Here is a 61,759-nt window from a genome sequence, read left to right as displayed (position 1 = left end):
CATGTGCACGATAATGATGCACAAGCCATTGTGTTTTTAATAGGAAATTAATAGAAACATTCGTTGCCCGACATGGAAAATATCGAAAGAGAGGTAAGATGACCTCTGGGTTAAACTGGTCCCTTACCTGGGGTAAGAAGCCCCCTTGGATTCAGTTTTACAGAATGTGTGACATTTTTTTTATATTATTGTTATTAATATTAAATCTATTTTAAAGCACAGTCCCGGTAAAGGAGAGTAATCTAAAAGGTAAAAATATTCAGTTGTCCATATTTTAATTGAAGATATGATATAATACCAACATAGTGGATGCAAATTCAATGTTGAACCAGGTTATACATTTTAAAGAAAGTGAAGATGTCTTAAGTTTACATCTAATTCGTGGGAATATAAAATAATAACCGCATTAGTTACAATAAGTATTACATTTATTGCATCTTAAAAGTGTCAAATTTGATATTTTTAAAAATAAAAAACTATTTCTACTCCACAAATTCTTCATTAAGAAATGTACACAAAAACTTTGATATTCAGAATAATGCAATGCCATAGATCACTGTTTTTCAGAAACACAATTAGACAAAATTAGATTATTTAACCTCAAAACTGTTTCGGCTGACTAAATCTGACAAATGTTGATATTCATGTAAAGTGACAAAATGAAAAATTATGTAGACATTTATCAAAAGTGCTGAGATTACATTATGTGTTTTCTATGTTTAAGAAAAATAAATAAGGTTGGGTATCTGCAAACCACTGCACAGGAAAAAGAACCAGATCATAGATGTTCAGAAGAAAGACAATTTTATTGTACAATATTGGAATGTTACATGCCACAAAATATGCTGTATGTTTTGTGGACCAAATTACATTAAGACGAAAATACATTAAGTGTTAAAGATTTCTTCACTTTGACTTGCTATACTGATCTGGGGATTGGTCATGATGATTTAAGCTAGTCATATGACTGTGAATTCTACAGTGCTAAGCATTTTCATAAGATCATATAGACTGCATGATATTGGGGCTGAGCATCCGTGTCTTTATATGGTATGCACATCTCAGCTTGCTATTTATCAATAACCCCTTAACCCCTTCTTGACCATGTGTGGCCTATTACACTAAATCCTTATTGCAACATAAGTACATTTTTGAAGCAAAAACAGGAACCAAAAAAATCAATTTAAACGTTAAATGATTTCAAAACACTTCCTTTTTGCATCTCCAAAAAAAAAAGCCACTATCTTTCCAATCCATTTATAAAAATATTGCAAGAAATTGTAAATGTTAATAGTTCATTGACCCATGTATAGGTAACTGTTACACCAGTAGATGGCAACCTATGAATCCCTTTGAGCAAGACTTGATATATTCTAGTCTAAGGTTTAGGAACACTTGTTCCTCCCTACAACATTTAGTAAGTCTTGTTCAGAATCTTGAACTATTTTGACACATTTAAACGTTATTCATTTCACTCCACTAGTGGAATGAGTTTAGGAAGGGACTTCCCATTTTTGTCCCATCAGCGGCAGACAGAGGCATGTTTTGGATATAAAAAAGTGCCAGTTCCAGTGAATGTTTTTTTGTGAATGCAGTGTTTAATTTCTACACCACTAATGGCACGTAATGGAATTGCAATCTGTTTCAGCGACCCAACCACCAGTTGTGTGTTTGAGCTGGGACTACTTTTTTTATCCTAACGATGAATTGTGCACTGGAAAACACACTTTACAAATCCTGTGGGTGCTGCTAACAGTGAAGACATTACATTGTGCACTTTCAATGGTGCATATGTTCAGGATGCTCAGCTCATTTACTACCTGCTCTATAAAGCGCATGCTTTAGTAAATCTTTAAAATCAGACAATCTGCCATTGAGATATGTCAGTGAATGGAAAATATCCCTTACCAAAAAGTAGTATACTTCAAGTTTATTAAGTATACTTAAGTAAAGTTCAAGTATATTTTTAAGTATACTTCATGTATCAAGTATACAAATATCAGTGTTCTATACTTGCAACTGTACTGTTTCAATACTCTTTGGGACTAAATTGGCCCACTTATAATATTTTATATTTTATATATATACACTTTGAGTACACCACTAGTTTACTTCTTTGTTTGTATTTTGTACTGCAATTATACTAAAAGTGAACTTATACAGTAGGTTTACTGATAGTTTACTAATTAAATACTTTTTTTTTTTTTTTGGAAATTCTGTGCAGAAGATGTGTACTACCGCCCTCTAATGTATAATAATAAAAACATGGATTCTAGGAGTAAAGCTCAAATATATTTAGATTTTTTTTTAAGTAAAAGTCAAGTATTCTTAAATGTCATTTTAAGTATACTGTATTTCTGAGGAGGACATAAAGACAATTTCTGAGAAATAAATAAAAAGTAAACTAAAAGGATACTTTTCTATTTTTTTAGTTTAAAAGATTTATACTAATAGCACACTTGAATAAACTTCTTTTTCATAAGGGATGAGACAAGGATTGTGTTTTGGGTTTTAACGTTTCAATCCCTTTGTCAGGCTTTTCAACATTGATCTCTGCATGAGAAGGTTGGGAACCATTTCTACAAGAGGGCAAAGAAACGGCATCACGTAGTCCTTAAAAATGCCACCACCTTTTGAGCGTTCCTTTTCATTTTTTAACTTCATTATTTCTTCCTCAAGGTTTTCAGCTTTCTGCTTAAAGCCTTTCTTAAACATCTCTTCCTGCTCCTTCAGTTTGCTCTCAATGGCTCTGTCTCTCTCCTGCTGCTGCTGCTCCAGCTCCTTGTTGAACTTCTCCTGCATCTGTTTAACCATGTCCTCATGCCTCACTTTCTCAGTCTCCATCATTCGTTCATTCTCAATTCGTTTCTCCTCTTCCTCTTTCATCTTCTGTTCCAGCAGAGCCGCTTTCTCCTTCTGCTCTGAACATTCAGTCAAGATAGAAAGAGAATGAAATGATACGTGATAACTTCAACTATCAATTCAGCAATTCAGATTTAAGTGTTTTAGGTGGCCACATCTTGTGCTTCTAAAAGCCTAATATAAACTTACTTTTCATTTGTTTCTCATTTTCAGTGAGTTTATTATCCATGCAGAGGATGCTGTTTGCTTCAGGTTCCCGTTCTTTCAGAAACTCTTCCAGCACAGCCTCAGCCTGCACATAAACATATCTTAGACCAGTGGTTCTTAAAGGGGTCATATGATGCAGTTTACATTTTTCTTATCTCTTTGGAGTGTTACAAGCTCTTGGTGCATAATGAAGATCTGTAAAGTTGCTAAAGACTAAAGTCTAAAATCCAAAGAGATATTCTTTATCAAAGTTAAGACTCTGCCACGCACCCTAAAATGGCTCAATCAAACACACCTCCACATGTCTACATGTGGAATATTTGCGTAATGCTGCCCAAATGTTCACACAAAGAAAGAAGGTGTGGTTTCAGTAACCACAGTTACTGTTGAAGCAGTCATGTCAGGGAGTTGCTGTGTGTATCTATAGGCAAAAGCAAAAGCACATTATTTGGCCTTCTGAAAATAAATGCATTTAGGAATCTTTAAGATTATACATGCATTTTATGGACGACCGTTTCATGAACCTAGAAGAGGATGTAATTCTGGTTTTGCTACGATAATCTGGTCTTCAGAATCAGCTACTGTAAGAATGTTTTGTTTTTAGTTTAAGTATTTTCTATTGACTGTTTAAATGCAGAGTTTTGTGAGTTGTGTGTGAGAGTACTGTGGCTTGTCTACTGCAAACACATAAGATTTGTCTGTCACTCTACTCTGTTCCCCTTTCGGGCTTGAACTGATGGTAAAATTAAGGACATTATTTACAGTCTTTACATTTATTTTGAAAGATGAGTTTGAGAGAGGCGTGGCATAGAGGACCTACAAAAATGTACAGTATTTCATAAAATAATGTGTTTATTTTACATTAAAGCATGTCGACATTCTATTACATCAAATAGACCAAATAATGATCTTTGAAAAAGCCTCATATGACCCGTTAAAATCAAGTACTGGGGACATGCTAGACTGGATTGTGAACACAATTAAAGTGTAAATGCAGATGTGCTTTCATTAACCACAAAATTCAGTTATAATGAATGAGGTTACACAGCTAATAATCATATACATCACATAGGGATTTTTTTAAATATTTGAAATAGGCAATAGACATTGCACTTTTGTGTAACCAGGTGTAAAAAAAAATATCAGATACTTCAGATGCCTATACAAAACATGTCAATGTCAGATATAAAGAGAGCCTTATTGTTTAGATGCACTTGAATCACTTACTCTCACAAATAGAAACTGAAAGTGTCCTTACCCTTACACCTTTGTTGGGTTCTCTGCGGTACTGTTCAACAATGGCATCTCTGTCTCTTTTATAGAGTTCATATCCTCCAGCCTGACTGTATTCTCCATCCTGCAGCCGTTTATTCACATCCACAAACAGATTCTTCAGCAGGTCTCTGCACTTTTTCTCTGATGCCATCTGATTATCTTGCAGCAAGTCTGTATAGCACACACATACAGCTTCCTATAAACACACAAAGCAGATATAAATCTCAAACATACATTAATAAACTTTCACAAAGGCTGAAAGTATAAGAAAATGGTGTTTGTATACATTACTGTGTGAATTAGTTGCATTAATCTCATTGATGTAATTTATGTGGTAACCAGCAACACATGAGACAATCTCTAACCTGACACATCCAGTTAGATTTATAATACTTGCAGAAAGCTACTATTCCCATTCATTCCAATGGCATTAATCTCCCAGTTACATATAAGCTAGGATGCATGCATGAGTGTACAAGTATGAGTCGATTTTATGCCTTTTTAACTCACCTCCAGTTTTTTCAGGTATTCAGTTTTTTCATCTTTGAATGAGCGTTTCGTGAACTGAGAAATGGCCAGACTGCTGAGTTTCTGGTGCTCACAGGTCAAATATTCTATACTGATTGGTAACATATTTTTCACCTGTAAAAACATTGTGTGCATTTACTTGAAGGGTATTTGTGCATTAATTAAAAATTTCAAGCCAAAATGGGTGGTTCTGATTTTGGAGACATATTCAAAATATTTGAATGGGATTATTAAAAGGGGCATATGATGCAATTTCAAATTTTCCTTTCTCTTTGGAGTGTTACAAGCTGTTCGGGAATAGATAAGAAGGCGTAACTGTGTTTCCCGCTGTAGTATTGTTGCATCCGCCGGTGTTCTGGTGTTCTTAGGAATAATGCTATCTATCAGATTATGCTACCAACACTGTATTTCTCCTACTGTAAGGTTAGGTTTAGGGTTGGTGTAGGTGTACATGTTAATAAAGCCTGGCACCTTATTAATATCATGGTGGAAGCATTTTTCGCTATCGAATTATGCTAACATCTGTTTTAATGGGAGGTAGCAAAAGTGTGGTTAAGTTGTATTAAAAAAACACTGTTTCTCAGAACAGTTAAATCCAAATATTCAGATGTAAGCAGCACATTTTACGGAGGACTGTTTCCTGATCCTGGGAGAGTAAACTACAATGCCGGCTGTTCTGACTCACAGTCTGTAAGTACGTTTCCATATGTAAAGTATTTGCCACTGATGATTCAAACGCTATCAGAAAGGCGGGGAATAGAGGAGAAACAATAATGTACAGTATGTGGAAAATAAGGTTTTTGACCCTAAACCACATAAACTCATTTCATTACACCAAATACACAAAATAATGTGCTTTTTTAGCAACATTATATTTCCCTTTAATCTTTATAGAGACACACAGATATGTACAGTGAAGGATAGAATTTGAAAACATTACCATATAAAAATCAACTGAACTAAATCAGAATGTGCATGCCTCACCTCTTCCATTCCTCTCTGATATACTTTCAAAGCTTCTTGAACAGCTGCCTGGTTTTCTTGATTTGCCAGAACAACCACTGCATTTTCCAAACAGGGCACTTCACCACTGCTGATAGTGTCTACATAAATCTCAACTAGACGGCCAAGCACTGATAACATACACAAAAAGTTAAGAGAACAATAAATGCTCCATAGTATCTTCAAACCACAGGTGAAGAGTTTAACTAAATAAATGTTTAGTTAGTTTATTAATTTGTGTGATTATGAAAAGCGTATGCTGTATCTGAAATGTGTTTAAACACTAATATTAACGAAATTTTTTCATTTGGTAGAACACTCACATCGGCCAGTTACTATGTGTCCTCCTTTCAGTCTTTTCACAGCACTGTTTACAAAAATATGGTGACAGAAATGCCCTGTGACCTCCAGAAATTGTTGTGCAAGGTCCTTGTCTTGTAAGATCTCCAGGCGTGTCATGTTTTCCTGGGTGGTAACAGGAAACGGGAACACAAAACACTTCCGGCTAGGAAAATAACGCTTGATACATTCACGAGGCAGATTGTAGTCACTCATTTTCCTACCCACACCTGAAAAGAGAACATCATTCATTTGCAAAAATGCGTACGGCTGATGCATGTATTGTGTGTACTGCAGTATCTGTAACATCTGTATCATAACAGTTTAGTATGTAGTCTAGATTGCAGGCATCAGTGGTTATGTCAAAAATCTCACTGAATGCATACTGTATTATGCGTCAGTAAGCCTATGCCTGTTTATATTTACAATGTTTTTTAAATTCAAATTCTGCTCCAGAAAAGAAATTAATCCATCTGATGGGCAACTAACTATTTTAAGTCTTCCTTTAGCTCAAACAGTTGAGCATGGTTCTAGCAATGCAAAGATCATGGGTTCAATTCCCAGGGGAACCAAGAACTGATAATGTAGCTGGAAAAGTATGCAAGTTGGAAAAAAAGCATCTGCAAAATGTGTCAGTGTACTTCTGTCTAAAATACCTTTCTTCAGATTGAGGGCAAATTCAAGGTAACCGTCATCTGTCACTTTTTTTCCATCAATTTCTAAATCCAAGGTGAAATCTCTCACAACCCAGGTGAATGATGGGAAGAACATCACAAACTCAGAATCTTCTCCTTCCTCCTCATCTTCTACTTCTGTTGACCTGATCTTGATGTTCTCAGCGAGCTCAGCAACGTAGCTGCAGTACATTAAGAAATAACATCATCTTGTAAAGTGTACGTATGTATATGTGACAGAGGAAGTGGTTTGTGTGGCAGGTTAAAGGATACTGCAGCTTTTCCACTGCAGTGTTATCGATTGTGCCGCGGCTGTTGTACACCAATGTGCTGCTGAGCAGAACAGCCAGACAGAAGATCCAGCCGTCATTCTTAGAGTCTCCCTGAAACACAGAGTGTCTTCAGATCACAGCAACTTCATTCAGAACACAATACAACTTAATACTGCTCCTTCCGAGGTGTTAATGGCAAACTGAGACTGGGAAATAATCAGTAGTAGTTAGTGAGTAGTGACTGTGCTCACTTTCGCCACATCACCAAGTCCCTCTGTGTCCAACAGCACCAGAGTGTGTCCTTTTTTTTTAGGGTGAGGGACACACCACATCCAGATGCCTTTGGTTTTTGATTCAATAGTGCTGCCAAGAGCAAAACCTGAGACAATCACATTATTATTATGCAGTACTGTTCAGATATTGACAGATGTACACACATTCAGCTTCTATATTCTCATTATAATATCATCATATCAACATTTTTCTCTCACCGGACTGTTGTCCCGCCAGGCGATTCATAAGGTAAGACTTCCCCGTACGGTAGAGTCCCACCACAGACACCACCACCACCGGCTCATGGATCCCATCCAGAATTTCTTTGCCCTCTTTCTTCACGTGTAGCTTCCCATTTTCATCATTTTCAATGAGACACACCGGAGCAGACATGTATTTACTACAAGACATGATCCTAAGTAAAAACCATACGGACAAAATTCAATAGTGTGCCATATATTGAGACAGTTTGTTATCTGTGTTTCAGCATAGCTGTGATGAATTGCATGGTATTACAACTCTTGCTCAAGTGATAATTAATTATTATCGATTACCTTATTTAGAGGCAGGTGAAGTTCACATGGAATGTTTCTAAATTTGCTGCAGTAATTGAAGAAAAATTGCAAATCTTTAATACTGCGTAAACTACTGCATCTACATACAGTTTAAGAGAAACAGGTAAAAACATCTTCTGCTTATAAGTTTCTTGTCCTCTGCCCTATGCAAGGTATGGACTGGGGAAAAATGCACGTTCACTGGCCTATTCATAATGCAGGAGTAGAAAGTGAAAGTCATTTCAAATTCAGTTCAAGATGAAAAACAACAGCTCTATCAGTTATCTGAAACCCTGCTAGAAGGCTCAGTAGAGTAATAAAACATATGCATGATTATCTTTTATTTATATAGAAATTTTATTTTACAGTCATAACTATTCTTAACTGTTTAAGCATCGCTATGCTGCCCACTGGCTACAGTATAATTTACAGCTCTTTTTACATATAGTTTTCATTAGAATTCAAATTATTGGACTGTATGACTATGTGTTTTAAGATATTTTATTTCTGATATATGCTAAAGTAATTTAAAGAGGAGAAAAAAATAGATCTTACCTCTGTTTGCCTTCTGATGGTTCAGACTGAAGCTTGTGCATAAATACTAAGGGGGTTGTGGTGGTCAGATCCGTCTCAGATTGCCCTCCCAGAAAGTCGTTAAGTGGGGAGATTTCCTGGAAATCATGCTGCTGCAGAATTGACTTCGTGAACAAAGTCAGCCAGGGGCGGTTCACGGGTGAGTAGATATCACAGGCTTAGCCCAAAGACATGCATGTATGCAGGGGCTTAGCCATCATTTTAGAAGTGATGGGGACAGAAATGTTAGCAGTAATGTTGTGAAATATTTTTACTATTTCAAATAACTGCTTTCTATGTATAGGTATATGAATATCTGTTCAAATGTAATTGATTGCTGTGATCAAAGCTGAATTTCTTCAGTGTTCCATGATCCTTCAGAAATCATTGTAATATGCTGATTTGCTGTTTAACAAACATTTTATATTTATTATTATTAACAATATTTAAAACTGTATATTTAAAAAAAATCAGGATTCTTTGATGAAGGATCCAAAGATCAGGATTTATGTGAAATAAAAAGCTTTTGTAACATTATACACTATATTCAAAAGCTTTTGGTCTATATATATATATATATATGTGTGTGTGTGTGTGTGTGTGTGTTATATTATTCATATCTTTTTTTTTAAATAAATTATTGAAATTAATATTTTTTTATCAAGAATGGCTTAAATTTATCAAAATTTATGATAAAGATATTTATAATGTCACAAAGGTATTCTGTTTCGGATGAATGCTGTTCTTCTAATAAAAATATTTTTAGTTTAGTTATGTTTACTTATTTGTTATTTTTGTTGGCTCTTTTGGTGGTTGGTGGGATAGCATCACCCGGGGGGATTTTGTTTATTATTATTTTATCCCCACAGGTAGACACTGTTGGATGTGCAGAAAGAAAAGCATTTGTTCTAATGGAAATTATTTTAATGGGCTCACGTGGTGCTTAAACTGCCTCTATTGGGTTATTTATAAGTGCTGACACTGGTGACACCCAGAGCAAATGTTCAGCGGTTTATGTTAAGCGGGTGATTTCTGGGAAGCCTATGTAGCCATTATCTCGAGCGAACCGAACCAGCTTACTTTCACTTTCACTCTTGCAAAAGACTCATGGAACAAAAATAAATCATTTGAGAGGAGGAGCCTCGGACGATCGAGTTTGTGCGGTTCTGTATTTAATAACTGAATAGCCTACGCTTTCTGCTGTTAAAACAAATCGCTTTGCTGACGGTCCGCCTGTCTTTATTCTTCAGTTTATATATATATATATATATATATATATAAATTTCTCTCTTTCTGTGTAATTATGCAATTACCGGCTAATCATTTTGTTTTGTTTGTCTTTTCTTTCGCAGAGTCATGGCGTGTGGAGGGCTCATGTCTGCTCCGGTGTGTCTCATTGAAAATGATGAAAATGGGAAGCTACACGTGAAGAAAGAGGGCAAAGAAATTCTGGATGGGATCCATGAGCCGGTGGTGGTGGTGTCTGTGGTGGGACTCTACCGTACGGGGAAGTCTTACATTATGAATCGCCTGGCGGGACAACAGTCCGGTGAGAGAAACTTCTGATCCGATAACTGAATATGTGCAAAATGGTAACTTCACTAAAAGGAGATAATTTCGTTCATGTATACAATAAATATAAATTAATAATAAAGTAAAAGTTAAAATGTAAATATAGGATCTATGCTCATTTTTTATGCTCATGGCATACTTGCCAATAAAAAAATAATAAGCGCACTAGAAAGCTGAAATTATTCTCTTAAGAGAAAATATTTCTATATTGAGAAAACATCAGGTTGTGTTAACAACACGCAGGAAACCATATTATGTGGTTTGCATTTGACAAAAATAAAAAATTTATTGGAACAAATGTAATTTATTCTGAAACTGTCTTATCCAGTGTTGGGGAAAGTTACTTTTAAAAGTAATGCCTTACAATATTGCGTTACTCCCTAAAAAAGTAACTAAATACGTTACTTAGTTACTTTTTATGGAAAGTAATGTGTTACATTACTTTTGCGTTACTTTCACGTTACTTTTTAAATATGAGCAGGGCTTGATTGTTTTTAATATAAGAAGTTCTATTTATAGCAAATGTAAAATCCCTTTCACACCAAAAAGTGTAATGAATAAACCTCAGGCTGAAGGAAAAGTCGATTCACGTCTGTACAGTAGAACAGAGGAGAAGAAGGTTCAACACTCTTCAGCAATAAAACAAAACAAAACAATGAAGCACAATTGATAGTTTATCTAAAGTCATTTTTAATTATTAGTATGGTTGAACTGGATCATTAAAGGTCAGCAGCAAAGACACTGTTAATAAAATGGGAATAGATACATTTGTGTTAATATATTTAGTTATTGCAGGTTTGCGTCATATTCTGAGTTTGCATTTCACTGTTTTGATTAATTTTGATGAATACTAAATCTGTTATGTTTTTTGTTTTTTTGTGAGTGGGATGAATTAATGCACATTCACATTTAGTCTAGAACTACAGTAACATGTTCACACAGCGCACACAGCACCTCCATACTTCCGATTTCTCCCAATATGGGAACAGGAGGCTTGTCAGTCAAAAAATGGGAATACAAAGTAACTGGCGTTACTTTTTTGAACAAGTAACTCAGATATTTTCTTGTAAATTAAAAAGTAATGCGTTACTTTACTAGTTAATTGAAAAAAGTAATCTGATTACGTAACTCGCGTTACTTGTAATGCATTACCCCAAACACTGGTCTTATCAGTGCTTTAGGTATTACTTTAATCAGCATATTTTTGATATTTGCCGCTGATTCACTGATTCGTTCAAACGGCTCATTCAGTAAATTAAGCTAGTAACAATTTTCCTAAATTGCTCACTGAATCATTAACTCATTAAAAATGAATCATTTAGTAGCGAAAGAAGGCTGTATATTGATTGGAGATGCGGGACTGTTCTGCCATGTTCTTTGCTTACTACTATTTATGTGAGCTAAATGGAGAAAAAACTATCCATAATTTGTCTAATATAACTAAGTCAGTTAATATTGCTTGTTTATTTAACTATAGTTGCATGAAATCAATATCACATTTGCAATCAAGCTGAAAGTTGGGAAAACATAATTTCTGGTCGTGTGATGTTCCATATATTATAGCATATTTATATATTTTTAATTAAGTACATGTTTATTAAACCAAGTAAAATCACAACCTATCACACAAGGTCAATGAATCTCCACCAGAAGTGACAGTGCAATGTGGCAGATGAACAATTTCTTACCAGTGTTTCATGAATAAGCTGGATCCTTCATGACTCTACCATGGGAAAAAAGAAATAGTTTACTAAAAAGTTCTTAATAAGCATCATTTCATTTTATACAAATTCTTCAAACCAGTGGTTCTCAAACTTTTTATACCAAGTACCACTTCAGATATTTGGCTCTCTAAGTACCACCATAATGACCAACATTAAATTTCAGCAGCATATAGGCCTAACTTTTCATCTACAGCTCTGCAGTTTAAAATGAGGCAGTTTTATTCCTAATAAGAATATTTATTGTTGTCAGCCACTTTAACATTGTAAATACACAGTTTGAACATTAACACTGCACTGTGCTTACATACAGGTAAATGAAAAACTTAAACAAAAATTATATTAAAATGTGTTGTGACAAAAGTTACATTACTGTACTGTACTTAAATTTAAAAAGAAAAAAACCTTACTCAAAGATTAAATTAAAATGTATTAACATTAATTTATATTTAAGTTAGTGATTCCCCTGCGTAACCACTAAAGGGACCTTGACACTTTGAGAACCACTGCTTTAAACAATCCTAATTTATTTTTAAATATTTTCATTAATTCATTTTAATTGTACCGACATTTGCAATTATATATTTCAGAAAACACTGTGAAACTATTATAAGAATAAAAACATATATAACACACCTAATGCATGGGATTCATATCAGGAAAATGTGGACAAATCTCTAAAAGACAGACATTAATTTAACACATAACTTACCAGCAACACAACATCAGATGAGCATCTAACTTGAGAATCTGTGATAAAGCAATACAAAAATACACACACTTCTGCAGGTTACATGTCCTTGAAGTTACCAATTTGTAAACTCTGGTAACGATATAACTATTTTCAAAAGATAATAAAGATTTTCTTACCTTATTTTACCAGGACCTCACAGAACACATCTGACCCTTCTTGTGTTCACATTACAGGTTTTGTTCTCCATTGACATGCCACGACTCAAATTCGCTAAAAAAAACAACAACAAAAAAAACATTAATTGGCAAATTTTAAATAATTCAGGACAGACCAAGCAGTTACAACAAGCAGCAGCTCACAATCAGCCGCCTCACTCACAGAAAGACACATATTTTCACATTTAGAACGGTGCAAACCGTTTCATTGTCCAGTTTCCTGAATGAAAATTCTCTTTCACTTGCCCCTTCACAAAATCCACTTGTCCTGGACAAGCGGACAAGTGTTAAGGTCGAGCCCTGGTACATGTTTTTTCAGAGAAAATGGACTTGAATAAAAAAAAAAGAGATATTACATTTCTTCAGTTCTGGATTGGTGTCTGGAACTTATTAAAGATTTGTTTGTCATTTTGAACATCCTTATTTGTAATTGACTTGACTTGATAATGCGATTGTCTCAGGCTTTGCTCTTGGCAGCACTATTGAATCAAAGACCAAAGGCATCTGGATGTGGTGTGTCCCTCACCCTAATATAAAAGGACACACTCTGGTGCTGCTGGACACAGAGGGACTTGGTGATGTGGATAAGGTGAGGAGGAAGGAACCCCACAAAGCATCCATAGCAATGTGATTTCTATAAAGCAATATAATCCACCATCAGTAGATGAGAAGCTTCACTGCACAGAATTATCAGGACTTTACATATCACTTCTAAACTGGATGGCCTTTGCTATTATCGAAATAATTGGCCACTTACAGTGCTCGCATACTTTTGATATTTCAGGGGAATGAGAAACATGATACATGGATCTTCTGTCTGGCAGTTCTTCTCAGCAGTACTCTAGTGTACAACAGCTTAGGGGTCATTGACAACATGGCACTGGAAAAGCTGCAGTATCCTTCTCACACACATACTGTATATGGCATATTCAGAGTTAATAGCTAACAAACACAGTTAATAAATGGCACCAGTGTTATTCCTCCTGAACAGTGCTGAATGTAGCTACGTTACAGAGCTGACGGAGAACATTCGTGTGAAGGCAGAAGTGAATCAAGACGAGGCCGGGTCAACAGATTTCATGCGTGTTTTTCCATCATTTGTCTGGGCTGTTCGTGACTTTACTTTGGAACTGAAAAGGGGGGATAAACTAATAACATCCGATGAGTATCTGGAGGGCTCATTGAAACTCAAACCAGGTGAGATAAAGTGTTGATATTAAACACATACAGGACATACTCTTTTACTAACAGGCATTAATGCCATCACAGATGATTTTTGTCTTTTTGAAAAACATCAGAAAGTCACTAGTCATAATTGCATAAATGATTGTCTCTGAACAAGCTTTTAAAACATTACATCACTGGTTAGTTTGGAAAAAGTGATTCCTTACTTCAAATTAATGGAGTGGAGCCAGTCCTGATAGATGGGTTGCTAAAAGAAAACAGCAGTGTTGAAAGTTCAAAACTGCCAATCAACCTACAAATAGTCCACTAAAGCTTAAAATAGGATAGGGAAATGTATTATAACATTTCAAAAACAGCACCTTTAACAGTTTTAGGTATTGCATAAAGTGTCCATTGCATGCAGTAAAATAGCACTCATAATGTATTCAATTATGAGTCTTTAATGATCTTATTTTAGGTAGCTCATCTCAGGCTGAGCAGTACAACCTGCCTCGTCGTTGTTTGCGACAATTCTTTGCGGTGAGGAAGTGCTTTGTGTTCCCTCGGCCAGCTAGTACGCAAAACATGAGAAGAATGGAGAAACTGACAGAGAAGGAACTGGATTCAGAGTTCCTTGAGCAGGCAAAAACCTTCTGTTGTTATATCTACAACAATGCAGAGCCGAAAACTGTCACTGGAGGCAAAACAGTTACAGGAACAGGTGTGTGCCTTCACAAAATCCCTTAAACAGATCAAATTTATGACAGTTGTGAATCTATGTTGAGAGCCAATGATCCATGGGCTGTGTACCAAAAACCATACAATAGACTGAACTATGGAGCTGTGTTTTCCTGACAGCTCTGGGTAATCTTGCTGAGGTTTACGTAGAGGCGATCCGCAGTGGTAAGGTTCCATGTCTGGAGAATGCAGTTGTGTCTCTGGCTAAGATCCAGAACGTCCGTGCAGTGGAAGAGGCCATGCAGTTGTACATGATCGAGATGCTCAACATGCCTCGGCTTCCTATGCGCCCGGAAGAGCTGTCTGACATCCACAAAATTGCAGAGAAGAAGGCCACTGAAGTTTTTATCACTATGTCCTTCAATGACAACGATCAGATGTACCATCAAGAGCTCATGGTATGTTACCTTCTGCATTCAGACCAAACAAAGTTAGGGAGAAACAGGAAAACAGTAACAAGCAGACATAAACATAGAAAGATCAACTTGAAACTATGAGTCCTAATTTGCATAATTGCACTATGCTCTAAAATGTACATATTACACAATCAGTATGAACTAACAATGGGAAAGAACTGTACGTAGTACAAATACATTTAATTGCTTATTGATATCAAATAACCTGTTGTCATATTCTATTGGTGTTGTCAATTAAGAAGCAGTAGAAGGAAAGTTCCAGGTTCAGTACAAGAGAAGCTCAATCAGCAACACCTGTGGCAAAATGTTGATTAGCATAGAAAATATTTTTACATTTTCATCAGTTATAGAAATAATAATATTAATAAATAAATAAATCATCAGAAATGTGGTCGATAAAGCTTAAATTGAACTGGACAATTTAATTTACAAAATGCTGTGAGCATTTCTCAATGCAAATCAAAAGAAAACTATCACAGTCTCCTTTTCTTTTGCAAAATCTGCAGTATAATCTAAAAAATGCATGCACAAATACACACATTAAAAAATATTGTGTGTATTTAGACATTTCAATTGTGTTACAAATTTCCATTAAATGAAACTGAATAATCAAATGGTTTACATTTTTTAACATTTATGCATGTGTAGTTTTCATTTCATTTCATTAAATGTATTTAAATGCATGAACCTTTAAAATGTAGAAAACTTGTACTACACTTATTTATTATAGTGAATGTGCAATGGAGATTTAATCCATGTACAATATTCTGTCTTTATGATTAAAGTGTAAATGGTTTTGCTCTCTCTCAAATTTCTTCTCATGACTTAGGGGAAGATTCATAATGAATATCAAGATATGTGCCAGCAGAATCATGAAGCATCTCGCAGTCAGTGTGAAGAAGTTCGTGAAGAGGTGTTTGTTTCACTGGAAAAATGCTTTTCTGATGGATCATACCTGAAACCTGGAGGATACCAACAGTACAGAGACACGCTTACACAGCTGACCAGTGACTACAGAGCAAAAACACACTCACAAATAATGGTACATTTGAGACATGCATGCTTTTGCTCACGTTTAATTGTTTGTGGAAGGTCACAACAGCACTGATAAACATATTTAATGCTAACGTGATAACAGTTGTGAAACTGAAACATGAAAACATTAACTCAATCCCAGGTTTGCATATCTATATGCTGTTGTTATTTTCCTTGAAGCACAAAACTAAAAATTCTGAAGAATGTACATGTTACTTTGTATCCAAATAACAATTTACAATTATCAGAGCTGTCAAACTTTGAAACATGAAGAGCAAAAACATAACAACAACACCATGAATGATTAATGAACTGATGAGCAATATTCCAAGTTGTCAGATGACATTCAATATGATATGGCTTCAGAAGATATTTAATATAGTGCACAAGACATCTGGGCAACATTTATGGTACTTTATGGTACATAGTTTTTCATTTTGGAGCTTTGTTTTGTAACCACAAAAACATTTTATGGAAAATAGCAACATCAGCTTTCTTTATGAAAAAATTAACTCCAATTTGTTTTTTCACGACATGAGGGTGAATAAATTATTACAATTTTGATAAAAATGTCCTTCAAGTATGATCTGTTGCAATCAAAACAAAACTCCCATTGATGTTTTAAATGATTAGAAATGTTTTTTCCCCACAGAGTGAGGAAGTGTTGAGTAAATATTTGAAAGCAAAGGAAGAGGCTGGAAAAATGATTCTACAAGCTGACCAATCTCTCAGCGCAGTGGAACAGGAGAAAGAGGGTACAATTAAAATCATCTGCACACATTTCTATCAATCAAGACTCTCAATGATACATAAGACAGTACATTGACTTAAATTAGAGCACGGAAGAGTAAACAACTGATTTATATACATGATTAATATACTGTTTTGTAGCAGTAATTCAGGTTTTTATTTACTAAATACCTGGTTTGTGTATTGTCTAAACTTTCGCTTTTTCAATACAGCACAAAGACTAAAGAATGAGATCCTAGAGCAGCAAAAAAGAAGCATAGAGGAACAGAACCAATTACAGGAGCAGGCATTTAAAGACATGCAAAGAACCCACAATGAGCATGTGAATCAGATCATTAGTCAGATGGAGAAAGAGCAGGAGAGAATGAGGAGAGACAATGAACGAGTCCTGGATGCAAAACTGAAGGTAAAACAGGATACTTACTCTAATAAAAGTGTCACTTGTTCAATGCTGTACTTAAAGGAGTAGATGGATTCTGTAATACCAATGGAGACTGTACATGTTTGGCTTGTTTGAATTAATTGCAGAAATGTAATGCTAAAAGTTAGAGGAATATTTATTTTAATATGTTTTGGGAATATAAACGCTGTTTAGGGTCAAGATTAAGAATAGCCATTCTTAATTCAGTACATGTTTGTGTTTCAGGAACAGGGAGCTCTTCTACATCAAGGCTTTCAGCAGGACGCTTCCAGGATGCAGAGAGAAATTGAAAGCCTGAAAGCAGATATGAATAAACAGGAAACGTCCCAACGCTCCACACTCAGCAAGGTTGTGGATGGTATCGGCACTGCTGCAACTTTTTTGTTGCCGGGTTTTATTCCTAAAGCAGTTGGTCTTGGTATGTCCTGGCTTTCAAAACTGTTTTGAAAATGGATAAAGTATTGTGGCAAGCAGGGCAGGGCCAAGAGCCGTGGGAACTAAGTGGGGCCGGTGAAGCAAGAGCTAATGAATATCACCTGCATGCCACACTCCAGACACACAGAGATGACAGTGTGTTCATTTATTAATTCAAGTTGTATGTTTAAATGTTCACAAGTTCACGCCTCCTTCTTCCTGTAACAACAAACTTTGTTACAGATATTTTATAAACTATGACAAAAGCTTTTATCAGAGTGACTGCTTTCTTCCATGTAATGTTAAAATGATTCACAAAATCCTTGAATTCTGATGTAAATCTTTGTGGGAACCTTCTAATTATTAGACCACAATGTTTTACCATTTTGAAATCATGGCCACTATCTGTGTGCTCAATTAGAGTGTATTCACTTTTTTGTTTTCTTGTAATCAGATGGATGAAATGTTATGCTCTTTATTTTGACATCCCTATATGCTGAATGTGGTGACTGCGATTTTCTGTGAAATATAGTCAATTATTCTTTTGATTTAAGCTGACTGTTAATATATGTAAATGTATCCTTGGCACTGCATAAACCTCTTGAACATGAAGAAGTTTGAACACAGAACACTCCTGTGTCATGTCTATTTCTTACCATGATTCCTGATTGAAGTAACTGAAAATGTTCATTATGAAAAATATATACTTGGTATTTTTAAGCAGCTTCAAAATATTTTCACTTCTACTGAAAAACAAAAAGTAACATAGGCTAATCTGTATATTTGAATCAAGTTTTAGAAAAATGCTAAAATACAACCAAAACATATTTCTTTGGCAAAACCACCAACTGCATAAGTACTACACCTTAAAAGATTGATAAACTGGACAACCATTTAAGTTCTTACATAGCGACACAGCAAGCTGCATTGAAAACAGAAAGGTGGTATGACTATAGTTTTTGTAGAATTTTGTTCAAGTAATGTCACCCAAGACCTTATTGTACACATACTATAGGTTTTTTTCTTTTTTTTAATTCTGAAAACCAATAGGAACTTCCCGAGAACACCTAGTAAAAGTAGCCTTTTGGTTTGGCCTATAAATTTATGCAACCACTTCAGGATGACAAGATTTGCAGTATATGTTGCCATTTCTTGTATCCTGCACTCTAAAAAAAGAGGATTATTTAAAGGTTCTTTACATGCAGTAATGGTTTTATTTAGAACCATAGCCTTCTGAGGAACCCTTTTATGCTGAAATGGTTCTTTATGTTACAGTTTGGGGTACTTTATTCCTGTCCTTTTGTTTTTCAAATCTATAACTGTCAAAGCACCTCATTACTGAATTTCTGGAGTTCAGTGACCCAGCTACACAGACTGTCAACGCACTCTCAACAGGAAAATGATTTCAATCCTAAATTTAAATACTAATTTAACTTAGTATTTAAATACTAATTGTAACTGTTTTCTAAACAACATTTCCTTATTTTTTGTTTGTTTTTGGTCACATAAAAGTGTGTGCAGCTCTGTTAAGCTGTGGAAACTTCTCTCTTCTTCTCCACAGATGTATCACATCCTACTACCACCTGTGAAAAATCACCACTTAATCATACCAAAATTATAGAGTTAAAGGCATTATAGAAGATTGTGATTGTTTCACTGAAACTTGGTCTTCATCACATCTATTTTTGTTCTTATTTTGTTTTACTTATTAATACATTTACAATGTCAGTCATCATTCATTAATGTATTCAGTGAATAACTGTTGTTAAGAGCAAAAAGAAAACATTCTTAAACAGGCTTTGCTCTTGGCAACACTATTGAATCAAAGACCAAAGGCACCTGGATGTGGTGTGGTAATAAAAATGGACACACATTGGTGCTGCTGGACACAGAGGGACTTGGCGACGTGGATAAGGTGAGGAGGAAAAGCACACAGTATCCATAGCAATGTTATCTCTATAGGAATAAAAATCTACCATCACCTTGTCTTGTGCTTTTACTTTCCATTAATTAATCACCAGGTGAGAAGACTCACTGCTCAAAATTATTTGGACTTTACATATTAGTTCTAAACTGAATGGCATTTTGCTTCTAAATGTAAATAAGTGGCCACTTACTGCAACTCACATATACTTTTAATGTTTTAGGGAGATGAGAAACATGATACATGGATCTTCTGTCTGGCAGTTCTTCTCAGCAGTACTCTAGTGTACAACAGCTTAGGGGTCATTGACAACATGGCACTGGAAAGGCTGCAGTATCCTTCTCACATAATATATATTAATAGTTAACACTTTATAAAAACAGTTAATATATAGCAGCACAGTTATTCCTCCTGAATGTAGCTAGGTTACAGAGCTGACGGAGAACATTCGTGTGAAGGCAGAAGTGAGTCAAGATGAGGACGGGTCAAAAGATTTCATGCGTGTTTTCCCATCATTTGTCTGGGCTGTTCGTGACTTTAGTTTGGAACTGATTAAAGATGATAAACCAATAACATCAGACGAATATCTGGAAAGTGCACTGGAATTAAAACAAGGTGGGAAAAAAAGAGTTGACACTAAACATAAAGTACAAAAATATTATCACAGACAATCAATTTGTTTTGTAATGTTAAAAAAACATTCAAATAAATTACGTTAAATTATATGAAGTTAGTCTAGTGAAACACTCATCATAATGCATACATAATTAAGTAAAAAAATAAGTTTTCAAATTGTGACATCTTTCACAATATGGGAAATACTCCAAACTCATGGAGCTGAGCCAATGTTGCTATATAGGTTCCTGAAATGAAGTGCCAATCAACCTACATTGGCCTACTAAAACTTGTCTCCGCACATTAAAATAGAATAGGAACAAATATTTTTACTGGGAATAACATTAAAGTGTCCATTGCATACAGTAAATTTGCATTCATAATGTCATATGTACAGTTTACAAAATATAATATAATCAATAAAATATAGTTTCGGTTCTTCATTCTGAATGAAATGATGGTATTAACCATACCATTACCAGTAACATATTAATACATATATTTTACCTTTAATATATGCTTTGTGTGGTAACGGTTTTATAAAAGCAATAAGCCAGGTGAAGCTGTGATTTACAGTTTGTTTTGATGTTTGTTTGTTTTACATTAATGGCTTATTGTGGCTTACTTTAATATCTTATGATTCCATAATTATCTTATTTTTAGGTTATTCACATCAAATTGAAAGGTATAACCTGCCCCGTCGCTGTCTGCGCAATTTCTTTGCAGTGAGGAAGTGCTTTGTTTTTCCTCGGCCAGCTAGTACGCAAAACATGAGAAGAATGGACGAACTGACCAAGAAAGAACTGGATTCAGAGTTCCTTGAGCAGGCAAACACCTTTTGTTGTTACATCTACAACAATGCAGAGCCAAAAACGGTCAATGGAGGCCGTATAATTACAGGAACAGGTGTGTGCCTTCAGAAAATCTCCTAAAGAGAAAGAATTTATGACAATTGTGAATCTCTTCTAAGAACCAATGATCAATGGACTGTGTATAAAAGAACAGACAATTGACGGATATGGATTTGTGTTTCCTGACAGCTCTGGGTAATCTTGCTGATGTTTACATAGAGGCGATCTGCAGTGGTAAGGTTCCATGTCTGGAGAACGCAGTTGTGTCTCTGGCTAAGATCCAGAACGTCCGTGCAGTGGAAGAGAACATGCAGTTGTACATGACAGAGATGCTCAACATAGCTAAGCTTCCTATTTGCCTGGAAGAACCGTCTGACATCCACAAAACTGCAGAGAAGAACGCCATTGAAGTTTTCATCACCTTGTCCTTCAATGACAATGACCAAATCTACCAAAAAGAGCTCATGGTACAGAACCTGCTGACAAACAAAACATAGACATGGAGAGATCAGCTTGAAACGGTGTCCTAATTTGCATACTTACATTAATTACTAAATGTACTTATAATACACACTAAATCATATTAAACTGAACAATCTTATACATTTAGAATAAATCCAATGATTTAAAAGTAATTAATTAAAATAGTTTTAAAGTATGGCCCCTTCAAAACTTAGAAAACTCAGTGCTGCACTTGTTTTTATTATAGTGAATATGTGCACAGATTCAAGTAATGGAGATTCAATCCATTTGCAATATTATGTCTTTATAACCAATAAAAGTATAAACAGTTTTGCTCCCTCTTAATGCTCTTCATGATTTAGGGGAAGATTCATGATGAATATCAAGATATGTGCATAATTATCAAGCGTCTCTCATGCAGTGTGAGGAAGTTCTGCGTGTGGTGTTTGATAAGCTGGAAAAAAGCATTTCTGATGGATCATACCTGAAACCTGGAGGATACCAACAGTACAGAGACACGCTCACACAGCTGACCAGTGACTACAGAGCAAAAACACACTCACAAATAACGGTAGTTCACACGCATGCTTTTATTGTGAATAAAAAAATTTTGGAGGGTCACATAACAACACCGATCAACATCCATAATGCTCATAAAGATAACATGATAACAGATAACAGTCATGAAACTGAAACTCTTATTCACTCCAAGGTACTTCTAAATCTGTCTACTGTTGTTATTTATATGTGAATCACAAAATGAGAAATTCTGAAGAATGTGCATGATACTTTTTATCCAAATAATAGTTTGCAATGATTAGTGCTGTCAAGTATAAACAAAAGGCAAAAGAAACATAATGTAAGTAGTCCAGATAACGAATGGACTTCAAGTTATCTGATGATATGCTTCATAAAATATATGTGGAATATAGTACAGAGATCATCTGGGCAACTTTTATGGTACTTTTGGAGCATGGCAGGCAGACATGATAATAATGAGCTGTTATTTAATGTAAAGTAGCAACATCACATACCTCTTTATCACTGTGGTTTGTTGCAATGTGATGGTTAATATATCATAATAAAATATATTTTATAATTTATATAAAAATATATTTTTACAAATATATTTTAAACAAAACTCACATTTAAAAAAAATATTTTAAATAATTAGAAATGTGTTTATTTTTTTCTTCCACAGAGCAAGGATGTGTTGAGCAAGTTTTTGAAAGCAAAGGAAGAGGCGGGAAATTTGATTCTGCAAGCTGACCAATCTCTCTCGGCAGCGGAACAGGAGAAAGAGGGCACAGTTCAAATCAGCTGCACACATTTCTATCAATCAGAATCTTAATGATACAGTACAATGATTTCAATCAGAGAATGAACAATAACCTACAGAATTTGTGATTGATTGATTGATTGATTGATTGATTGATTGATGATTGATTGAACCTACACAGATATGTCTAGTTGATATATCTGAATTAGTGAGCAGACTACCCTTTCTCTCTCTTTATACAGTGCAGAGATTAAAGAGTGAGATCCTAGAGCAGCAAAAAAGAAGCATAGAGGAACAGAACCAATTACAGGATCAGGCATTTAAAGACATGCAAAGAACCCACGATGAGCATGTGAATCGGATCATAAGTCAGATGGAGAAAGAGCAGGAGAGAATGACGAGAGACAATGAACGAGTCCTGGATGCAAAACTGAAGGTAAAAAGGGATGCTTCCTTTAAAAACTCTCACAGGATTAATGTTGTGCTTTAAAGTGAAATTGTGTGGCTAGATTTAAAGAAAACACTAATCACAATCTGGTGTGCAAATCGATGCAAGAATCAATTTGGTGTGCAAATCAATGTGATATGGGAGAATTATAAAGTAGAATCTTAACATTAAAAAAATTATTTACTTAAGGTATGGAATGGGGTCTTGTGTACATTAGCTCAAAGTTAGAGGAATATTCATTGTATGTTTTACTCATATAAATATAATGTCAGCACTGCATTGAATAAAGGGAAGAAAGAATTACATTTAGCAGTATTTCAGCAAATGTATTATGTCATGCTGTCTTTAGATGCAAATACACTGTACAAGTGATTTTTTTGAAGAATGAAACAAATTACTGGAATGTGTTTTACAAGAACTTTCCAGTTCTGTTTAAATATTTGTAAAATTTAGTATCAGTTTCTGAGCGAAAATGATTTCTACACCAATGATTCTTCAGTGTGTACAAAATAAACAAATGTTAAGAAATGTAATGTTTGTAGAAAGTGTTTCTATGCAAAATATGTAGAATATGCATGATTCTCAGGAACAATTTAACTTGGAGATGTTTTTGACATGCTTGATTAGATGTTAAACTGTATTGCCTTGAGTTTACAAACTGCTCTAAAGACTGTATTTTTGAAGTTTACTGAATGTCCTTATGGTCAAGCTTAGGATTAGACTTTGTTAATTTAATTGCTGTTTGTGTTGCAGGAAAAGGAAGCTCTTCTGCAGCAGGGCTTTCAGCAGGAGGCTGCACAGATTCAGGGTGAGATTGAGAGCCTAAAATCAAACAGGGACAAGGAAGAGACATCCCAACCCTCCACAGCAAGCAAGGTTTTTGAATGTATCAGAACTTTGTTCCTAAATTAAATTTGTTCCTAAATTAGCTGGTTTTGGTCTGACCTTGCTTTCAAAAAAGTTTTGAAAATGCATATACATTATTACTCACCTTAACATACAGTATATATTACCTTCTAATACAGCAGGCATATAATATTTATACTACAGGGCTGTTGAAAGCTTGAAGCTGATTGGTTGACAAATGTTATAAGGTATTTAATTATTTTCAGGGAAATCCACACTTACAGTAGTTCCAGGCAGGGCTCGACCACATTAAATGTTCTCACTAGAGGGGTAAAAGGGGTGCTGTTCTTGAAGCAGATGAACTTATAGATTCACTATTAGTAGAGAAGCTTCTACTGAACTATGTTGAAAGAGATGGACAAACTCATTACTGTAACTGCATTGGATTGCATTTATAACTGCATTAGTCTGCATATCAGTGGCTCAAGCCTCGGTTGGCATTACTAGCTTTAATGTGATGTTTTGGAATTAACAACAGAGGCGTGGGATGAGTTTGGTAAGAAATAATCCTATGCACAAGAGCATTTTAAGGACAAAACCTTAAGTCTTTAAAACATCTTTAAAACAAGTAAAACATCTGATCAATGTTTTGAGGTGTGGTAACCGTAGTGTAAGTGGAATAAATTACTTATTAGAAAATAATGCACAACCAAAGTGTAATGCACACCCACATCACATCACCTCGGATGTGCATTATATTCTAATAAATAAGTGACTCCCTTCTTTTCCATGTAACGTTAAATGATTCACAAAATCTGTGAATCCTGATATAAATCTTCCTTGTAGCTTCCAATTGACGGTGATATTAAGCCATTTTGAAAAGTACTGGCTGTGTGTATTATGCATGCATTTGCTAATACATTCTTACTCCTTATCTATGGTGAATACATCACTGGCTGGTGATGTCGTTGTGGTTACTTTCATCTGTGAACATTCCTTACCTACTAGCCCATGACTTATTTATGGCAATGTTTGCCGAACAATAAAACTTATGTTTATGAGTTCAATCCAGTCCAGTTTAGTTTCTATCCAATAGTCTCTGTGTCCGAAATCAAATACTTCCCTGATATATAGTATGCAAAAAAAAAAAAAAAACACACACACACGGCATAGTAGGTCAGAATTCATGGCATTTGAAAAACAGTAGGTGAAAAATACCCGCATGACCTACTAATTCCGGCAAAGAACCCAAACTCCCATCACCAGCAACATAGGATATACTTTTATTACACAGTATACACTACATTAAGTATGTGAATTAGGACATTACTCGTTAACAAATAAATACAGTACAATTAAATAAAAACCTACTTTGTCTTGTAAGCTTTATGAATAAATCTGTTTGTGATGTAACAGTGATTTGCATGGAAAGGGTCATTATAATCTTTTGAGTCCTTTCATCAGCACTTTATAATTAAGGATAGCTGGAAGGATTTCTGCCACAGTTCCTAAAATTGGCATCACAACTTCCTTCATTAAACCACCAGAACTTTCCTTTTCTTTTTTTAGACTGGCTATCTCTTCATTCAGGAGATCAGCTTTCTCACTAAAGCCTTTCTTTAGCATCTCCTCCCGCTCCTTCAGTTTGCTCTCAATGGCTCTGTCCATCTCCTGCTTCTGCTGCTCCAGCTCCTTGTTGAACTTCTCCTGCATCTGCCTCATTTGGTCCTGCTGCCGCTCTTTCTCTGCCTGCAACATTCGCTCACTCTCCATGCGTTTCTCCTCTTGCTCTTTATACTTCTGTTCCAGCAGAGCATTCTTTTCCTTTTCCTCTGTCAGTCAAGATAGAAAATAAGAAAAAAATATTTGAAATATGATGTTAATACCAAACCTCTCGAACCTGAACTCCAAGATGCCTTAGAAATGCTCTTGAGTATCAGTTTGGGCTTTTGGGTCCATTAAATTGCTCCAGGGTTGAAATCGTGTTATGAATTACAAATATTCATTGGGTTGGTAAAGATTTACCTTGAAACGTTCTGTCACTTTCAGTGAGTTTTGTATCTGTGTAGAGGATGCTCTTTGCTTCTGGTCCTCGCTCATTCAAAAACTCATTCAGCACGGCCTCAGCCTGCACATAAACAGACATATATTAGAGAACATACCTTCATCTATAATCAAAGAACAATTGCACAAATACACTTTTTGTCCTCACCAATACACCTTTATTGGGTTCTCTGCGGTACTGTTCAACAATGGTGTCTCTGTCTCTGCAGTAGAGCTCATATCCTCCAGATTGACTGTACTTCCCCTCCTGCAGCCATTTATTCATGTCAGAGAACAGATTCTTCAGCAGATCTCTGCACTTTTTCTCTGATGCCATCTCATTCTCCTGCAGCAAACCTACATAATACGTATCTATAGCTTCCTAAACATACAAAAACACATGCATCACATATATATGCTGGAAAAAGTCTGATATACTATCATAGCTGAGTTACGGTTTAAGGAATGACCATATGTGCACCACTTCACACATAATTAGCAATATTTAAATACTTCAGCTAACTATTGTTTAAAATAATGCACAATGAAACAAGGCATATTTAAGAATATGTTCAAATAACAGCTATATTATTGTGAGATGGGCATTTGAAACTTGCCTTGAGTTTTTTCAAGTATTCTCCTTTTTCATCTTTAAAGGAGCTTTTCATAAACTCACAGGTGGCCAGACTGCTAAACTTCTGGTGCTCCGAGGAAATATCATCCACACCTACTGGGAACTTGTTCTTCATCTGCAAAGAGCAGCATGCTTGAATGGCTCGTTGCCATTTCAAAACATGAATAACAAAAATGTAATAACAGACTAACAAAATACGTTTTTCTTGTTGAATATTATCATAGTAAATGGTTAACAGATGATGCTCTAAAACTAATCTCTGCCCAAGTGATCTGTATACTTCTTTATTAATCAAGTAATTTCAAGTTGCTTCCTAAATACACTTACTTTCAACTAAAAACCCCATAAAAGCCAAATTTAGATAAGTAAAGCCCAGTCTGATGAGTAACTGCACTGAGTGAATTAATAAGATATTGTGTGTCATACCTTTTCCATCCCAGTCTGATATGCTTTGAAAGCTTCTTGAACAGCTGTCTGGTTCTCTAGATTTGCAAGAGCAACAACTGCATTGTCCAGACAGGGCACCTTACCACTGTTGATTGTGTCTACATAAATCTTAACCAGATGTCCAAGCACTGACAACACACACAAACACATAAACAGATTTACCTTTCAATTCTAAAAGCTAATGGGTCTGAACACTGAATTTTCTTCATATTTAACTGGTAAAACACTCACATTTGCCAGTAACTCTGTGTCCTCCTTTCACTGTTTTCACGACACTATTGTGAAAGATGTGGTCACAGAAACGACCCGTGACCTCCAGAAAATCGGGTATAAGGTCCCGCTCTTGCAAGCTTTCTAAACGTGTCATGTTTTCAGGTGAGGCTGGAGAAGGGAACACGAAACACTTCCTGGGGGATGGGAAATAGTTTCGGATGCATTGACGAGGCAGGTTGTAGTCGCTGACTTTTTTGCTCATACCTTTTAGGAAAAAATAGCACATTTTCACCAAAATGCACTAATAAATATTTTCTTTTGTCAGTATTCAGTCACTGTTTATTTACATATATTTCAAGTTCTAGCAATGTTTATGTCTCTCTTAAATACCTTTTTTGAGCTGGAGGGCAAATTCAAGATACTCGTCCTCAGTCACTCTCTTTCCTTCAATTACCAATTCCAAGGTGAAATCTCTCACGACCCAGGTGAATGATGGAAAAAACTGCACAAACTTAAAATCCTCTTCTTCCTCCTCATCATCTGCTACTTTTGTTGATCTGATCTTTATATTCTCAGCGAGCTCAGCAACATAGCTGCAGAACATTAAGAAACAACAGCATCTTGTAAAGTGTATGTTTGTATACAGTGCCCTCCATAAGTACTTAAACAGTAAAGACAAAATTGTTCTGTCAAGAAATCTGTAAATATGATTAAAAGATGAATATTACATTTATGAGACATGTATGTTACATTTTATTATTGGGTCAACACAATGATGTTTTACCAGCTAAGACGATCAGCACTTTTAGAGTTTCATCTCCCTTTCTGATGTGAGCATAAGTTTTGGAACAATTGCCTCACAGGTCTTTCTAAGTGTTCAGCTGTGTCAGATATTAAAAGCAGGGAATGTGTCTTATCAGTTATATCCATTGCTTCTGCATTCTAAGTCTTGCATTCAATGATGACACACACAAACCAGGATAAAGATGAGGAAGCCGACTCTGAAAGAAAAGCAAGCAATTTGGATGCTAAAAGATCAGAAAAACAACAGTAGTTGATGACAGGCAAATCATAAAAGCTGTGAAAATGAACCCTAAAATACATGTCTGTAAAATCACCAATAACCTCCAGAAAGCTGGGGTGATGCTCTGTCAATCTACAGTCTGCAGGAGAATTTGACACAGAATTATAGAAGCTACACAGCAAGATGCAAACTTCTGATCAGCACCAAAAATATAAAGGCAAGATTCTTCACAAATGTGAGCCAGTAGATTTTTGGAACTGAGTTGATGGACCAATGAGACAAAGATTAACCTTTATGTAAATGATTGGAAAGCAAAAGTGGGGAGAAAAAAGGGAACTGAAAATTACCCTAAGCATGCAACCTCATCTGTAAAGCTTGGTATAGGTGGTGTCATGGCATGGGCATGCATGGCTGTCTCTAGAACAGGAACTCTTCATTTTAATGATGACTTTATGTATGATGGGAGTAGCAGAATTAATTTGGAAGGGTACAAAATCATCTTGGCTACCTATATTCAAGAAAATGCCACCAAACTCATTTGAAAGCACTTCATATTGGATCAGGACAATGACGCAAAACACCCTGCCAGTTCAGTCAAGGACTTTATCAGGGCAAAGAAATGTAAAGTCTTAGATTGCCCAAATCAATCTCCAGATTTAAATCCAATTGAACATTAATTTTACCAGCTGAAGAGGAGACTAAAGACAGGAACTCCCAAAACAAGCAACAGTTGGAATTGGCTGCATTAAAGGCTGGGGAAAAGCATTTCAAAGAATAAGATCAAGAGTCTGGTGATGTCGGTTGCAGACTCACTGCTCTGATTGCATGCAAGGATCTGCAACTAAATATTAGCTTTTAATCTTTTACATCTGCCTAATTATTATTGAACTGTTCCAATATTTATGCTCACATCAAATAGTGGGATGAACTCTAAAAGTGCTGAACTTTTTATTTGGTAAAACATGTATTTGTCGAAAGACCTAATAATAAAATGTGACATTCTGTAGTTTTGTCGCATATTCATCTTTTTATCATATTTGCAAATGTCTTGACTCCACAGCAGAGAAAGTAATTTTGTCTTTACTGTTCCAATACTTATGGACTGCACTGTATGTGAAAGAGGAAGTGGTTTGTGTGGCAGGTTAAAGGATACTGCAGCTTTTCCACTGCAGTGTTATCGATTGTGCCACGGCTGTTGTACACCAATGTGCTGCTGAGCAGAACAGCCAGACAGAAGATCCAGCTGTCATTCTTAGAGTCTCCCTGAAACACAGAGTGTCTTCAGATTCATCCACAAAATATATCAACAAGACTATTACTTCTACAGCTTTATTCTTGTCCTCACTTTGGCCACATCCCCAAGTCCCTCTGTATCCAGCAGTACCAGACTGTGTCCTTCTTTATAGGGGTGTGGGACACACCACATCCAGATGCCTTTGGTCTTCGACTCAATAGTATTGCCAAGAGCAAAGCCTGCATGAGACAACCATGTTTTTATTATTATAATTAGTATGTAGATGATATGTATTAAGATGATATTTCTCGACGTTCTCACACCTGACTGTTGTCCCGCCAGGCGGTTCATAAGATAGGACTTCCCCGTACGATAGAGTCCCACCACAGACACCACCACCACTGGCTCATGGATCCTACACAGGAACTCTATGGCATCCTTACAGGTGCTGAGTGATCCGTTCACATTCTCCACCAAACATATTGGTGAAGGCATTAATCTGGCTTTAGACATGCTAGCTCTTTGTAGCTCTTCCTGATTGCTAAAGGAAAAATCAACTATATGGTTACTGCAAATAGAATAATGTAAAAAAAATATGAAGAAAAACCTACACAACATACAGCAAAACATCCAGTTCTTCACTGACCTTCCAGTGTGTTGCTCTATTTGCATCCTGTTAGCAATTAAAAATCTGTTATTAATCTCTACAAAATGGTAACTGATCAATGGTCAACTCTCATTATGTAGGCCTAGTGGTTGGTATCTTAGTACCTTTTGTCTTTAAGATTTTTTATACTAGATGCAAAAAATGGAGAAAGATAATAATATTGCCATAACAGGTCATGTTAACTCACAAAATAAATATTTCCTCTGGTTTCAAATGCATATCAGTAAATATGTATTTGAAACCAGAGGAAATATTTATTTTGTGAGTTAACATGACCTGTTAACTAAACATAAACCTGTGTTTTTATGATAAAGTATTTGTACAAATGGGGTTCTCATGCATTCAGCGGGAGCTTGATTGAAAGATGATCTGACCAATCATAACAGAGATTCTGCACAACAAACTAACTAGGCAGGGGATTTGGTTAACATTGGTGCACTTGAACTTGAAAATAGTGTCTATTGACATCTTTCCACGGTTGAAACAAGATACCTTCTAGTGTTCATTCATGTTTATTTTGTGCTATAACTAGTAAAGAAGAAGAGATTATTGGTTCACTTTCCGCTTGAATTGAGCAAGGCTACAAGAATCTGTCAAGACTCATTAAAGAGCCACAAAACGGTATTGTTTGAATTTCTTTAAAAATGACCAAATTTGAATGCTGAGACTTTGTTTTGTACCTAAAGTAACCTGCTCTGTCTAGTATGTCAGCATTATGTCAGTGTCCTCTTTGCTCCGTCATGTATTTTTCACTGAGTGAGAACCCTCAGAACATGATGTTTGGCGTGAGAGGCACCATGGTTTTTTTTTTCTTTTTTTTCTTGTCGGAGTGTGATTTCTTAAACACCTGTAATGTCTGTTTTGTGGTTTTGTTTCATGTTCTTGTTTTCATGACTTTTATTTTGTAGTTTTATTTATGCTGTTTGTGACATGTTTCCCTTGCCCTTTTGTCTTCTTATTCGTTCCTCTTGTTCAATGTGTCTGGCAATGTTCTGATTGGTTTATTGTCTTGATTATCAGTTTTGTTTACTCATTGGTTGTTTTAGTCATATGCCTTGTTCCCCATTGGTTTGTTCATGTCATTTGTCCATCAATGTCTGTTATAAGTAGTCATGTTTTTGCCATTGTCCATTTTCATGTATTAATGTTGTAACCTGCAGTCGGTGAGTCTAGTCTGTTCATGCCACGCCAGGTCTGTTTCTGTCAAGTCTGTTTCATCATGCCTCATCAAGCCAAGTCTAGTTTCTTGTTTGGATTATGTTTGGATGTTTTGGATTTCACTTCTATAAATAAACTGCACTTGGGTTCTCACTACGCTCGCCTTCAGTGTAATCATTACAACACCTTTGACTGGCCACTGCGGTCAAATTAATCTGAATTCACTTGCTGTTCAAACAATGGATTTTTTTTAACACTTACAGTACGAGTTCTGCATGCACGCAAGTCCTCTCATTGTAACATATACAAAGTAAAGAGACTCATTGTGCAGTTGAAGATAGCTTCAATAACAAAATTTTGTGAGATCGCGATGAACTCAAGTGAGTTACAGCTGTTTAGTGATTATAAAGGAAGCACTCTTTAGGCTACATATAATTTATTCAGAATTTGAATAAAAGTTTGTTTGTTTTTTCAGCTGCTATGAGGACCAATTGGAAGGACGCTATTCTTCTTGTGGTAAAAAGTAAAGCCTGAATTGATTTGTACTAACACATTACCAGACATTGTAACTTTAACATGTCTAGCAGTAAGACAAAAGTCTGCAGAGTGCAGACAGGGAGCGGCCTCAGCATAGCATCGCCTTTGTCAACAACATCATGCGATTCAAAAGAACAACAGAATGGCACAACAAACATCCTGAGATTTGAATGTGTTCCTGTTAGGTTTTCCGGGGCCATAAATTTCAGAGTAAGCACACTCTTTCAGATAGGTACTCACATAATTAGAGTGTGTAATTCAAAGTTAAAATAAACGTTAAATATTAATTAAATGGGAATATAATTAGGCTACCTTTACATGTCCTTAAAAATCAGACTGTAAACAAAATGTATATTTGATTTGAAAACACTGAATGGATGTTCTACATTTATTTTTGAATAAATACCAAAGAAATTAATAAAATAAAGTTCACTTACGTCACCCTAAATTTAAAATGTATTGACTTCAGAGTAGGTGGTCACAAGGCGCTCTCTCTCTCTCTCTCCGCGATACTTCTCGGTGTGCACTGAACGGAATCTCAAGTTTTATTAACCACAACGATGAGGTTGTTTTTTTTAGTATAGGCTTGACGGTAAACGATCTATTTCAATGACCGAACCGAGCCTGTGTTGTTTCCCTTTTAGTTTCACTTTCGTGTTAGCACTATGGGTCATGCGCAGTGAATCAGAAGAGCCGGCTCGCATCGAGTGAGAGCCGGCTCCCAGTTTTTTTCCTTTGACCGCTTACCTCAAGGCAGCACTTTGTTTTGATTGTTCAGCAATCGCATCGCGGCCAATTAGATGTGAGTATATGGGATCATACCATTATGTAAAAACAGAGAGGGGGATGAAGTGAAGGGGCACTCCACTGCAAGTTAATGAGTTGTAACAACGTTAATGGAGGGGAGACTGTATTGTGGCAACATCGGTTCCTTCAGAGAGAATCTTCTCAAAAACAGGGCAGATAATCACAGAAAGAAGAAATAGGATCAGTCCATCAAAGCTGAGGCATGATTTTTTTGAATGCCAATATTCACTGAGGACATTAATACTGTTTGCTTGAGTTTGGTTCTAGTTCTGTAGATTTATATGCGGTTTTGTTGTTAATTTGTGCAATAAAATGTTTGATTAAAATATTAAACAAAAGAATGTTTTTGTAACAAAATAAATGCACAAAATTAGGCAATTATAAGGATTCTCATAAAACACTGCCCATGAAAGGGTTTTCAACACACAAACCATTAATTTCTCCACCAAACATATTGGTGAAGGCATTAATCTGGCTTTAGACATGCTAGCTCTTTGTAGCTCTTCCTGATTGCTAAAGGAAAAATCAACTATATGGTTACTGCAAATAGAATAATGTAAAAAAAATATGAAGAAAAACCTACACAACATACAGCAAAACATCCAGTTCTTCACTGACCTTCCAGTGTGTTGCTCTATTTGCATCCTGTTAGCAATTAAAAATCTGTTATTAATCTCTACAAAATGGTAACTGATCAATGGTCAACTCTCATTATGTAGGCCTAGTGGTTGGTATCTTAGTACCTTTTGTCTTTAAGATTTTTTATACTAGATGCAAAAAATGGAGAAAGATAATAATATTGCCATAACAGGTCATGTTAACTCACAAAATAAATATTTCCTCCGGTTTCAAATGCATATCAGTAAATATGTATTTGAAACCAGAGGAAATATTTATTTTGTGAGTTAACATGACCTGTTAACTAAACATAAACCTGTGTTTTTATGATAAAGTATTTGTACAAATGGGGTTCTCATGCATTCAGCGGGAGCTTGATTGAAAGATGATCTGACCAATCATAACAGAGATTCTGCACAACAAACTAACTAGGCAGGGGATTTGGTTAACATTGGTGCACTTGAACTTGAAAATAGTGTCTATTGACATCTTTCCACGGTTGAAACAAGATACCTTCTAGTGTTCATTCATGTTTATTTTGTGCTATAACTAGTAAAGAAGAAGAGATTATTGGTTCACTTTCCGCTTGAATTGAGCAAGGCTACAAGAATCTGTCAAGACTCATTAAAGAGCCACAAAACGGTATTGTTTGAATTTCTTTAAAAATGACCAAATTTGAATGCTGAGACTTTGTTTTGTACCTAAAGTAACCTGCTCTGTCTAGTATGTCAGCATTATGTCAGTGTCCTCTTTGCTCCGTCATGTATTTTTCACTGAGTGAGAACCCTCAGAACATGATGTTTGGCGTGAGAGGCACCATGGTTTTTTTTTTCTTTTTTTTCTTGTCGGAGTGTGATTTCTTAAACACCTGTAATGTCTGTTTTGTGGTTTTGTTTCATGTTCATGTTTTCATGACTTTTATTTTGTAGTTTTATTTATGCTGTTTGTGACATGTTTCCCTTGCCCTTTTGTCTTCTTATTCGTTCCTCTTGTTCAATGTGTCTGGCAATGTTCTGATTGGTTTATTGTCTTGATTATCAGTTTTGTTTACTCATTGGTTGTTTTAGTCATATGCCTTGTTCCCCATTGGTTTGTTCATGTCATTTGTCCATCAATGTCTGTTATAAGTAGTCATGTTTTTGCCATTGTCCATTTTCATGTATTAATGTTGTAACCTGCAGTCGGTGAGTCTAGTCTGTTCATGCCACGCCAGGTCTGTTTCTGTCAAGTCTGTTTCATCATGCCTCATCAAGCCAAGTCTAGTTTCTTGTTTGGATTATGTTTGGATGTTTTGGATTTCACTTCTATAAATAAACTGCACTTGGGTTCTCACTACGCTCGCCTTCAGTGTAATCATTACAACACCTTTGACTGGCCACTGCGGTCAAATTAATCTGAATTCACTTGCTGTTCAAACAATGGATTTTTTTTAACACTTACAGTACGAGTTCTGCATGCACGCAAGTCCTCTCATTGTAACATATACAAAGTAAAGAGACTCATTGTGCAGTTGAAGATAGCTTCAATAACAAAATTTTGTGAGATCGCGATGAACTCAAGTGAGTTACAGCTGTTTAGTGATTATAAAGGAAGCACTCTTTAGGCTACATATAATTTATTCAGAATTTGAATAAAAGTTTGTTTGTTTTTTCAGCTGCTATGAGGACCAATTGGAAGGACGCTATTCTTCTTGTGGTAAAAAGTAAAGCCTGAATTGATTTGTACAAACACATTACCAGACATTGTAACTTTAACATGTCTAGCAGTAAGACAAAAGTCTGCAGAGTGCAGACAGGGAGCGGCCTCAGCATAGCATCGCCTTTGTTAACAACATCATGCGATTCAAAAGAACAACAGAATGGCACAACAAACATCCTGAGATTTGAATGTGTTCCTGTTAGGTTTTCCGGGGCCATAAATTTCAGAGTAAGCACACTCTTTCAGATAGGTACTCACATAATTAGAGTGTGTAATTCAAAGTTAAAATAAACGTTAAATATTAATTAAATGGGAATATAATTAGGCTACCTTTACGTGTCCTTAAAAATCAGACTGTAAACAAAATGTAGGCTATATTTGATTTGAAAACACTGAATGGATGTTCTACATTTATTTTTGAATAAATACCAAAGAAATTAATAAAATAAAGTTCACTTACGTCACCCTAAATTTAAAATGTATTGACTTCAGAGTAGATGGTCACAAGGCGCTCTCTCTCTCTCTCTCCGCGATACTTCTCGGTGTGCACTGAACGGAATCTCAAGTTTTATTAACCACAACGATGAGGTTGTTTTTTTTAGTATGGCTTGACGGTAAACGATCTATTTCAATGACCGAACCGAGCCTGTGTTGTTTCCCTTTTAGTTTCACTTTCGTATTAGCACTATGGGTCATGCGCAGTGAATCAGAAGAGCCGGCTCGCATCGAGTGAGAGCCGGCTCCCAGTTTTTTTCCTTTGACCGCTTACCTCAAGGCAGCACTTTGTTTTGATTGTTCAGCAATCGCATCGCGGCCAATTAGATGTGAGTATATGGGATCATACCATTATGTAAAAACAGAGAGGGGGATGAAGTGAAGGGGCACTCCACTGCAAGTTAATGAGTTGTAACAACGTTAATGGAGGGGAGACTGTATTGTGGCAACATCGGTTCCTTCAGAGAGAATCTTCTCAAAAACAGGGCAGATAATCACAGAAAGAATAAATAGGATCAGTCCATCAAAGCTGAGGCAAGATTTTTTTGAATGCCAATATTCACTGAGGACATTAATACTGTTTGCTTGAGTTTGGTTCTAGTTCTGTAGATTTATATGCGGTTTTGTTGTTAATTTGTGCAATAAAATGTTTGATTAAAATATTAAACAAAAGAATGTTTTTGTAACAAAATAAATGCACAAAATTAGGCAATTATAAGGATTCTCATAAAAACACTGCCCATGAAAGGGTTTTCAACACACAAACCATTAATTTTTGCAAAGTTATGGTAAAACAAAGGCCTACAAAAAATCCCAAATTAAGAGCCATTCAGGAATCGAAAGAGCCGGCTCTTCTTTGGGAGCTGAGCCAAAAGAGCCGGCTCTCTGAAAAGAGCCGAACGTCCCATCACTAGTAAGCACCACATTCGCCAATAAGAGAACACGCCCAGTCTCTGTACCATTTATGGTGGAAAAGATAACTAGTATCTCACAGGAGGAGCCAGTGGGGTTTGCAGTGTTTTAAACATGATATTTCGGTAAGGCAATAAATGGTTTGATTAACCTAAGTCAATAAATTGATAAAAAAAACACTGTAAATGTAGCCTACTTTTCAATGTTACATCACGTTTAAACGAAGTGTCCATTTATCAACAACCCAAACTTCACGCACGTACAACCCTGAAGTACCGACTAATTAAGCACATCTATAAATTCCATTAAGGATTAATTACTTTTAGATTTAATTACCTATTTTAGAAAGCTTTGATTGTGCAGATGTGCTTCTTTCTTGCTCTTCGTACAGACAGTAACCACTATGATGTTTTTAATCTGCAAAAAAGGAGATTTTTGATGAATGCACACTTTTAAAAAAATATTCCATGTGGCATTAGATTCCATGTCTGCATGGAATGCACTTCTCAGGTCTGCACTTCTTAAGTCACAGTATGATAACTTAAAATAGGTAAAAGTGGTTATAATATAACCATATAACCATGATACATGGATCTTCTGTCTGTCAGTTCTTCTCAGCAATAGTCTAGTGTACAACAGTTTAGTGGTCACTGACAACATGGCACTGGAAAAGCTGCAGTATCCTTCTCACACAGTAAAAAACAAAAAAACATGCACATCCAGAGTAATAAATGAAAACACTCTATCAGTGCAGCAGTGTTATTCCTCCTGAACAGCGCAAGTACTCCTCGCTGCAGACTGTAGCGCGGTGACGTCACGTATGTACGTCACGTATGTGTTTACCGCGCATACGCAGTAACGTATATGTATTCACCGTAAATACGAGTGTGCGCCGTACTGACTGTCATTAATGCGCATATCCAGGTTCATTCACTTCCGGATGTTCGTAAGGTATGGTGGATATGAGATATTACTTTTGTTCACTTAAAATGTGCGTTTAAATGTAAGAATGCTTTGGTCATAATCATAGAGAGTGTAATTGGAAATGTGTGCGATTTCAAACATTTATGACATGTTTTATGATATAGTATTCGAATGATGGTCTTTCAAAGTCTTATTTCGCCTAAAATGAACCATTAAAGATGTCTTAAAATAGAGCAGAAAGACTTTATTAATATAAGTAATGCCATTGATGGTTGCATGCATTGCAAAAAAAATATCATATTTGTCATGTTTTTCATTAACATTATCAAAGATTAGTAGATACTGTAACACATGTATTGTTCATTATTAGTTCATGTTAATTAATACATTAACTAGTGTTTACTAATGACGCTTTATTGTAAAGTGTTACCTCTTAAATTGACCTTCATATGTCTTAATATGACTTTTTGGGGACATTGTCAGTGAGAAGAAATTCAGAGAAGAGACCCACTTCATGTGGCTTGAGTACTGTAATTATCTGTTTTTCTTTCTCTGACAGACTGTATAGCCCTCAACTGTAAAATTTTCAAATTGAAAAAAAAACTTCAAACTTTCAGGCCATGCTTTCTCAAGCCAAGCCAACCTAAATTTTGACTTGACAAAATTTATTAATTTAGTTTATGTTAATGCTGGTTATAAATGAAATCTCTTAGGTAGTTTACAGACAAAGAAAACAACACTTTTTCTAACACCATGCTATAATATATTTAAAAATACATTTAAAATATTTTCCTTGTAGGGCTCTTCTGCCTTTCTTTAAAATGATTTAATAATGCTTTAGTATTGTTTGTTCTTTTATGTAAATTAGGTGTCGTGAACTGGAGTGCATTGTCTGAACAATACAACCTGAGCTCCGGGCGTCATGTTCTCTGACCCAGTGCATACGGTGCAGTGAGATATTTAGAGACTGTCCACCTGGCTGTGTGAGGAATCGCAGGAAGAGAGTCCTGTGTGGGTTTTATCCATTCAAAGAATTTGAGGGCTACTGCTTGGCTTATTGTTTTATCAATGATGGAGGTGAATTTCAGATTTCTTTTTCTTGTGTCATGTCTATAGTCTTAATCTATATTTGTATATACAATTATATTTTCTGTTTTGTTCTTTGAAATAAATAAAAAAAGATCACTGTCATCAGTTTTTTGGAGGCACCATCCATAAAATGGGATGCAGACACTGAAAATATACTGTATGTAGTCAACTGAACTTAAAACTACTTTACTGGCTTAAATGTTTCACATGCAGTATTGCTAAAGCAAAAGAAAAATGTCCAAATTTATAGTCAATAAATAGATCAACAAGAACCATAGCAAAAGAAAGATTAAAATAAGAAAGGCATTGGCTATTTACACTAAGTGCAAATGGCTATAGATTCTATTTATACTAGGTTAAAATAGCAGGATTTTCTGCTATTTATATTACTTATTGCAAATAGTGGCAATTATCTGCACCTCAGTATTGTAGTACACTATAAAACAGTATGCAATAATTACTGAGTGTAAATTAATTTTATAAATTTTAATTTTAAATAAATTTTAATTCAAATTATTAAATGAATGCCACCATATTAAAAAAATAAATCCCTCCCTCACAACTTTTTGATTATTTCCTTCGTTTTAATTTAAAATAAATGCTTTTCTGATGTGATTTGAAATTTGAAAAGGGAGAAAAAAAACTGTCAAAAGGCAGATTCGTACCCGGATCGATTGCATCAAATTGTGAACAACACACGTTTTACCATCACCATTAGAGCTGACGACTGTACTTTATCTGTTGTAATTTTGACTAGCTCAGTAAGAAATATATAAGGTGCCATTAAAGTGTAATATTACAATATACACAGTGAAGTAAAGTGCAACAGAATGTTAATATATTGTAAGACAGATATACAGAATAAACTTTAATTCTGTATAATTTTACCTCAGATGAAACATGGTTAAAATAATCGATATGGGCTGTTTTTTACTGTTGTTTTCCCCGTCTTTTACACCTTAATGTTCTTTAATACTTTAACATTTTATTAGAGTTTTCTGTTAAGTATGCGCATCGTTTTAAAGCACTCACAACACGAAAACAACTAGTCATCACGCAATGCAAATTACAAGCGCATGCGCGGTAAACACATACGTGACATACCTACGTGACGTACGTACGTGACTTCACTAAACTACAGTCTGCAGTGAGGGGTGTCTCGAACAGCGCTGACAAAGAACATTCACGTGAAGGCCGAAGTGGGTCAACATGAGGACGAGTCGGCAGATTTCATGTGTGTTTTTCCATCATTTTTTTGGGATGTTCATGACTTCTCTTTGGAATTGAAAATGCGAAATAAGCAAATAACATCAGACGAACATCTGAAGAGTGCATTGACACTCAAATCAGGTGAGAAAAAGTGCCGGCATTAAACATCCACAGTAAATGAAATATACACTATCCATTCATTACCTTCAGCCGTGCCATATTTAAGCACAAAATTAGATGAATATCCTTGCTATCCCGAGATGGTTTAAATAAGTGCAGAATGAATATGCTTATCTCACACGTCATTCACTCGAAAGGGCCATTCTTACCAAGGTTAACTATATTTGTGTTTACACCAAGGGACAAAAAGTTTCTCCTTTATTATCTGCATGTGCTGATGTCATATGCCACTTTATATGCTTAAGCTCTTTAATGTCAGATGTATTCTGACTGGCTGTCAATATTTTTTATCATTCATCACCTGAAAAAAAAATCATTCTTGAAGTGCCACTTTCATACAGTAGATGTGTGAACTTCTTGTTAAAATGTTAATACAGGCCACAAGCCTTCAAGCAATCAGGATTATGGTGCTTTCAATATGTGTTATTTACTATGGTGAATCCTGGTGTAAAAACACTTTTAAAAAGTTTTAAAAGCTACTAAAGTGTAAGTGTCCAAAAAAATCTTGGGCCCACTGGTTACACTCATCAAGCAGTTCAAGAAATGTGTGATCCCACCAATAAATTCACTTTCTGACAGAAGCACAGATCCTAGTCCGCCCTCAACATCTCTGTTCCTCTGTGTGATAGAAAAACAGAACTGTCATGTTAAATATCATATAGTGCTGATGCTGATGCATCAAGTACTGCAGGACCCAACGGAAATGACAAAAAAAGGAAGTAACAAGCATACCTTACATTCATAGTCAGAAATAAAAAGATTACAGACTGCCGTGTTTTAGGCATAAAGGCATCTGAAAAATGTGAAAAAAAGTGTCACATTCATCACAAAAGATGGAATTAAATAATACCAAACATTAAGTTGAGCTCTCATTTTACAGTCCTAATATTATTTTTAGCAGACTACAAATCACTTTAGTATGATTTGACCTGCTATATATTAAAGAAACTACAAAAACTCAAACTAATATTTATTTCAGTAACTACAACACTCATAGTTCAGATCTATATTGGTATTAGTCAGCCAGTTCTTAACCCTTTACATGATGTCATCGGCTTCCTTTGAGCTGATTGGCTCAGTGCCATTGGAGGGGGGGCCTCGCACAGGCATGCCCAATCGAGCCATGAAAGTGACGTGACATTCAGCCAAGTATGGTGACCCATACTCAGAATTCATGCTCTGCATTTAACCCATCCAAAGTGCACACACACAGCAGTGAACACACACCCGAAGCTGCGGCGCCCGGGGAGCAGTTGGGGGTTCGGTGTCGTGTTTAAGGGCACCTAAGTTGTGTTATTGCCAGCCCGAGATTCGAACCCACAACCCTAAGGTTAGGAGTCAAACTCTCTAACCACTAGGCCACGACCATAAAGTCTTAGCAGAGGATGGTTTTGATCCATCGACCTCTGGGTTATGGGCACAGCACGCTTCTGCTGTGCCACTCTGCTGTAAATCACCCCAGATGGGGCTCGAAACCCACAATCCCTGGCTTGAAAAGGGATTTTTTTGAAAATGTGAAATTTGAAAAGGGAGAAAAAAAACTGTCAAAAGGCAGATTCGTACCCGGATCGATTGCATCAAATTGTGAACAACACACGTTTTACCATCACCATTAGAGCTGACGACTGTACTTTATCTGTTGTAATTTTGACTAGCTCAGTAAGAAATATATAAGGTGCCATTAAAGTGTAATATTACAATATACACAGTGAAGTAAAGTGCAACAGAATGTTAATATATTGTAAGACAGATATACAGAATAAACTTTAATTCTGTATAATTTTACCTCAGATGAAACATGGTTAAAATAATCGATATGGGCTGTTTTTTACTGTTGTTTTCCCCGTCTTTTACACCTTAATGTTCTTTAATACTTTAACATTTTATTAGAGTTTTCTGTTAAGTATGCGCATCGTTTTAAAGCACTCACAACACGAAAACAACTAGTCATCACGCAATGCAAATTACAAGCGCATGCGCGGTAAACACATACGTGACATACCTACGTAACGTACGTACGTGACTTCACCAAACTACAGTCTGCAGTGAGGGGTGTCTCGAACAGCGCTGACAAAGAACATTCACGTGAAGGCCGAAGTGGGTCAACATGAGGACGAGTCGGCAGATTTCATGTGTGTTTTTCCATCATTTTTTTGGGATGTTCATGACTTCTCTTTGGAATTGAAAATGCGAAATAAGCAAATAACATCAGACGAACATCTGAAGAGTGCATTGACACTCAAATCAGGTGAGAAAAAGTGCCGGCATTAAACATCCACAGTAAATGAAATATACACTATCCATTCATTACCTTCAGCCGTGCCATATTTAAGCACAAAATTAGATGAATATCCTTGCTATCCCGAGATGGTTTAAATAAGTGCAGAATGAATATGCTTCTCTCACACGTCATTCACTCGAAAGGGCCATTCTTACCAAGGTTAACTATATTTGTGTTTACACCAAGGGACAAAAAGTTTCTCCTTTATTATCTGCATGTGCTGATGTCATATGCCACTTTATATGCTTAAGCTCTTTAATGTCAGATGTATTCTGACTGGCTGTCAATATTTTTTATCATTCATCACCTGAAAAAAAAATCATTCTTGAAGTGCCACTTTCATACAGTAGATGTGTGAACTTCTTGTTAAAATGTTAATACAGGCCACAAGCCTTCAAGCAATCAGGATTATGGTGCTTTCTATATGTGTTATTTACTATGGTGAATCCTGGTGTAAAAACACTTTTAAAAAGTTTTAAAAGCTACTAAAGTGTAAGTGTCCAAAAAAATCTTGGGCCCACTGGTTACACTCATCAAGCAGTTCAAGAAATGTGTGATCCCACCAATAAATTCACTTTCTGACAGAAGCGCAGATCCTAGTCCGCCCTCAACATCTCTGTTCCTCTGTGTGATAGAAAAACAGAACTGTCATGTTAAATATCATATAGTGCTGATGCTGATGCATCAAGTACTGCAGGACCCAACGGAAATGACAAAAAAAGGAAGTAACAAGCATACCTTACATTCATAGTCAGAAATAAAAAAATTACAGACTGCCGTGTTTTAGGCATAAAGGCATCTGAAAAATGTGAAAAAAAGTGTCACATTCATCACAAAAGATGGAATTAAATAATACCAAACATTAAGTTGAGCTCTCATTTTACAGTCCTAATATTATTTTTAGCAGACTACAAATCACTTTAGTATGATTTGACCTGCTATATATTAAAGAAACTACAAAAACTCAAACTAATATTTATTTCAGTAACTACAATACTCATAGTTCAGATCTATATTGGTATTAGTCAGCCAGTTCTTAACCCTTTACATGATGTCATCAGCTTCCTTTGAGCTGATTGGCTCAGTGCCATTGGAGGGGGGGCCTCACACAGGCATGCCCAATCGAGCCATGAAAGTGACGTGACATTCAGCCAAGTATGGTGACCCATACTCAGAATTCATGCTCTGCATTTAACCCATCCAAAGTGCACACACACAGCAGTGAACACACACCCGAAGCTGCGGCGCCCGGGGAGCAGTTGGGGGTTCGGTGTCGTGTTTAAGGGCACCTAAGTTGTGTTATTGCCAGCCCGAGATTCGAACCCACAACCCTAAGGTTAGGAGTCAAACTCTCTAACCACTAGGCCACGACCATAAAGTCTTAGCAGAGGATGGTTTTGATCCATCGACCTCTGGGTTATGGGCACAGCACGCTTCTGCTGTGCCACTCTGCTGTAAATCACCCCAGATGGGGCTCGAAACCCACAATCCCTGGCTTAGGAGGCCTGTGCATTATCCATTAGACCACTTGGGCTGTTGAGCCATGCCAAAATCAGTACAAACAGGCCAAGACTAGTGACCAGTTGTATTCAGATACAGATTGGCTAACAGGTCACATACAGTATGACTAACTATCAAAACACAAACACACTGTACTGTACCTGTCAGTGAGGGAGGAGGGGAGATGCTCCCACTCAGTCTTCAAGAGCTGCTTCTCCAGATGCTGCTGTTCACTGCGCAGACATCTTCTTAATGCACACAGCCTCACTTACAACCTCACCTCACCTCACACATATACGAAACCCTCCAAAATATGTGAGGATGGTATTAAGAAAGTGACTTGACATTCAGCCAAGTATGGTGACCCATACTCAGAATTTGTGCTCTGCATTTAACCCATCCAAAGTGCACACACACAGCAGTGAACACACACACACTGTGAACACACACCCGGAGCAGTGGGGATTATTGAGTATAACTTGCGTCTATGAACTAACGACCAAAATACTTCAGGTTCCAAATATTCACAATGTTTATTTTGGGCAAATTTTGGGCAAATCAATTCTATAAAACTCAGGTTTAGGGCATAGCAAACACTATTAGATTAAAATATAAAAACAAAAAAATCCAATCTCCATCCTGATATGTGTGCACATGGATGAGTGTTTGCTCTCTGTACTCTGGCTGTTTCTGTTTTCTGGAGATGGAAGAGGCCGAAAAGCAGATTAATCCTGAAAAATATAAAGACATTAGTGAGTGAGAAGTCAACCTGAGTGTTTGCAATTATCTGAGGGAAGTACGACAGAATTGTGGTAATTAGGCTGAGGGTCTGGTTACAAGGTCATGAGAAGATAATCATGGTTGCCAGATCTGCATAACAAAACTAGACAATGGTCAATCAACAATAGCATAAAACTAACCCTATCCAAAATATACCATTCCTATAACCTAACATATATATATATTTTATAGTCACTGTTATGTGTTATACACAATTTTATTCACATGAAGTGAACATAAGCTTTTGCAATATTTGTTTGTTCAAATAAATTTGTGTTTAAGGGCATTTTTCTTCTGTAGGGTAGGGATAGGAGTTTGGAAATTATGAAGTTACTTTTACACACACTCACTTCATCTAGAGAAATTTTCTGCTAATATATTTTAAATATATACAGCTTTTGAGATGTAGCTCACTCCAGTAAATTTCACGCACCTGTTGCAGTCGTATTTGTCTCTCTTGCTCATCCTGTTCTCTTACAGCTGCTCGGTATTTCTCTTCTTTTTTCTGCATCCCTCCGTTTCTCCTCCACAAGACGAGCAAGTTTTTCATTCTTCAGTTTTTGCTGCAAAAAGATAAGTTGCCTTAAAGTCAGCAGTGCTGGTCACTGAGGTCATCAGTAGTGCACACATAATTCAATGGAAAATTAAACATGACGACATGCATTTGATTGCATTTCCTTAAGCACTTAAATTCCCTTTATCTGGATGGAAAATGTGAACAATTATCACATTATTACAATGTGCATCTCAAAAAATAAAAAAGGCAGGAGTGCATAAGCATCTGTCTGACCTCCATCTCTCTGTGTTTTCTGCTCTTCTGCTCCAATTCTTACTCTCTCCTGATTTTCTCTCTCTGTTCTGCTAATGCCACACACACACAATTAAAAAATAAACACACACTCACACACAAATTAGGTTTAAATACAGGTACAGTGTAATCCAAAAGTTTTAAAATTGAAACACACAGAAAATCTGTGATACAATATCTATAATTTAATTTGGTCAAAATACAGTAAAAAAAAGTAATACTGTGAAAAAAAATTACAATATAAAACAACTGTTTTTAACTTGAATGTATTTTAAAATGCTGTTCATCACTACGAATGCAAAGCAGAATTTTCAGCATCATCACTCTAGTCTGATTTGGTGCTTAAGAATTATTTCTTTTTATTATCAGTTTTGAACTTAATATAGCAACAGCTTTTATTTGAACAATATTTTTTTGTAACAATGCAAAAGCCTTTTCTCTCATTTTTTATTCAATTTAATGCATCTTTGCAAGATAAAATATGAATAATATATATTTTTTTCTTTCAAAAAATCCTACCAACCCGAAACATGAACAGTAGTGTATGTGTGTACCTGGAGTCTCAGGTAAGCTTTGTATTGGTCTTGCTTCTGTATTTTCTGGGGTGACAGCATCTGATTAAACACATTTCCAAAGTGTGGAGTGTGTGTCTCAACAAAACCTTCAAATACACACACATTCAACTTGAGTAATTAGCATACACTAAAGACACCATAAGTGTTTGTATGTGTGTGTTAATGTTACCTTGCCTCTCCGGCCTTTGTGATGGTGCCTCGGCTGCTTTCATTCAAAAGATGCATCAGCTATACACACACACAAACACATTATTTCTATAGTCACATGTTCCATAACTAACAAGCTTAAAAGAGATGAAATCATACTGATTAGATTTCCCGTGCTGTCTCTGAGTGGTGCACCAGCGCCACCTCTTCCCCAGGGTTCATATGCTCTCATATCAGCTTCAAATTCAGCTTCCAATCTTCGCTTCTCCTCTCTATCCACCCACCTCTGTGCAGCCTGCTCCTCTATCTACTCACAGGGCAACAACGACAAACAACCTAATAATCTGGAAGTCTTCAAGAACCATTCTATTGCTCTTTTTCAAGTAGGAAGTTGGAATAAATGTATAAATGCAAACCCACCATTAACAGACACACCCACTTTTTACTATCTCATTACGAAATACTGTTTAATATGCAATAAGGACACACCCATCTGTGAATATGTAATAGCACACCTGCTTTCTGAGCTCATCGTTATAGCTGAGTCTGTCCATCTTTGCGTGATGAGCAGGTAAAACTAAAAGACCTGAACCCACAACTTCATTCTCGCCCACAATTCTCCTGAAACACACACAAGCACAAATACACTGCAAAAACAAGATGTGTACTAGCTGTCTGCATATAAGCATATGGTTTAAAAATGTGAAGGGAAAAAATAGCTTAGGTTATAAGTTCAAAACTCAATGGTCAATCAAAAATAACCAAAAACTAGTCCAATGACCCTATCCCAAATATCAATATACTCAAAATATTTAACTCCCTTACCTAAAATACATATTTTACAGTCACTGTTTGTCTACATTATATTTTTTTTATGGGAAAAAAATGTATATGCATTTGCCAATATTAAGTACAGTCAGACAGTTAGAAAGTTAGCAATTTCCAACACTTTAGATTGCTACACTACAGGTGATGTGGCTTTTCTAATGAAGTATTTTTTCATTTTTCATTTTGTTTTACTTTGTATCAGAATACTCTGCTGGGCGACATGACAGCAGATATAACAGGCATGAAAGTGACAGACGCAGAAGTGAAATCTCAACCTCACAAAACTGTGTGGTAACAAAGGAGGGAAACAGGAACAATCAAGCTTTTGAACCAATACTGTACCGTGGATATTCATCTTCTCTCTGGAACTGTGTGAATGTCACCAACATCCCAGTGATCTTTCTGCAAGAGAAATAAAGATTGTGTAAACAAACAAATTCCAAAAACATTCAAACTAATGAATGAAATTCATAATACTTTTCCGAAAATATTTTGGAACATGTAACTAAAACCCACATTCATCAAAATATCTTATTTTATGCTCAACAGAAGAAAGGCACTCATAAAGGTTTGGAACAACTTGAGGGCCACTAAAAGATGACAGAATTGTCATTTTTGGGTGAACTATCCCTTTAACCTGACATTACATAAATATTTATTAATTTATTATTTTAAGTATACAGAAAAAGGAAAGCTGTGCTATAGCTCAAGATGCAAGGTTTCTCTTTTTAACCATGCAGAAACGTACAGTACAGACCAAAAGTTTGGACACACCTTCTCATTCAAAGAGTTTTCTTTATTTTCATGACTATGAAAATTGTAGATTCACACTGAAGGCATCAAAACTATGAATTAACACATGTGGAATTATATATGGAATTATATACATAACAAAAAAGTGTAAAACAACTGAAAATATGTCATATTTTAGGTTCTTTAAAGTAGCCACTGTAACAATGTTCGTTGTGTAGGAAGGAAGACGGCAGGGTCGGCTGTTACTACTGACTGCTTTATTTCAATAAAAATAATAACAAAACAAAAGGGCACGGAAAATGACAACTAACAACATAAATTCCGTGGTCCAGGATTTTAGCAGCCAGCAGTCCTTCTCTCTCTCCCCCGCTCCTGTTTCTCCTGGTGTTTTATACTCTCCACGCCAATTACTGCAAGCAGAGACAGGTGTTCATTATTTGTGCTTAATCCACTCACTCACTGCGCGTCTCCTGACGCTCTCTCCCGCTGCAGGGTTCGCTAAACCACGCCGCCCCTGCCACAGCCACCTTTTGCTGTAATTACTGCTTTGCACACTCTTGGCATTCTCTTGATGAGCTTCAAGAGGTAGTCACCTGAAATGGTCTTCCAACAGTCTTGGAGTTCCCCGAGAGATGCTTAGCACTTGTTGGCCCTTTTGCCTTCTGTCTGCGGTCCAGCTCACCCCTAAACCATCTCGATTGGGTTCAGGTCCGGTGACTGTGGAGGCCAGGTCATCTGGCACAGCACCCCATCACTCTCCTTCTTGGTCAAATAGCCCTTGATGCCTTCAGTGTGACTCTACAATTTTCATAGTCATGAAAATAAAGAAAACTCTTTGAATGAGAAGGTGTCCAAACTTTGGTCTGTACTGTATATGTACAGCTCTCTAATCTGAGGTCTAAATAAAAGGCTCCTATTGTGTTTGAAACAGTTTGAGGATGGCAAGCATGCCATTGTGTCTCACCTCTGCCATGTATTTCCTGTAATCAGAGTTGTTGCAGTTTGTGTTTCTTTCTCTCGTATTCCTCTCCACGTGGCAGACTCACACCATCTACATAATGAAATTTCACATTTCAATTTCATTTCAAAATGTCTGTCTTCTGATACATCAATATTTAACATTTACATTTACATTTAATCATTTAGCAGACGCTTTTATCCAAAGCGACTTACAAATGAGAACAACAGAAGCAGTCAGGTCAACAAGAGAACAACAACAGTATACAAGTGCCATGACAAGTCTCAGTTAGTCTAGTATAGAACGCATAGGTAGGTTTTTTTTTTTTTTTTTTTTTTTTTTTTTTTTTTAATTAAATTAAAAGACAAGAAAAGGAAAAGTTAAATTGTAATTTAACAACATTACAATGGAGACCAGTCACATACATTCTCTTTATCCACATCATTAACTCTCTCTCTTACCCTCATCTCCATGTAAGAGGGCCCCTGTTCAAGACATGCCTTCTCCTCTGCTATCTTGGTTTTCCGATCTTTCAGAAACTTTTCCAATAACTCATCCATCTATAACACATACAAATATTAATGCAAAGCACATCAAATATAAACTGTAGCTCTACAGCGCCATCTGTAGTTATATATAGCTAATTTTACATAAACAATATCAGTAATTCCTTCCAGTAAAGTCCCATTAATTAATGCATGTAAAAAGGTTAATGAACAACAAGTAATAATATACAATTATAATTAGTTAATAAAAATGTATTGTCAGTTTATGTCAGCTCAGGTCCATTAAATTATATTAATACAACATCAGCTTTTAATATTAGGCATGCAGTTTCACGCCTCCTCTGCCTTCGTCAAGATGACAGGCCTATTGAGGATTACTGTATGTTCAGGACTTTTGTGGACTCTGCAGTCTGCAACCAAGTGGATTTTAATGATGTGGCCCTTAATGTGGCCCTTAAGGACATCTTTCGGGTGGGTCTTAATGAACCCATTAGTTTCCAGCTACCTTGAGGGAAAACACACTGGTCTCTGGAGGAATACTGAGTATTCTGAGGAATACTCAGAAGAAACAGCTGAACAACAGAGAAGGACAGCAGCTTGTAAGTATTTTGTCTCATTTTCTCATTAGACTACAGTGTGATTGTCATTGCTAGGAAAGTTTTGGTTTAAATTGGGTGTCTTACCCTGGTAAATACGTACTGAAAGTGGCGCTTGGTTTCGCGTTTGCCTATTGCGGGACTGTCCAGTTTCGATCTGCTAAATAGTGAGGCGTGGCCAGCTGACTTCAATCACAGGAAATCATGCAAATACAAAAGCGGTAGGTTTCACCGCGGCAGCCCTCGTGTGAATCCTCCTCGTGTGAAGACGGACGAGTGTAAAGACCATCGACTCTACCTGCAAGACTCCACCGAGTAAGGACACCGACAGGACACTTGAGTATTGCTTTTCTCCCCTTTCTTTACTTTTTGTATAGCTTGTTCTCAAATACTTATTTCTTACACTTGTAGTCACTATGTGCTTTCAGATCTCTACTATCACTACTAACACTCGGAGAGTACGCTATGTACGTCACAGGAAGGCCTGTCCAACAAACCCACGGCCTGTCCCTCTGACCTCTACTACTACGCTCTCTATTCCAGTTGGTCTCTGGAACTGCCAGTCTGCAGTTAACAAAGCAGACTTAATTTCTTCTATTGCTACTTATTCCGGTCTCAACCTCATGGCACTGACTGAGACTTGGATCAAACCTGAAGTCACTGCCACTCCCGCAGCCCTCTCCACTAATTTCACTTGTTCCCACACTCCTCGTACCACTGGGAGGGGTGGAGGTACTGGTCTCCTTATATCAAAAGAATGGAAATTTGATCTTCAGCCATCACCTACAGGTTATGGTTCATTTGAATCACATGCCATTACTGTAACCCACCCTGTTAAAATCCACTTTGTGGTCATTTATCGTCCCCCAGGTCAATTGGGAAACTTCTTGGAGGAGTTGGATGTGCTGCTATCAAACTTTCCTGAAGATGGTACTCCTCTGGTACTGCTTGGTGACTTCAACATCCACCTAGATAAACTCCAGGCTGCTGACTTCAAAACTCTGCTTGCGTCATTTGATCTCAAGCGAGTGTCTACTACAGCGACTCACAAATCAGGCAACCAACTGGACCTCATCTACACGCGCTGTTGCTCTGTGGACAACTCTTCAGTTGCTCCACTGCACACCTCAGACCACTTCCTCATTAATGCTAACCTACCACTTACTCCTGAAGCGGCACACTCTCCAACGCAGGTCACCTTTCGATGGAACCTACGTTCACTCTCTCCATCTTGCCTATCTTCTGTGGTTTCATCCTTGCTTCCTGCACTCTCTCAGTTTTCAGCTCTGGACACAAACAGCGCTACGGACACTCTTTGCTCCACTTTAACATCTTGCTTGGACAACTTTTGCCCACTGTTGTCTAGACCAGCACGCACCGCCCCATCTGCCCCTTGGCTGTCCGAGGTTCTCCGTGAACATCGCTCTAAACTCAGGGCTGCAGAGAGGAAATGGCAGAAATCAAGAAACTCTACCGACCTCCGTGTGTTTCAGTCTCTCCTCTCTTCCTTCTCTGCAAATGTCTTCATGGCTAAAACATCCTACTACTACAACAAAATTAACAGCTGCTGTGACGCTCGGACACTCTTCAAAACTTTCTCTTCTTAATCCGCCTCCTCCACCTCCTCCATCGATTCTTACAGCGGACGACATTGCAGTCTTCTTCACAAATAAGACAAGAACAATCAGTGAACAATTCTCCACACCACAGACTGAGGACAACTTCACAATGACCGACGCACACTCTTTCTCCTCCTTCTCCCCACTCTCAGAGATGGACATTTCCAAACTTCTGTCCAATCATCCTACTACTTGTCCACTTGATCCAATCCCCACTCATCTCCTTCAAGTGATCTCTTCTTCAATCATACCTTCGCTTACTCACGTTATCAATTCCTCTCTTCACTCTGGAACATTTCCCTCAGCATTTAAGCAGGCTCGGATAAGCCCACTCCTCAAGAAACCATCTCTAAATCCAGCGCTTCTTGAAAACTACAGACCGGTATCCCTTCCATTCATTCAACCAGCTTTCTATGTTCCTTGTACAGAACAACCTCCTGGACAGCAACCAATCTGGCTTCAAAAGTGGCCACTCAACTGAGACCGCTCTGCTCTCAGTTACTGAAGCCCTGCGACTAGCAAGAGCAGCTTCAAAATCCTCAGTACTCATCTTACTGGACCTGTCTGCTGCTTTTGACACCGTTAATCACCAGATTCTCCTGTCCACCCTCAGGAACTGCACTCCTGTGGGTTGAGTCCTACCTCTCTGACAGATCCTTCAGTGTGTCTTGGAGGGATGATGTTTCTAAGTCACAACACTTTGCTACTGGGGTTCCTCAAGGCTCAGTACTTGGACCACTTCTCTTCTCAATCTACATGACGTCATTAGGATCTGTCATTCAGAAGCATGGCTTTTCTTATCACTGCTATGCTGATGACACCCAACTCTACTTCTCATTCCAACCAGATGACCCGATGTCTGAGTTTCAGCCTGTCTGAGTGACATTTCTAGCTGGATGAATGACCATCACCTTCAGCTTAACCTTACGAAGACAGAACTCTTGGTGATTCCAGCTAACCCATTGCTTCATCACAACTTCTCTATACAGCTGGGTTCGTCAACGATTACTCCTTCGAGGACAGCCAGACACCTAGGAGTTGTGATGGATCATCAGTTAAGCTTCACGGACCACATTGCTACAACGACCCGGTCCTGCAGATTTGCCTTATACAACATTAGGAAGATTAGACCCTTCCTGTCAGAGCAAGCCACCCAACTTCTTGTCCAAGCTCTTGTTCTCTCCAGACTGGACTATTGTAATACTCTCTTGGCGGGCCTTCCTGCATGTACTGTCAAGTCTCTGCAATTGATCCAGAATGCAGCAGCGAGGGTTGTCTTCAATGAGCCAAAAAAAGCTCGCGTTACACCTCTCCTCATCAGTTTACACTGGCTACCAGTAGCCGCTCGCATCAAATTCAAGGTACTAATGCTTGCCCACAAGACGACCACTGGCACGGCACCAACATACCTAAACTCACTGGTTAAATCTTATGTGCCCTCCAGAAGTTTGCACTCTGCAAGTGATCAACGCCTTGTGGTGCCATCCCAAAGAAGTTCAAAATCACTCTCACAGACCTTTTCCTGGACTGTGCCCAGCTGGTGGAATGACCTCCCAATCTATTAAAATAAATGATTAATCTAGTGTTCTTTTTTTGACTAGCTAATAAATCCTTTGGATAACTTTACAAAAAAATATAAGCACAACTTCTAATCTAATATTTCAACCTTTATTCATTTTTTTTTCCAAAAAATACTTAAATGTGGTTGAAGTTTTTACAGTATACAAAAATAAAGAAGCAAAGGAAATTATTTTACTATGGCAAATATGAAAAACGATAGCGTTTATAATTAAACCACAGTAGCCACAAATTTACAGTTGTCTGAGGCGTCATGAAATGTTCTATAGCATCACAAACCATAAAATGTAATGTGCTATGGTTTATTTTCATAATGGGTAAACACAGGTCACAAGTTAACATGATCACATTTCCTTGATTCAGCAGCTGCACGATGTGCCGCCGAGAGTCCTGTGTTGAATCCAGACATCTGTAGCTGATTCGGTGTAGATTGGTATCTCGGTGGTTCGTGACTGTTGTCTCACGGCGCGTTGTGCTTTTAACGCTTGTTCGAAACCCGTGCCAACACAGACTTACTTTATTTTTTATTTATCCTACTTACTTCAGCCGCTACGGGTGATCATACCAATAACTTGTTATCCTTACAAGAATATCAGAATCATGCAATGAGCAAGTCTGCGTTTATTAGACACTTAATAATACCACATCAGTTTGTGCTTTTAGAATCGCCGAATCTGCTGCGGTCGTTCCATCACATCTGCAGCGGAGACCTGAATCAGGAAGTTGGTCACCAGATAACACGTTAACCAGTTAAACCGTAACACCGGAGAGCGCCAGTATGTTTTCCTATTGTTTTTGTGATAGAATGCAACTTTATCCATTCCCAGGAGCAGAAGCCGCCATTACGCGAGATGTAAACAGTGTGACGCATTTTTGTAGTCAACGTAATCGATGATGTCGACGCGTCGTTGCAGCACTATTCTGCACCTTGATAAACTGAATAAAACATAAAAATTAAATAAAACATCAAACTCAGCTGATGCAAATTCTTTATTCATCATTTTGTATATATAATTGCAGATATAGAGTTGGAATGTCATGTGTCATCAAATCACGTAGATCTGATTAGATATTATCTTAATAATATAATCTTAATCAAACCTACGTGATTTGATGACACACAACATTCCAACTCAATATCCAGCCTTATTAGATACCAACTTCTAGACAATGCATTTAGCCATGCTTTTAAACCAAATTAATTTATAACTGATATCTACTCAAATTAAGTATTTGTTTAATTGAAAATACCATAGTAAAATTAGCTAAACTTTTAGTTTAAACAAACTTCAAATCCCACACACACACACACACACACACACACACAGACAAACAAACACTTTCAATATAATGTAAATTCGTCCCCCGTACTTTTTCAGTCAAATGTGTTCGTATAGAGGTTTTCAAGAGCTGGTGTGAATAAATATAGATTTAAACTCAAAGAGACAGGATAGTCTGCGCATGACCTGATATTTTATTCGGACCCAGAAGGCAGATGTGGGTAGTAATGAGTTACATTTACTTCGTTACATTTACTTGAGTACATTTTTTGGGTAACTAATACTTTTTTGAGTTTATTTAAAGATGGGTAATTTTACTCTTACTTGAGTAAATTTTTTGGAAAAAATCTGTACTTTTACTTCGTTACTGTGGGCGACGCTCCTCTCCTTACTTTATCTTATTGCAATAAATGTTATAAATGCTTCAGTTTATTCCAAACGCGCCGTCTACTTTTCTCTGGGCAATGAGCGATGCTCAGTCGCGAATGATTCATTCTTTTGAGTCGACTCTGTTCAAAGGCTTGATCAAACCAGTTGTCAAACGAGTGAATAGGTTCATGAATCAGTTTGAATGATTCGTTCAGTTCCCTGCCGCGTGCGCTGAGCGTCTGAAGTGGTTTACTCAGAGTTGTAACGTTTAACATCAGCAGCGTTGAAAACGTGGCTATGGAACTGCATTGAATTGAAAGCAAATCTGCAAAGTCTATTTGCTAGCAATGAAGATCTTTATTAGATGAACACCACGTGTGCTGTCTACTGTTCAACAGGTAATAACTTGGGCTACATTTGATTACAGTACACGATACCTGTGACCAGGGGCGCTGCACAAGATCCCGGGCCGTATGCATCGGCAGTCCTCCCCTGCCTGAAAATATGTATTCCAGACTTTTCAAGGGCCCTCTCTTCCTTTGGGGCCCTGGTAACCAGTACTGGTTTTACCCCCAGTCCGAACGCCCCTGCCTATGACATTAGTTTGTTGTACGTGTGACTTATAACAGAAGGGAACCAAGCTGAATGCAGCTTCTAAAAGAAAAAAATAGCCCATTAATATTTTATTAATATAAATACAATCACACCGGCGTGAGAACGTTCAGTGAGTCATATCATCAGCTGCTAAATTCAGATCTGTGATCGCTTCCTGGCGCTGAGCCAGAGATAGATGCGTTTTTACAGCACTGCTCATTATAACCAATCACACACGATTCTGTTGAGCTTATGAATGCAATGGCCAATCAGAGGTGTTCAGATGAGTCATCGCTAAAATTCCGGTGCTTCCTTCACTCGCTCGCTGACTGCATGGGGACCTCTTTCTGGCGAATTCTCTCGTCAGAAACAACGAAGTGCAGATGTGTGTACGAATCTGTAAATAAGATATTGATTTCACAGTGTTAACAGTTTCAGTGATTTTAATGGGAGTTTTTGAGAGTGATTGAACTCTAGACTGTCAGTGAAAATAATTTTTGATAATGTATATGTTATTTGCTCTTTTTATGAACAATGAAAGATTAGTATCTGTTTTTATATCACATTGACTTTCAATGTTAAATTCACATTTAATATAAAGTCAGTTGTATTAAAAATATGTTATGGCATGACACCTATATCTGTTACTTAAGTAAACAGACAGATGTTCTGTAACTTAACGGTCATGTGAGGATTTTTCTCTCTTATCTGTGTCAGAGGTTATTTATACATATATAATACATACTATAAAATATAATTTATTTTGTGACGCAAATCCGAATTTTCATCAGCTGTTACTCCAGTTTTCAGAGTTATGATCCTTCAAAATATAATTCTAATATATTTATTTATTACCAGTGCTGGAAACAGTTTTGCTGCTTAATATTTTTTTGGAACCTGTGACATTTTGTTTAGGATTATGATAAAAAGAACATCATTGATAGTAAATCAACATATTGGAATGATTTCTGAAAGATTATGTGACATTGAAGACTTGAGTAAAGGCTGATGAAATATAAATGTTTATACACACACACATACATTACATACCTTTTATCTATATATCTAAATAAAAATAGGCTCAGTATATATGACCCAAAGTAATTAGTAACTATCTACTTGAGTAGATTTTTTATCCGATACTTTTTTACTCTTACTCAAGTAACTATTCAGACTAGTACTTTTACTTTTACTTGAGTAAATATTTCTATAAGTACTTTTACTTTTACTTGAGTACAGTTTTTGGGTACTCTACCCACCTCTGCCAGAAGGCGAGATGAACATCAAAGAGCACTAAACACTCCTGCAGTGTGTGTTTCATTCATACTCGAAGCCGGGGGCGCTCTCGCGCAGAAAGTCATACAAGGAAATTCCTAATATGGACAAAAGCGTCCAGCTATCACTGTATGAAAACAGTTGTTTTCACAGAAAAACAGAAACTTTTGGAAACACGAAGACATTTAACATACGATTGTGACAATATATGGTTTATAAAGTCATCTCCAGCAGGTGATAAATAAAGAAGCATATGAACAATGCATTGCTAATTGACATTATTATTGTCCAGCAGTTATAGATTTCTAAGCCAATTAAAAGCTTGAAATTAGAGAAAAATTAAAGTTGCCTATAGTATCCACTACCATCCAAGTCTCTTCTGTTCACCAAACCTGCATTTATTTGATCCAAAGTACAGCAAAACAGTAAAATTGTGAAATATCTTTACTAGACTAATTAAAATAACTGTTTTCTATTTGAATATATTTCAAAATGTAATTTATTGAGATTTTAAAGCTTGCTAAATTTAATATTAATAATCAGCAAATCAGCATTTTAGAATGATTTGATTTCTTAAGGATGTGACACTAAAGACTGGAGTAATGATGCTGAAAATTCACCTTTGATCACAGGAATAAATTACATTTTAAAATACATTCAAATAGAAAATAGTTATTTTAAATAGTACAAATATTTCACAATATTACTACTTTTGCTGTACTTTGGATCAAATAAATGCAGGTTTGGTGAGCAGAAGAGACTTCTTTAAAAACATGTAAAAATCTTACTGTTCAAAAACTGTTGACTGGTAGGCTACATAGATTACAGAAATGTTCTATTGTAATGTTTTATATTATATATATAGAATTTCTGTCCCCCTCACTTCTGAAAAGAAAGCTACGCCCCTGCTTTATTCAAAGGGAAGAGCCGCTCCTTCCGTTCGTCATATGTCATTAAGTTATTTCTGCGTCCTTGCACATGCGCAGTCCTTTCAGTTTCGTGGTTCATTATGATCGAGTGTTTACATGCACTCTCAATCGTATTGGAAGAGAAATAAAACACCCCGTTCAATCCAATCGAAATTTCATTCGGATCGAGCTCAATCGGATTGATTAAAGTTTGTATATGAACGTAGTAAATGTAAAAGTAAATGTAGTGTTTGGTTTCAAGCTGCAGCTGCATATTTTCTGGTGCTTCTCAACATTCCTATTATGGTTATGTAAGCAAGACAAATGCTGGATAATCTGGCTCAGAAAAGAGAAATGTTGACGGCATAATAAATTGGTTATACAAAAACACTTGAAATGATTTACATGCTGGTCTCTCTTTTTATTTGGCACAGATGACATTTTCTTAAACTTTTCAGAAGCATTTTGCCTTGCAGATGAATATCACAGCTTTTTTATGTTAAACATTAATGTTTAGTTAAAGCAGAGGGCTGGAATATGCTATTAAAGAGGGTCCTTGAATGCATCCAGCTGTTACTCAAATACTGCAAAGAAGGTGAAGCGCATAAGCTGAATATAACTGGCAGGCCTAGAAACTGCTTGGGTGAGGATGATTTGCTTCTCATTTGGATATATTCAGGACGCATCGAATGCTGTAAAGTGGGAAACAAAGATTAGGACTTTATTTTTTACAATATTAACCTCAAATACAGAAAGATGTGAGTGACAAATATACCACTCTCCAGTCTTCATGAGGTTGATGGCATCGTTGACCTGCTCAATATTCATTTTGTGCGTTATGAACTCGTCAAGCTTTATTTTGCCGTTCATGTAGTCGCAAACCAGGTTTGGAACAGAGTCCTTGCTTTTATAACCTTTGCATAAAAATAAATAAATGTACTGTATGCACAAGCATGTACTCAAGTTCTTTCTCTGAAAGCCATAGAAAGCATTAACTGACAGCTTGATTACCTCCAAACAAAGATCCTTTCCAGGTTTTCCCAGATAAGAGTTGTATTGGCCTTGCAGAGAAGTCCTTCACATCAGTCCAGCCAACTAAAACACTCACACCCCAACCTTTAACACATGACTCCAGCGCAGTTCTCTGAGGTCAAAGAGGCATTAATTCACACACGTCACATTCTGAAAGCTTTTAAATAAGTTAGAAAATAAATGCACCTTTCAAAAATGTGTCAGGCAGGTCTTACCATTACTTCAGTGTTGCCCACACACTCAAGTGAGTAATCCACTCCTCCATTGGTAAGTTCTGCCAGTACTTCAGAGATGGGTTTATTATATGCCTTCGGATTCAGAAAATCAGTGGCACCAAAGACCTTTGCCTTCTCAAACTTCTGCTCATTAATATCCACAGCAAAGATGCGGGAGGCTCCGGCGTTTTTACAGCCCATGACTGCAGCCAGACCTACTGCACCCATTCCAAACACTGCACAGACTGAGCCTGGAGTGACCTTCACACAAACACAAGCAAATTACTTGTGTAAACATCTTACACAAATATATACATTAATATACAGGTGCATCTCAATAAATTAGAATGTCGTGGAAAAGTTAATTTATTTCAGTAATTCAACTCAAATTGTGAAACTCATGTATTAAATAATTTCAGTGTACACAGACTGAAGTAGTTTGAGTCTTTGGTTCTTTTAATTGTGATGATTTTGGCTCACATTTAACAAAAAACCCACCAATTCACTATCTCAACAAATTAGATTACTTCATAAGACCAAAAAAATATATATATATATAGAGTACAGATCACAAGCATGCCCACTTTAGTTGAATAAAAATCCAAAATGTAGTTTTTTATTTTATTGAACTGAAAGCCATCTTAAACAGTGCTAATTGTGCACTGCACACACATTAAATTTCATGAAAAGCATCCATCATAAGACACAAGTTTTCTATTTATTCTTATTAATTTATTTTTTTAAAGTAGACATTTCACTCTCTATAGTTTTATTTCTCATACACAGAGTTTCGAAGTTTCTTGCTCAAGTTCACATGACCGAGGCGGCAGAAAGTGCATCTTGTTTGCTTTAATTATTTTACAGAAGCGCAACGTTTCATTGAGTGCATACAAATAAACAGTCTTTATGGATTCAAAAGATTTATTACTTAAACCTGTATGACCAAAAATTATGGAGTATTTTAAGAGCAAGTGAGAGCACCGATACCTCCATCTGTCCTGCTGTGAGCACGCTGATTTTTATCAAATCCTCAAATCTAATTGGTAAAGCATTGTTCCAAAAGTCTAACTGTTTTTTGTTTTTTTTTCTTGTAAGGCTTAATCGATGTTATGTAATCTCTTACTCTTAAATATAATGGTTGCTTTTCTGAAATGGAACAGCTTCAATTACATATGAGTCCAAAAAATGCAACCGCCTTTGAAATGAGACTTTTATAATGGGAAATGAGAAACTCCTATAATTGAGCCATTGAATTATTCTGTCACGATCATTAGATGGAGTGCCCATGAACTTCAGTAGAGGGCACTCCAATCAGGACCATTCCACATCAACCACCAGATGTCACTCGGACTCTAGCACCTCTCATCTGTTGCACCACACCCGAACTACATTCCCCATGAGTCACTGCATCACAATCACCCTGCCACACCTGCACATCATTCATCAGCCAATTTCCTTGCCACACCTGCACCTCATTTACACACACATAAAAGCAGCACACTCACTCCCACTCTCTGCAAAGTCTTGTTTAGCCAGTCTGACATTTCTGAGCATTTTCCTTGTGTTTTCCTTCTGTACCTGACCTTTGGATTGTTTATACCGACTCTGATTCTCTGCTGCTTGCCCCCGACATCTGCTTGTTTCGGTTATCGATTCTGGTTATCCCTACATACCTGATGCCGTTACTGATCATTGCCTGTCTGACCATTCTCATCATTAAAGTTCTGCACATGGATCCGAACGTCTCTGTTTCATCATTACATATTCACTCAACCAAATAGTTTGAACACATTGATTCATTTGATAAAACACACTGGGGTTTGCGAGTGAGTGGACTGCAGGGGGTTTGTGAGTTAATGATAAGCTAATTATTTATTAAATCATAAAAATAAGTAATTCAAAATAAAACAAAACTACTACAACATTTAATATTTCATTTGTATAATTGCATGTCTTGTGACCATTAACTGACATCAGAGCACTGTAGATGTTGGAATGTTTTTAATGTGTTTAAATTATTGAAATACAAAGTTAAAGTCTAAAGTTTAAGTCTTGTTTAAAATGTAAGTTACTCAGTATTAACTTTTTGTTAATTTATTGGTTGTATAGCACAGCTGAGATTAACTTTTAACCTTTAATTTAGTTAAATAGGTAAAACAGGAGATACCCCCTGATAATGTAAAGCGCTTTGAGTACCTAGAAAAGCGCTATATAAATCTAAGGAATTATTATTATTATTAAATGTTTTTCTTAAAGTGTCCTTGTGCTCTCTTTCTTTCAAATGAATGGCCCTTGATTCAACGTTTTGTTATATGAAGCAAAAACTTTCATTCAAGTGTGGCTTAAGTGTCCAAGTTAAGTGCTTGAGTGCACACAACATCTATACACACCCCAGCTGTGTTGACAGCAGCTCCATAACCAGTAGTGATGCCGCAGCCGAGCAGACACACGCGGTCGAGTGGGGCATTATCATCAATCTTGGCCACAGCAAACTGATTGATGACGGTGTACTCAGAGAAGGTACTGGTGCCCATGAACTGCAGAATGGGCTGACCACGGCAAGTGAGACGTGTTGAAGGATCAGCCATAGTGTCATGATATTTAGTTGACCTGTGGATGAAATATATGACCCAGGACCACAAAATCAGTCATAAGGGTATTTTTTTTACAATTTAGATTTATAGATTTAGATTAACTGAAATTTGAATAAATAATTATTTATATGAATAATATTAACCATTAGTATGGTTTGTTAGGATAGGACAATATTTGCCAATCTGGAATCTGAAGGTGCAAAAATATTGATAAAATTGCCTTTTAAGTTGTCAAAACAAAGTCCTTAACAATGCGTATTACTAATCATAAATTAAGTTTTTATATATTTATGGTAGGACATTTACAAATATCTTCATGGATCATTATCTTTACTTAAAATCCTAATGATTTTTGGCATTTAAAAAATCTTTAATTTTGACCCATACAATTAATTGTTGGCTATTGCTACATGTTAAAATATGTTAGCCTGAATGCACTGTAAGTCACTTTGGATATAAAGCGTCTGCTAAATGCATTATTTTATTTATTTGTTTTTATATTCCTGTGTGCAACTGAATGGTTTTGTGGTCCAGGGTTACATAATGTGAA

The 61,759-nt window shown here is 36.6% G+C and overlaps 3 protein-coding genes and 1 pseudogene across 10 annotated transcripts in view; 2 read left to right on the top strand and 2 right to left on the bottom strand.

The window, feature by feature from the left end:
* Positions 1-2,101: 2,101 nt before the first annotated feature.
* Positions 2,102-32,738, bottom strand: LOC132154634 (guanylate-binding protein 1-like). 6 transcript variants are annotated; one of them, XM_059563274.1, is made up of 12 exons: positions 8,542-8,614; positions 7,987-8,032; positions 7,651-7,847; positions 7,411-7,538; positions 7,161-7,270; positions 6,870-7,069; positions 6,198-6,443; positions 5,857-6,005; positions 4,855-4,986; positions 4,328-4,540; positions 3,052-3,154; positions 2,103-2,921 (listed from the first exon to the last, which is right to left on the bottom strand). In XM_059563274.1, the coding sequence occupies exons 3-12, from the start codon at positions 7,841-7,843 to the stop codon at positions 2,512-2,514; spliced, it is 1,884 nt and encodes a 627-aa protein (XP_059419257.1). In that variant the 5' UTR covers positions 7,844-7,847; positions 7,987-8,032; positions 8,542-8,614; the 3' UTR covers positions 2,103-2,511. The 6 variants fall into 6 exon arrangements, with proteins under 6 accessions (XP_059419254.1, XP_059419257.1, XP_059419255.1 ...); XM_059563276.1 differs by lacking the exons at positions 2,103-2,921; positions 3,052-3,154; positions 4,328-4,540; ... (7 more) ...; positions 7,987-8,032; positions 8,542-8,614 and adding exons at positions 25,012-25,508; positions 25,539-25,956; positions 26,150-26,252; ... (7 more) ...; positions 30,043-30,260; positions 32,519-32,733; XM_059563271.1 differs by lacking the exon at positions 7,987-8,032 and having other exon boundaries at positions 2,102-2,921; positions 8,542-8,691.
* Positions 8,648-18,082, top strand: LOC132154635 (guanylate-binding protein 1-like). Of its 2 annotated transcripts, none has more exons than XM_059563278.1 (11): positions 8,648-8,697; positions 9,912-10,108; positions 13,223-13,350; positions 13,546-13,655; positions 13,765-13,958; positions 14,404-14,646; positions 14,784-15,061; positions 15,909-16,121; positions 16,767-16,869; positions 17,077-17,270; positions 17,511-18,082. In XM_059563278.1, exons 2-11 carry the CDS (start codon positions 9,916-9,918, stop codon positions 17,730-17,732), a joined length of 1,878 nt encoding a protein of 625 aa, XP_059419261.1. In that variant the 5' UTR covers positions 8,648-8,697; positions 9,912-9,915; the 3' UTR covers positions 17,733-18,082. The 2 variants fall into 2 exon arrangements, with proteins under 2 accessions (XP_059419261.1, XP_059419260.1); XM_059563277.1 differs by lacking the exon at positions 8,648-8,697 and adding an exon at positions 9,642-9,786.
* Positions 18,094-24,245, top strand: LOC132155332 (guanylate-binding protein 1-like; annotated as a pseudogene).
* A 25,030-nt stretch (positions 32,739-57,768) lies between the features above and the next one.
* LOC132154622 (alcohol dehydrogenase 1-like) overlaps positions 57,769-61,759 on the bottom strand; it is a 10,024-nt gene continuing 6,033 nt past the window's right edge. For both annotated transcript variants that reach the window (XM_059563256.1, XM_059563255.1), the window contains exons 6-10: positions 61,006-61,225; positions 58,616-58,876; positions 58,380-58,512; positions 58,144-58,282; positions 57,769-58,060 (exon numbers count right to left, since the gene is read on the bottom strand). In XM_059563256.1, coding sequence (XP_059419239.1) covers positions 58,030-58,060; positions 58,144-58,282; positions 58,380-58,512; positions 58,616-58,876; positions 61,006-61,225 — 784 coding nt within the window. In that variant the 3' untranslated portion in view covers positions 57,769-58,029. The remainder of the gene's footprint in view (positions 58,061-58,143; positions 58,283-58,379; positions 58,513-58,615; positions 58,877-61,005; positions 61,226-61,759) is intronic.

The sequence above is a fragment of the Carassius carassius genome, chromosome 12 (genome assembly GCF_963082965.1).
Source record: "Carassius carassius chromosome 12, fCarCar2.1, whole genome shotgun sequence".
Classification (NCBI taxonomy): domain Eukaryota; kingdom Metazoa; phylum Chordata; class Actinopteri; order Cypriniformes; family Cyprinidae; genus Carassius; species Carassius carassius.
The sequence above is the reverse complement of the archived record's forward strand: the minus strand, read 5'-3'. Positions and strand labels throughout refer to the sequence as shown.

Coding starts and splice junctions, on each gene's coding strand:
- LOC132154634 (XM_059563271.1), bottom strand. CDS start 8,582: ATGCACAAGCTTCAGTCTGAACCATCAGAAGGCAAACAGAG. Junction 6,444..6,869: donor TGCCCTCAATCTGAAGAAAG/GTATTTTAGACA, acceptor TTCTCTTTTCAG/GTGTGGGTAGGAAAATGAGT. Junction 4,987..5,856: donor ATCAGAGAGGAATGGAAGAG/GTGAGGCATGCA, acceptor ATGTTTTTACAG/GTGAAAAATATGTTACCAAT.
- LOC132154635 (XM_059563278.1), top strand. CDS start 9,916: ATGGCGTGTGGAGGGCTCATGTCTGCTCCGGTGTGTCTCATTGAAAAT. Junction 14,647..14,783: donor CAAAACAGTTACAGGAACAG/GTGTGTGCCTTC, acceptor TTTTCCTGACAG/CTCTGGGTAATCTTGCTGAG. Junction 17,271..17,510: donor TCCTGGATGCAAAACTGAAG/GTAAAACAGGAT, acceptor TTTGTGTTTCAG/GAACAGGGAGCTCTTCTACA.